Source organism: Gossypium hirsutum, chromosome A03, assembly GCF_007990345.1.
Source record: "Gossypium hirsutum isolate 1008001.06 chromosome A03, Gossypium_hirsutum_v2.1, whole genome shotgun sequence".
NCBI lineage: Eukaryota > Viridiplantae > Streptophyta > Magnoliopsida > Malvales > Malvaceae > Gossypium > Gossypium hirsutum.
Window position 1 is genome coordinate 78350048 of NC_053426.1, and position 72089 is coordinate 78422136.

General features: G+C 36.0%; 2 protein-coding genes and 1 pseudogene across 2 annotated transcripts; 1 reads left to right on the forward strand and 2 right to left on the reverse strand.

Annotated features, from left to right (window-relative positions):
• Positions 1-18005: 18005 nt before the first annotated feature.
• Positions 18006-18750, reverse strand: LOC121218253 (uncharacterized; annotated as a pseudogene).
• Positions 18751-23514: 4764 nt separating this feature from the next.
• On the forward strand, positions 23515-24780 carry LOC121218254 (uncharacterized). Its single transcript, XM_041095154.1, has 3 exons — positions 23515-24221; positions 24336-24443; positions 24594-24780. The coding sequence occupies exons 1-3, from the start codon at positions 23515-23517 to the stop codon at positions 24778-24780; spliced, it is 1002 nt and encodes a 333-aa protein (XP_040951088.1).
• Positions 24781-36676: 11896 nt separating this feature from the next.
• Positions 36677-42833, reverse strand: LOC107886366 (probable DNA primase large subunit). The gene is made up of 19 exons (XM_016810292.2): positions 42528-42833; positions 42211-42272; positions 42024-42127; positions 41864-41945; positions 41722-41781; positions 41510-41567; positions 40890-40909; positions 40431-40514; positions 40261-40325; positions 39508-39556; positions 39376-39423; positions 39194-39283; positions 39042-39101; positions 38612-38671; positions 38165-38239; positions 37865-37950; positions 37489-37582; positions 37283-37390; positions 36677-37183 (listed from the first exon to the last, which is right to left on the reverse strand). Exons 1-19 carry the CDS (start codon positions 42661-42663, stop codon positions 37166-37168), a joined length of 1359 nt encoding a protein of 452 aa, XP_016665781.1. The 5' UTR covers positions 42664-42833; the 3' UTR covers positions 36677-37165.
• Positions 42834-72089: the final 29256 nt, after the last annotated feature.

Here is a 72089-nt window from a genome sequence, read left to right on the forward strand (position 1 = left end):
AAAATTAAACCACTGAAAAATGAGTTGTTACAACCTGCGAGCCTTAAGAAGTTTCACACTTCAGTAACACTTCTTGGTGATTTCTATTGCATAATGGCTTCGATTTTATTAAGGTCTACACGAACCCTTCAGCTAAAACTATGGGCCCTAAAGACACAGCTTTCTTAAGCTAAAACTCATACTTGCTGAAATTTACGAACAGTTGCTTCTTTCGAAAACTTGCAACACAGTTAATAGATGAGTATTGTACTCTTCCTCAATTCGTGAATAGATCAAAATATCATCTATGAACACCACACACAATGATCCAGGTATTCATGGAACACTCGAGCCATCAGGTCCATGAATGTTGCAGGTGCATTTGTTAACCCAAAGGGCACCACCAGAAACTCATAATGCCCATACCTCGTTCTGAATGCTATCTTCAACATTTCAAACTTCTTCACCTTAAGTTGGTAGTAACCAAATCTCTAATCGATCTTCAAAAAGACTATGGCACCTTGCAGCTGGTCGAACAGATCATCAATTCTTGGGAAAGGGTACTTGTTTTTTACAATCAGTTTGTTCAACTTCCTGTAGTCGGTGCACATCCTTAGGCTACCATCATTTTTCTTCACAAACAACACTATTGAACTACAAGGTGATATACTTGGTCGAATGAAGCCTCTATCGAGTAACTCTTGAAGTTGATTATTCAGCTCCTTAAACTCTTTAGGTGTCATACGATATAGTGTAGTGGACATTGGTGAACTACCAAGGTACAACTCAATGGCAAACTCCACTTTGTGATCTAGTGGTAACTTAGGTAACTCATCAAGGAACACATCAGGAAAGTCTTTCACAGTTCGTATCTCGCGAACTTCTTTCACCTTATCCTGTGAACCTGTAATAGCCTGCCCGACAAAGTCTCTATATTTGGTTATTTTTTTATTGTACTAAGTATAGCTTTAAGTAAGTAAAGTATTAGATATGACCAAGTATAATATTCTATGTATGCGTTGATTGGTGAATTTTGTGTCTTGGCAAATTCTTCTATGGGGTATATGCCACCCTATATGTTTTAGCGAAGTCGTCAAATTAGTAGTTTCATATATTTATTTATTATTTTTATAAGACTATTTAATTAGTCCAGTGATAACTGGTTAGAATGGAACTATGATACTGTAGTTGATAATACTTAAATTATGATAAACACACTAAATCACGAAATCCAAGGATGTTAGAGGAATAATCTTATTCTTCCACTAAACTTTGTTTTTATGTTTAAGTATATAAGGATATCAGTGTCTTCACCGATAAACTTTGCGTGTTCTTTTCATCCATCTTCTTCTTCATTTTATCTGCATCCTCTCTTTCAAAGCTTAAGTCTAAAAACCTTACTAAGGTTGGGTTCATTGTATTCAGCCACCTCCCACGTTTGTTTTAGCTCTTTGGTAAATATTGGTTAACCCTAGGTTATTTTTATAGTTATTTATGTATTTTTAGCTCTGCATGCATAAGTGTTACAATTATATGTAAGGAATTAAAGTTCCTAATTCTAGGTTATGTGTTAGTGTTTCTTACATGTATGTATGGATTCAATCGAGTAATGATCTGATAAGTGTAATTATCCATATTTTAGCTCAAGACATTATAGAAGGTCCGACTAAAAAAGGCAAAGGTCTTGCTGTCTAAACTTTGTTGTATTTCTAGTGAGTTCCTTCTTAGCTCCATGTGTGCAGTAGTCTTGCTTTATATTTCGTGTAAGGTAAGTACTTATACTCTGCAAAAGTGAAATGTGTGTACAAGAAAAATGATTGCTTAGAGTTGTTAGTCTAGGTCTATAAGGTCTGTGTTAAAATGTAAAAACCATTCTTCATACTTAAGCTACTACCTTATGCTTCTGACAATAATGAAATGGACTAATTCAGAGAAATAATGTTGAAGAATTATATTCATGGTGTTTCCTTCGATGGAATATACGTTGAACTGGTAGATCACGATACATGAAAATGGTTGTGTAGCCTCAGGTAGGACAAATGTATGTTGCAAACCATATTAGAAAAACACAAAAAATGATACAAGCCAAAGGAATATGAATGGAATATGAATCTGACTATGGATCTGGCTACGTGGCTAACATTAAGAAGGTATGCCTAAATGGTCATATAGGTGTATTGTATATGCTAAAGAAAATAGTAAACCAACGTATAGTTTGTATGTGTGTGGTACTCGCCATCTGATGAATTGTTTGATTGTGTTCAAATCTTTGAAAATATCTACTTGAAGAATTAGTACTTATTAATATGTTTTATTCTGAAACTCATTAAGTTCTTTTAAACTTACTTAATTGCCTTTTGATCTATTGTAACTCGATATAGTAGATTATGTTTTAATTAAGTTTTCTTAGTTTCACTTACATTCAATAAAAAAGTGTAATTTGAGTCTTTTATTGACCTTAAGGGCTGAATAAGGCCCAAGGGTGAGCTAACCTACCTTGTTAGTGTGCAAGAGACCATTAGAAGGAACACCAACTCAATATTGGTCAATGTGTTGTGACAAGGGTGCTTGATATCACAACATAAGGAGCAGAGAGCAAGAATTTCAAGACTGCCTTTAGTGTCGTGACACAACCAAGGGATTTCGCGACACACCCCTGAAGTTACCTTAAGTATGACCATAATACTTTGAATGTCATGACATAGACACTAAGGTGTTGCGACACTGATCTTGTACGAGAAATACTTACGAGCCAGGGGCATTTTGGTCTGACAATCAAATATTAAACACGAGAGTGTCATCTAACCTAGGGTTGAGGATAGCAGAAACCCTAACTCTATAAATATGACTATATAACACTTGTTATGGACAACTTTTCATATTGTATAATTTCCTTCATAGTTTCAATTTTTAGTTTTTCCCTTTTTCTTAGACTTTAGGTTATTTTTAGTTTTGCATTTGTCGGGAGATCTAACTTGTGGAACTTCATCAACTCTTTGTGGATTTCAAGCTTCAATTAAATACAATTCAAACTTCTCTTAAACCTTAATCTCTTGATTTGTTATTAATGTTCATCTTTTAGATCAAGTTTATTATGCTTTTGAGATCCGTGAAAAACTAATTCTCTTGTGAGGGATTAGTGAGTGGAGGTATGATTAATTGATTATTGTCAAGGCTCTCTTAAGCGGATAAACTATTTGGGAAAGGAACAATTTAACCCTAAGCTTGACGACCCTCGGAAACCATTTTAAGTGGGAATTAACCCAAAATTAGTATAGCCTATCCACGAACACCTTAACCCAGAACCAGTCTGGATTATGAGGTTGAGAGATAAGTAGTTCTTGCTGACTCATTATTCTAGTAGAAGATCGAGAGATCCTATTAGGGTAACAACTAATTGATTGAATAGGGAGCCTGAAGTGAGCTAGCCACCCATGCTCAAATCTAATTAAAGTTTTCATAGTAAATTTTCCAAGTTTTACTATTTATATTATTTATTTCTTTAGTTATTAAAAACTCTTTCTTTATGTTTAGTTGTAATATAATTTATTGAAATTACTAATTATCTCTATTTTTGATTAGGTTAGGATTAATTTAGTGCTCGCCTCCCTTGGGTATGATCCTAGGAGTACTCACATAATTCGTTGTAACTATATTACAACTTGACCCGTATACTTGCGAATACCGCTTATTTAACATATTTTGTGCAGGATTTCTACGCTGTATGTTGGTACGTTTGGAGGCAGTCACCTTTCCTTCTCAGTCTTGCTATTAAAGAAAACAAAATTCTGTTAGAATACATCAGAGGACCTATGCTGCTATAAGACTTCTATTATTTTGTATTATGCATGACGATGAGGGTGATGTCTAATTGTAGTTTGAAAAAAAACGTTTGCTTAAGACTCATGTTGAAGAATTATGATTAAATGAAGTTCATTGAAGTTTATGGAATGTTTTAAAAGTACATTATTTTGGGGTAATAAAATACCTTACTGAAATTTTATACGTTATATGGCTTATACTCTATTTTTTGTATTCCATTAAAGGTTTATTTTAATCAATATGGTTTTATAAAGTTTACACCAGAAACAATATAAGATAATGATTTCTAAGTAGTGGCATTACATACTCAGATCCTTCTAAATGATCGAGTTTGATATGTTATAAGTTGGTATCAGAGTCAAGGTTTAGCCGATTCTCGAAAAACTAATGGTTGTATTACACCCCATCATGCACAGTACGCCTTTAGCTTAATATTTAGTGTTTTAAACTAAGTTAATTTTTCTTTTGTAGTACTATAAGAAAAATGTCTGACAGTTTTAGAAAAACCACGAGTGAAGAAATGGAAAGTCATATGCCTACACAGGAACAAGCTATTACTGCTAATGATATGGGAAATGTAAATAATGCATTTAGGAATGTGTTTTTCACTATGATGACACAGTTATTCGATCAGTTTATGAGAAACAATCAAGAGGCTTAACAACAACAGCCACAACAACCACAGCCTGAGGTGGTTTGTCCAGTTCACCTTGCTCCTCCAATACCTACTGTGGCTCCACCTAAGGTTGACCTTGTAAGAAAAATTTGGAAAAGAGGTGCCAATGAGTTCCTTGGTGACAAAGGTGATGATCCCACTGTGGCTGGGCAGTGGTTATCTTGTCTGTGTAAGGTAATAAATGAATTGAAATTTAATTTTGATGATAGTCTTCGATGTGCTATATTGTTGTTAGAAGAAGAAGCTTACCAATGGTGGGAAGCCTTGGTTAGCGTGACTCCTAAGCAAATTATTGGCTGAGACTTCTTTCTGGAAAAAGTTTAAAGAAAGATATATTAATCAAATGTATGTTGAACAGATGAAGAAGTATTTCTTGTATCTAAGGCAAGGGAGAATGATCGTTATGGAATTCAATAGGGAATTTCTCAAACTCTGTCACTATACAAAGGACATGTTTCAGACTGAAAAAGAAATATGTGATAAATTTGAATGGGGACTAAGGGATGAGATTCGTGCACTAGTTGCAACAGCTAAATGTAAAACTCTTGTAGCAATGACAGCAAAAACCCATAAGATGGAATTGATCATTAGATATAGAAGTAAGAATTTCGAAAGAGAATGAATGACAAGAGGTAGGTCAAGCCTCCATCACCAATAGGTTTTAAGAAACCTAGAGATCAAACTTTTTCAACTTCGAGAAAAGATTCACAATTTATAGGCTTTAAACGTGAAGGACTCAGTAAACCAGCTACTTCTATAGAAAGTTCTGGTGGTTCTAGAATGATGAAAAGTGAATGTGAATATTGTGGTAGGAATCATGGTGGTGAATGTAGGAAGCGTTTAGGGACATGTCTTGGCTGTAGGTCTAGAGATCATATGCTTAAGGATTGCCCATCTATGATTGATGTAAGCACTGAACAATCAATTAGAAGTCCTCAAAAGATTTAGCATGAAAGTACATCTGGAATGACAGCTAAATCAAGTTCAGTACAGGGATCACAGAGGAAAAACCTTAGTAAGCCAAGTTCTAGAGTACCAACAAGAGCTTATGTGATGAAAGCTAATGAGGATGTTAATCTGCTTGAAGTAATAATTGGTAAATTTTATTCTCTTAGAAACAATATTTATGCTTGGTTTCATCCAGGGTCTACTCATTCATATATTTGTACTAAGGTTATAAAGGGTCTCAATGTTGAGGTAGTATACTCTGAAAAAATTATGCTAGTAACAAATCCCTTAGGTCAAAGTATTGTGGTGAATAAATTTATAAGAAATTGTCCATTACTTTTTGGCGAGCATACATTTCTGGCAGATTTGTTGTTCTTAAGTTTTCATGAGTTTGATGCAATGTTGGGGTTAGATTGGTTGACAAGACACAATGTTATGGATGATTGTCGAACTGGAAGTGTACGCCTAAAAAATGTTGAAGGTAAATAAGTGATGATGCCTGGTTTACAGACTGGAATGGCGAATAGGATCACAAATAAAGCTAATTAACACTTTAAATAAATTATATTACAAATAAAAATAAATAAATATTTTTGATATTTTTATAAATAAAGAATAAAATAATATAAAGGGAAAGACTTTGGGAAATTTGATATAGAAATTGAATTAGATCTGAGCATGGGTGATTAGCTCCCTTCGGTAGTCATAACTAACTGTTGCTTCGGGTTCCTTGCTCAATCAACTAGTCATTACCCTAGCAGGATCTCTCGATTTTCCACTAGAATAATAAGTCAACAAGAATTACTTATGTAACAGCCCGATTTAGGGCCTAGTCGAAACAGTGGTCTCGAGACAACAAATCCAAAGTTAGAAAAAATTATTTTATTATTTTTATGAGGTTATAGTATGATTTTATTAGTGCATGAAAAATTTGGTGAGCTAATTTTAAGGTTTTCTAGCCCAATTTCGAAAAAGGACTAAATTGCATAAAAGGCAAAAGTTGTATTTTAGTACCTAAATGAGTTAAATAGCTAAAGAACTTAAATTTAGGGATTTTAAAGGGCAATTTCACCCTTTTTATTAGTGTTGGCCGGCCATGTGAATGATTTTAAACAAATGGTCAAAGTATTAGGTAGATGATGTCATGATTTGGTGATAAAATAATGCCTAAAAGCCTTGCTATCACTTCTTTCTTCTCCATCTCTTTTCTCTACCGAAAATATCAACAAAAATGGAGTTTTGAAGGCTGAAAACTTTCAGCAACTAAAAGCCCTCACAAATCAAGATTTACCAAATCCGAACCTAGATCGGGGGAAGGCCAGGCAAACCGACTAAACCGAATAGCCAAGTACTTTTTGTAAACCGAGGTAAGTTGTATGTAAATGATACAACTACACTGTTAATACTTGTATTCATATCGTCATTGAATTGATATTTTATGAGTTGTCAAGTTATGAATTGAAAATGTCTAGCATTAATTGATATAATAGAAATATCCCGTTGAAACATTAGGATACGAACTGGATATTCGTGCCAAGGCATTGGGTGATTTGTGCGCCAGTGTAAGACATGTCTAGGACATGCTTTGGCCACCTTATGAGAGCCAGTGTAAGACCATGTCTGGGACATGGCATCGGCATCCAGACGAGGGCTTGTGTAAGACATGTCTGGGACATGCATCAGCCATACTATGATAGCCAGTGTAAGACCATGTCTGGGACATGGCATCGGCACAGAGATGAGTGCTAGTGTAAGACATGTCTGGGACATGCATCGGCCTTGACAGAGATAGCCAATGTAAGACGTGTCTGGGACATGCATCGACTAAGAGTTGTGCTAGTGTAAGACATGTCTGGGACATGCATCAGCACGCGTATATAAGAGCCAGTGTAAGACCATGTCTGGGACATGGCATCCGCAATATAACCCATGTTGAAGGTTCATAGAATATCCAGTAGTATTCCAAATGTTTCAATGATGAGAGTTATAAATCAATTTGATAAAGAAAGAATAATCATGTTGTGAGTGGTACAGGTACCTATATGGTAAGCATGAGTAACGAGCTTAAATTAGAGAATGTGATTCGAGTAGATGATAATGAGTAAGTTAAATTATGTTTACCTTTGAGCTATAAGTACGATGACTAATGGTGAGATTGTTGTTGTATATTTATTTATATGCAACTTACTAAGCTTTATGCTTACCCTCTTTCCTTTCCCTCTTCTTTCAGTGTTATCAAGCTAGCTTAAGGATCCCTTAAAGTCAGAGATATCGATCACACTATCAGCTGCAATACTTGGTATAGTTTGATTTATATTTTTGAAAGTGGCATGTATAGGGCTAGACTAGGATGTTGTATTAAGAGAATGATTCATGTATTTTGGCTTAAGTCAAAGGCCCTTCATTTTGTAATCAAGCCTGGAATAATGGTTATTATTCATTTTGATGAATGCATATAATGTTCTTTCTATAGATGAATTAGTGCCCATTGCGATGAGATTTATATATTGAAATGATCTTGTGTAGGTTGTGTAAAATGGGTGACAAATGGGCTTGGGAAATAGCCTAGTTTGTCCACACGGGTGAGACACACGGGCGTGTGTCTAGGCCGTGTGTGACACACGGTTCACACCCATGGGCGTGTGTTATGGCCATGCGTCCCCTGCATCTATATTTTTTTTAAATTCATTTTAGCACACGGGTAGGCCACACAGGCGTGTGTCCATGCCATGTCATAAAGTCAGTATGCATGCTAGTAGTACATGACCGTGTCTCGGTCGTGTGAAGGACACGGTTATAGGGCACGGGTGTGTGCTTGGGCTGTGTAGTTTTGGCAGAATGCCCAGGTTTTCAAACACGGGTTCGGGACACGGGCGTGTCCCTAGCATACGGTCGTGTGCTCTATACCCACACGGGCGTGTGGAGTTTTATTGCATGAAATTTTTCTAAGTTTTTCATGAGTTCTCGATTAGGTTCCAAACCACCCCGGATGAACGTTTTGGGCTTGTAAGCCCATGTTGGGGGCAGATTGTTTGTGAAAAGAAAATTTTTGAATTAATTGAGATTTCACGGCCTAGTTTTGTTTAGTTAGTTGAGTTTAAGTCAGGTAGCACCACGAACCCCATCCTAGCGTCAGATACGGGTGAGGGGTGTTACAACTTATCTCTCGACCTCACAGTCCAGACCGGCTCGAGGCAAAGGTGTTTACAGATAGGCCATACCAATTTTGGGTTAATTCCCATCTTGATGACTTCCTAGGGTCGTCAAGCCTAAGGTTTAGGTTTTTCCTTTCCCGAACAGCTGATCCACTAAGAACACCCTACACAATAATCAATTAATCATACCTCTACTCGTTAATCCCCCATAAGTGGATTAGTTCCTTATTTATCTCAAAAACATAATAAACTTGTTGTAAAAGATAAACATTAAGAGCAAGTCAAGAGTCGAAGGTTTAAGAGAATCCTGAATTGTATTAGTTGAAGCGCGAAATCCGCGATGAGTTTGATCAAGTTCCACAAATTAGATCTATCGAAAAATGCAAATAACAAAACTGAAAGTAACCTAAAGCCTAAGAAAAAGTAAAAACTGAAAACTAAAATTACAAAGAAAATTATAAAGTATGAAAAGTTGTCCATAACAAGTGTTAAATGAGCCTATTTATAGAGTTAGGGTTGTCATCGTCCTTAACCCTAGGTCAGCTGACACTCTTATGTTTAATATTTGATTGTACAGACCAAACTCTCATGTTTAATATTTAATTGTACAAACCAAAACACCCCTGGCTCGTAAGTTCTTCCTGTACAGTACCAATGTCGCGACACCCTAGTGCTTGTGTCGCGACATCAAAGGTAGTATACTCGTACTCAGGGTAGCTTTAGAGGTGTATCACGACACTGAAGGTAGTCTTGGAATTCTTGCTCTCTGCTCCCTATCTTGCAACCCAACACTGAAGGTAGTCGGTACGCCCTCTAATGGTCTTTTGCACACTCACAAAGTATATTAGCTCACCCTTAGGCTCATTTAGCCTCTAAGGTCAATAAAAGACTCAAATTAAACTTTTTATTAAATTAAATGAAATTCTAAAAACTCAACTAAAACATAATAAAAATGCTTGTATTCAAGCTCCTCGACTAAAACATTATTTGCACGAAGACGAGGTTGGTCAACTAATCTCTCAAATTACGATCCCGACGCTCAATTTTAGTACTTAGAAGTTCCAAATTTTTGTTGATCATGTCTAGATAGTATCTCATTGTTGATCTCGAGCATCTTGAACCTATGGATCCCTTTGCAACTTTTCAATCATAGTATCGTGAATCATTATGAAAGCCTGAAAAGAACACAACACTCAAGAAAAGAAAAATGAAGCAAACCTTACTGCTATGCACTCGAAAATAAAAATCAAATTCTCAATGAAGTAATAATTAATTTTGTGAGTCTTTTAAAAGTGTTTATATCAACTAATCAGAATGTATTAGAATCAAACTAGCAAAGCAAACCTAGTAGCACTAGGAGTCCAACATCGACTAGACACCAATGAATTCGGTTGCTCGGAGGAAGGAATGTGCGACATGCTTTAACCTACTAACACAAGAAACAATTAAGTGTCAGAATGCATAAATGAACAATAAAAAACAAAAAAAATGAAAAACCTAAGGCTAAGAGTCAATGAAAATCCCTGAAACTCGAAAACCCAAAAAATTGCAAAGACAATTGACAAACTTTGTTCAAGTGTTCTTGATTTTCAAAAATCACGAAATTTAAACTGGAGCATCCTCAAATAATTTAGATATGATCTAGAAAGTTTCAACACAAAATTCAACCCATAGAATATTTTAAAAACTTTTTTTCTTTATTTTTCTATTTTTTTAACTTTTTCGATCACCTTTTTGTAGGAAAAATTTTTTTAATATTCTAAAAGAGTGTCAAGAATCAATATGTAAAATTTCAAATCATTTGAAAAATGTTTACCTACTGGAAAATATTTTTTCCTGAAAAATTTCTGAGTAAAAAATTGTTTTGAGACTATTTGTTGGAAATCAGTTTATAAGAACACAAATAACACCTAAAACTCCCAAGAATATAATATCAAATGATACAGATGAGCGGAACAAGATCATAAGTTTTTCCAATTCAAAAAGTTGATTTAGGGCTCTAGACGAGTTCAGAAAGAAACTTAGATTTTGACATAACCTGGAATGAAAATGTATCGAAGTCAGATAAAAAATTAAAGGAATCAATTAAATAAATAACTAAGATAAATAAAATGGAACAAAATCAAATATTAGAACAATAAAGAAGATAGATGGAAAAGATGGAACGTGACATGTAGAAGTCCTAAAGAGCCTTGGAAACAAGAAGAATCCTCAACCCCCGTCAAGTGGCTCTAATTTCCCCTCCAAAAATGAAAACTTGGCAAGAAAAAGTTTGAAGAAGAAGTTTGAAAATTCTTGAAAAGAAAAACTCAAAGAAAATTTATTAACTCAAAAGAGAAGTTGTTAAATAATAATGATTTGATTTTTGTACAATCCAAAGGCACTTATCTAGGCTAGCTAAATAAATCTCTTTAGTATACAAACTCTTATTAACGTAAATAAGAAGTAGTTTTAAACTAATCTTTCTTGTTGACATAAAACTCCTAAATAACTTAAAATACTTAATAATGATAAAAAAATTTGGAATAATAAAATAATAAAAGCTAATAAATAAAATATCGGGCTCATATATAATAATATTTAAGCCTAAAACCCAAACCCAATATGATTTAAACCCAAATTAAAAGCTCGAAACTCGTAATTTTCGTAATAATCCAGTCCAAAAATTCTACCTGCGTAGTCTTCACTAAAATAGTCATAACTTGAGTTCCTGAACTCGAAATTGAGTTATTCAAAGTTCATTTCAAAGCTAAGAGATAGATCTCCAAATTCTATGAAAACATTAATCCATAAATTCTTGAATCCCATCCAAAAATTTGTTGCGAATTGACTAATCTTTTCAGCTTGAAAATTGACAGCTTGGTTGAATTAACTTTAATACATTTCACCCATTCTGTGCATGTATTATTCCTTGTTTTCTTGAAAAGATTCATCCTCACATATTGGCTTTGGTCTAATCTTGGTTTTGGTTTTCTTGACATTTGACCTTATTGGGGGGGCCATGAGGTAGTTTAAGCCCATTACATCCATGGACCAGAAATTGGGTCTTAAGACTCATATCAATATAACAATTAATGGTTGGTACTTTGTTAAGTTCTCTGAAATGTGAATATATGTGAATACACTATGTATTCAAAATGGGATGCTAAATCCATTAAAAAGGATTATTTCCAAGTAAGTGATTTTGAACTGATTAATATGTGATGATGTGAATGTGCTTGTGTGATTTACTGATAAATGTGATATTATGTTCATATTACAACACTTATGATATCTGATTTAATGACATTATATGATAAGCATGAAAAATACATCGTGCCACTGTTTCTATTAAGGGGATTATGATTCGCATGTTAAGCATGCCTACTGTATCGCTTCTGATAATAAAAATCTGATTCACTTATTAAGCATGCCTACTGAAAACTTCTGTTCTGTATGTCATATCACATGTATAGGGTTGGGATGGTATTGAAAGGAGGAAGATTCTGGCAGTTTAATGATTTGCATATTCTGGTGGTTTAACCACATATTCTAGCAATTTATCTATAATTATGGTGACTTGTCCACAAATATATGTATTTGGCAGCTTATTTGCATTTTCTGGTGGCTTGTTCATATTGTGGTGTGTTATTGGATGGAACTCTTTATGATGTAACACCCCAAACCCGGCCTAGAAGTTAGGTCTGAATCTGGCGTGTCACATTGAAGTATTTTTCGAAAACCATGTTCTCATTGAAAACCCTTCTTACTACTCAAAACCTCTGGCCATTTTAAAACTTGTGAAATGTTAATTCCCTTAAAACTTTACTTGCTACAGAAGCTTACTTTTAAACAGTTGCGGAAACGTGACATTTTGAAAACCAGTTGTTGTTTTAGAAAACCGTGCCCTACTTCTAACAGATATTAAGCATACTAAATAAATTTCCCAAATAAAAGGTTAAGAAAATAAAGAGGCCTTAATACAACCCAAATCAAAAACCAAAGTGCTTAACTAAATAAACAAAATAGAAAAACATGTGTAGTTGAGTGGTCGTCTCCGAGTCCCTCTGCGACACTGATCCACCTAACCCTGGGAATTACCTGCACAGTAAATAAACAGGGTGAGTTTATGAAAAGTCAGTGTCTAATCCCCTTACTAGAGTAATAGTCAGTAAACAGACAGAATTCAGCATCAGTTTAGGCCAGAGCCCATTATAGTAATAGTACAGTCCAGTTCAGAGCATTCGTGGGCCAAAGCCCGTTACAATATCATTTGGGTCACAGCCCATAACAGAATCAATTGGGCCTAGCCCATCTTAGCCTCAGTTGGGCTGAAGCCTACATTGCAATAATATCACAATAATATCATACATGCAATGTTGTGCAACCCACCCCAATAATCCAACCGCTACACACCAACTCCGTCCCCCGGTACAGATCATGTGGGGATATAAATATCGACCCACCCATCCGATACACATCAATGGTAGCCCGGTTACGGTACTACCTTCATTGCAGCAAGCTGCTAATCAAATATTAGGCTTAATAGCCATCGGTGGATCCACGATCGTCAAGCAACCATGTGATCTTCATATACTTCCTCCGTTCCATAATTCCCAACCTATGCAAATGTCGTGTATGTCATGCTCAATCATCACACGTGTATGAAGAATGGTCATATTTAGTAACAGTCTTTTAGACATATATTAAGAGCATATCATTCATACAACCACAGTCAAGTCAATTAAAATGCAGTCAGACATTCATAATCAAATCAGTTAAATTCGAAGTCTAAGTCGGTCATTTACCCTCAAGGGCAAAACAGTCATTTTACCCTACAGGTGTATGTCGGTCATTTTGCACTACAAGGGTATTTCGGTAATTTTACACTACAAGGGTATTTTGATAATTTTACAAATTGGGGGTGTTTCGGTAATTTTACAAATTGAGGGTATTTTGGTAATTTTACAAATCGAGGGTATTTCGGTAATTTTACAAATCGAGGGTATTTCGGTAACTTTAAAAATCAAGAGTGTTTTGGTAATTTCACAAATTGATGGTATTTCAGTAATTTCACAATCGAGGGTATTTTGGTAATTTTACAAACCGAGGGTACTTCGGTAATTTTACAAACCGAGGGTATTTTGATAATTTCCCTTCATTATGGGTTTATTACTTACCTTGGCTCGTTAACAAGTCCTCGTTGGCTAAAGTGAACAGATACTATGCACCAGGTAGGATTCCAGAGAAGAGGAGGTGAGTCATTAAGACCGCTTAAGTACCAAGCTCTCCTTAGATCCAATCCTAGACATACATATACCCATTGCCACACATTAACCTTATGACTCGTCCACGATCACGATTAATTAATTATTTAAGTTTTATGTCTGCTTGATTAGTTACCAAAAACTAGGCCCACAACCCCTTTACAAAACACTAACAGATCCACACTTATTCATTTGGCCCCTTTAGGCCCAATCTCGTTCACATGGCCCATTAGGCCTAATCACATTCATATGTTCCATCAGGCCTAATCACATTCATATGGCCCATCAGGCCCAATTACTTCCCACCTAATAGTTAGATTTACACAAGCGGGCCCACAGGCCCATCAGGCCCATTCGGCCCAGAATAGCCCCAACACACGAGAACGCTCGTGGCAGCTTTCAACTTTTGCCTATTTTTAGGAAAGAAGGGCGTGAATACACACCTATTTATACGAACGCACCGAAGTCCACGATCACCAACCTTGGCACATCCTGCATTGGGTCTTAATCACCCTGCACATCCTGCATTGGGTCTTAATCATCCTTGCCAATTCCCATGTTAGCTTCTCGGTGTGGGATTACTTTCAACCATTAGGAAAATTCCTTATTTTCTTATGACCACCTCAACCACAGAGTTCTAGTCCAACTCCACCTCCTACACAGCTCAAACAGCAAAATAAATACTCCATTGTGCATCCTAAGACTTGAACCTTAAAACCTCACAGTTACACAACACGCCACCTTGCCACTCCACCACAGGCTCTTTTTGTGTCATTTTTTTATCCTCATTTAAATATAAGGTCTATCAGCCAAAGTCTAGGTTCCTTTAAAAGAAAAACCAAAATAAATTGCAAGAGCCAAGACTTGAACCCAGGTTCCCTTGCAACTTTAATGACACCACAACCACTAAACCACAAGCTTCCTTGTGTCATTTATTTACCACAATAATTTAAAAGGCCTTCATCCAAGCACCCAGGGTTTTATTCACTTATTACCAAAATTTTTGCTAAAACCCAGGTTTGAACCCAAGATTTCTCCAACACTTCTTAGGGCCATTAACCACTAAAGCAGACATTTAATTGTGTCATTTCCTTGTACAATTAAATGCTTATATACAACCTCCTTACGGACCCATACTAAAGGCCCAATACTTCTAAGCCCGAATTCGGGGCGTTACATATGGTGCGTAACAGAGTTGTAGGAACACTTTCTAAAAACTTGCACTGATTTTTGAAGAGTTCTGCATTGAAATTATCATGCATACTGCCATCTGTGAAATTGTGTTTATATATATAATTTCTGCAAATTTTATAAAATGTATGACTTAAATTCTATTGATGCTTAAGTTAGTACTCACACCGGGCTTTCATTTTAGAGGTTCGCTATAAAAGTTTTTCATTTTTTGGTGTTTTTATGATAGGGATTTGCCTCAACTCACATTTCATGAGGTTTGCCCCTTATTGCATAGGGTCACGCAGAGAACCCATTTAGGTAATAACATTCCTTTAGTTTTTTCCATATGATGCCATAACCCGGTTATGGTCTTACATGATATGTTCCTTTCCATTAGGGTTCCATGGCCATGGACTTTTTCTTTTAGAGTTTCGTGTTTAAAGTCCTAAAAAACCTTTTTAGACAAGTCCAGAGACAGACACAGACTCATCATACATTAACTCGTACATGAAAAACATGAACATGTTCATGTTTTTCCATACACATATACACATTTCAATCTTTCAAATAAAAGCATCCTTTAACCTCAAAATTCCTATTACACACTTAGACCATCAGATTTCATGCAATCTTAATACACGAACTGCATCAACATTTGTGTTGTAGCAAAAGTACAAATTGTATTGTTGTAGTATCCTATAGCTCGGGTCTGACGACCAGACCAAGCAACAGGTGTTACAAACGTCACGACGAGAAACTCCCTCACGTCACGACATCGTTATGAACTTTTAAAATCTTTGTAGATTGGTCTTTGTTAGATTTCACAGAAGTAGATTGAACTTTACAGAAGTTGTCATTTAGATACATTAAATTTGTAATTTAATAAAAAATTTACATGTGGATGCATGTAATGTAAATATGTATGTAGTGTAAATAAAAATTTCCACAACGAATGATGCATATAGTGTAACACCCCTCACAAATCGTAGATACATTAACTTTTTAATTTAATTATTCTTTAACATTGTACACCTGAATGACTAAAATGGCAACCTCTTTCATTGGAAACTGAGTACCAACAGCCAATTGCCCTGAATGTGTAACGAATGGAGTGGAATAACCAAGAGTGATATGTAGATAATTCGAAAACTTAAGTCCTCTCATTCTATCAAACTTAACTTCAAGCATACGGGTTAGAGGTTGATATTTCAAAATATCTTGTCCAATATCACCAACATGTACAGGTTCCCCGGTCTCATAATCAACAACGTTAAAGTCACCAGCGAGTTCTCCAAATAGCAAGTCAATGATATTCTCATGCACTTTTGGCTCTATTTAGGAATGGTGTATTCTAGCAAAAGTTGATGGCACCTCATATAAATTTGGAGCACCGCTAAATTTGGATTCTAGAAATTGCGATGCAAAACATCCTGACTGTATTCTTATTTGAGTGTATTTATCTAAAATAAAGAGAGTTTCCAATAGTGATATGAAACTATTAATCAACCCATATGTCGGGTCTGGTGTTCCAATTTGCAAATCCACTACAGGGAACCTAGATGAGCTTGGAATATCGACCTTCCATGTCCTTCTTCAATGATGTTGAGCTTGAAATACAGCTCCACTCTTCCAATACCATTGGACTCATGAAGTGCAATTATTTTCTGTAGATCATCATCATCACCTACCACATGAATTGTAGAATATCTCACTGGATTATCGCATGTAATATATCTACACATTAACAACCCGATCAAAGCTCCTATTTTTTTACTAATTTTGTACTTCATCTCTACTAACGTGATGTTCTTTTTGAACATCATGTTAATCAGACTTCTCAACTCAAAGATTACATCAATATCTATATCACGAATTCAACCATTACAATTCACCAAGACATAAAACCTATTGCTCATTTTTGTATAGAATTCTTGTGTATAATATCAATTTAAATTAAAAAAATTAATCAATATATCAATATTTGTAAGTCTATTGTCCAATATCATGAAAAAAACTTACAAAGACTGAAGAAAATAGATGAAGATTACAAAGTATTTAAAACATAATAACTAGAAGAAAATAACAATGCTCAAGGAAAGAAGTTAAATAAACTTACTCTACTTGCCCTAGTGTGAAGGTGTATATATACAATTTTCAGCCTCCCCCATCTTGGCTATTACTATTTCACTTACCCGTTACTCATTGCCTACCTTGCTCCATCATCTTAACTAGAAGCCAGCCTACCTTGTTCCATCATCTCAACTCTACCCTTTTTCCAGCCTATCATGCACGAGAAAGCTTTGTTTTTCAGCCTCCATGTGCTTCCTTTAATTGTTGGATGCAGGCAAGCATGTATGTAAATTGAAATCAACACCTCTTGTAACACTCCTAACCCGTATCCGTCGCCGAAACAGGGTTACAAAGCGTTACCTTTAGTAACTCTATTCCGGCGACGGATACGAGTTAGGGGTGTTACACCTCCAGGAGCCGAATTTGATTGAAGTCAAACCTCTAAGGTGCCAACTTCACCTCTCCCTTCTCTGTCGACTAGTTTTCCAAATAATTCATGAACTTAACTGCTTTGAAAATAATTTTCCTAATTCATATATATGGATAAAAAAGACCGAGGAGTTATTTATGTTAAATCTTATTTATATTAAATGAGTTGGTATGCTCAATGAGCAAATAAATTCCTCAATCCAAGGTCACTAGCTAAAACTCGACACTCATGAAAATCGAAATCTTGTAAATTGTACTTTACAATCTTTTCCTTTTGATAGAGAAAATGCAAGTTTTATGATGACTTCATCATGTAATAAACTTCACAATATCTAAACTTAAAAAAGTATTTTAAGAGCCAACTTTGGAATAGCCCAATAATAAAACAGTCACTAAACTTTAGAAAAATGAAAAATCACTCACTAACGTTATCGAAAAGTGACAAATTAGTCACCCACTAACATTTTTCGTTACAGGCCTGAAAGGACAGGTGACGTGGCTAATTAACTAGCCATATTGGACATGTCCACGGTGGAAATCCACCCAATTTAAGAGCCCTAGTTGGGCAGAAGAAGAGAATAGAAGAGACTGTAAAATCTCTCTCAAAGTCTCCAATAGCCCCAATACAACCGACCCCACAAACAAACCAGCAGCACCGACAACAAGTGCTCCAGCCACCACCACTTGCACTGCCACTAAACCCACCTAATCATTTGATATAATCACAATCGCTACCAACGCTGCTATTAAAGTCAGCAGTGCAACAAAAGCCAACGTCAAAGGCAACCCAAGCTCTACCAAGCTAAGCAACCCAAGCTATTCTGCTTTAAAGAAAACACTAAGTTTCTCTATCAATGAATGGGTGAAACCAAGCTCCTCCATCTTCAATAAAAGCCCAACTTTTTAAACATTGCTTAGAACATTTCTCTTCTCAAGTTTCTTAAACACATCCACTTCTATTTCTTCACTTCCTTTGTAAAAAATCCTTGCTTCAAACCATTGTTTTCCCATTTTGTGTCGTATTTATTTACCTGAAAATGAATAAATAAAAGCAAATAAAAAAGAAATAATGGAAAAAAAATTATTTCTTGGGAACCAAACAGGGGGTACTTTTTTCATGAAGCCATGGAGAGATTGTTAATGACTTTTTGGCGAGAGAAAAAAGGTTAAATTGGCGTTTTTTGGAGGGAAAGAGATTAGTGTGTTCGATTCTTGTAAGGTAAGAGACTGGGGATAGTGTAGAGACCACCATTGATGAATCAAAGGTGACTTGAGTACGGAATTCTTTTTTTTTCTTTATCCTTCTTCTTCTACTATCCAACTAGGGTTCTTAAATTGGAGTCGTTTCCACCATGGGATGCCAATGTGACAAGTTAACGTGCCACATTAGCATTCTATTATGTTTGTAATGGAAAATGAATGTTAGTGACCAATTTATCATTTTTTAAAATTTAGTGACTGAATTGAAAGTTGAATAAATGTTCTGTTATTAAAACCAATGTTAAGGGATTGTTGATATAGTTTAATCTTAATATTTTTACGACATTTAAATAAAGAAAAGACCCTCGTTATCCATCTAAACGTGAATCTAAAAAATATTTGTGAAAATATGTAAAAGGAAAAAGTAAAATAAGTACAATATTTATTATTTTTTATGTTACATAATGATAAGAGCAAATCGCCCACTTGATTTCAAGTTTGCACTCATAAGTACTGACAGAAAGAATATTCAAAATGCAACGTCTAATTGTTCTAATAAAATAATGCCACAATAATTACCCTAATTAACTATTATTTAATAACAATTAAATTAGGAGATTAATTATGTATTAACGCCCCAAAGGCAGGCACATGCTTTGCTTTGGACTCCTATAAATGTAAATATCAAATTGAGATCCAAAGCCATTATCCTTACAAATAAAATGAATTCCAATAATGAATAGTTAATAAAATTTTAGTATTGTTGAAAAAAGTTAAGGTTTTGTATATTTAAGCATTTATGTTTTAGGTTTATTATGTACAAATGTATATTTGTATTTATAAATTCTCAAAAAGATTTTAACATTATTTAACTAAAAGTTAAAATAAATTCAAATAATGCACATATATTTAAAAATTCATTTCAAGATTCATTCTTAATTTGCTCAAATAAAAAATTTAATGTCTAAATAAAAAAACTAATTTAAATGATATAAAGTATCTTTCATAATCCATTATCATTCCTGTACAAGCCCAATTTTGGGCCCAAATAAACATAACTCAACTACCCAATTAAAATTCAATCAAAACTCAATACAAACCCAAAACCCTTAGCCCAAAACTTAGCCCAAAACACTAACCCAACCCAAAGAAAATTAGAAAAAGAAAACCCTAATCCCACTTAGCCTCACCTAGGACCCTCTAGCCATCTGCCACCTCCTGCCTACTGTAGCCACCGCCCTCGTCACTGCGCCACCGCCCAAAGCTGTACCTGTAAGCATTAACGAGACAAGACAGAACAAGAAGCAAGTTGTAAACGCCTATAAAAGGCTGAATCCATTACCATTTGTACATTCGGCATTTTTGTGAAAATAAAAAGCAAACAACGTTCTATTTCCAGTAAAAAACAGAGACTTTAACAACATCAAGAGCAGGGAATAGCCCCATATCAGAGACCGGAGAACCGAAAACCACAAAATCTAAGGTCTATTTTCCTTTTTCTTTTCGAATTTATTTACAGATTATCCCCATTTTTAATAAACATATTACCCCATTTTTAATAAAAAAACATATATATTAAATAAATAATAAATAATAAATAAAAAGAAGAGAAAATTTTACCTAGGGGCGATTTCCGGCCACCGTGTACGGTGGCCGGCACGATGGCGACGACGGTAGTCGGTGACCGGAGCCAGGTCGGAGACTGAGAGGGGGAGAGAATTTCAAAGCCCCACTTCTTTTTTTTTTCTAAATTGAGAAAGAAATGAATTTTTTTTTAACGAATGGCTTAAATAGACTTAGTGAAACGGCACCGTTTCACTTAGGCCCTCATAATACAAAACGGCGCCGTTCCGAGCTTCAACCCGCGCACTGACCCAACCCGCTTCCAGGATCGGCGTGTTTTCTTGCGATTGGGACATTTGCGCATGCAGTCCCTCCGCAATTTCATTGGTTTTAATCAGATCTTTTCACGTTTTTAAATTTGGCCCCGTAATTTTAATTCTATTTTAATTTAATCCCCTGACTGTCTGAAGGAGGAAGATCCGAACGGCGTCGTTTGGTAAAATGAGACTATTTACTCCTTCGATCCCTCCTATTTGCTCGTGCGTTCAAACCAGTCCTTTTCCCCTTTGATGATTTTAAAATCTCCCCCTAAAATTCCGTTTTAACCCAATTTCGTCCTTTTTCCTCATATTTCTCATTTAATTGTAATATTAATCATAATATCATACTGTATTAATGTTATATTTTTATTTATTAAACATCTCACTTTTATTTAATGTTTATATTCATATGTTATAAAGCTTAATATTATTCTCGCATTAATATACTTGTATATTATATATGTATTCATTTAATGTATATATACATTGTACTACGCATATATGTATTAGCATTATTACATGTATTTTTCCTTTTAAGCATTATATATATATTTCACATACAGTATGTATATATATATAGTTAGTATTATTAATTATATGTGTTTACCCCTATTTCATGTACACATTATGTATATACATTTAAATACTATATTATACACATATTAATACCATATTATATACATTTTTTTTCATCTACTTTTACCTCTATCATATTTACTATTAATCAATATATGTTTTATATTTTTAACCTCTATATATATGTATACATTTATATTATTAGTAATCTTTGGTATTATTGTTTTATTTGTATGTCATATATGCATCCTTTTAATATATATATAGTACTCCACATTATGCACATGTATATTAATGTTATATCATACATATCATATATATTATGTATATATATTGTAAACATCATGTTATTCATATATTCTATTATATATATATATATTTATAACTATTATGTGCTTATTTCACATGTGTATCCCGTACATATCTTTTTAATATTATATATACTTTTATTTCTATTATCACGTATATATGTTAATACCATATATATTATCGCTCTCTGCTATTATTATTTATATTATTATTTTTGTTATCGTTTTCGTCATTATTGTCATTTTATTTTGCCATGCTTTATTTATTTTTATTTTTATTCGATCATGTCATTTGCCTTATGCTTGTGTTTTATATTTTTATATTGCTAGCCTTGCTTTCATCCTTTTATAATCACTTATATCATTGTTATTGATATTGTCGCACTTATTATTGTGTATTAGCACCACGATTTGGTTTTATGTTTTTCAATAAATCACATTATATTTTTTTCACTCGATACCTTAAAATAATTCTTTCATAAAAGTGATGTTCCGTATTTGGTAATTCGAGACAATCGTGCCCTAACTTACTGGGTTTCGATTTCTCTCGTTTAACCCAAATAACGGAATACTCTTTTAAATCGCTATACGAGTTTTGAAAAATGCTTATTCTCGAAGATGCGAAGTGTAGTGCCCTAACTTACCGGGTATGACATTTTGTCATCTCAAAATAAGAATTTGTTTTGAAATAAAGGCAATATTCGGTGTTCGAGAATTCGAGAAAACGTGCCCTAACTTACTGGGTTTCGATTTCTCTCGTTTACTCTAAATAATCGAATGCCCTTTTAATAAAATACACGGATTTTATAAAAAGGCAAGCTCGCTCTTGAAAATTTAAGATATCATGTCCTAACTTACTGGATGTGACATTTCATATTTTGAGACAAGAAGGTCTTTAACGCTTGAGCTTTTTATAAAGAGGGATCGTATTTCAAAAGTTTTCAAAGTTTTCAATCTTCGATCTTAAGACATTAATTAATCAATTAGGTACCAATTTTGGGCGTATCGAGGGTGCGAATCCTTCCTCGTGCGTAACCGACTCCCGAACTTATTTTCTGATTTTCGTAGACCCAAAATTATCATTTTAGTAAATCTTAGCTTTTATTAAAATGGTTAATTTAAAGGTGACCCGACCACACCTCATCAAAAGGGATTGGTGGCGACTCCCCATTTTTCATTTTCGTTTTTTAAAATCCAAGTCGATTCCCATTTTTCCCTAAAAAAATGGTTACGACAGCTTGACGACTCCGCTGGGGACACAAGTAAGAGAGTCAAGCCACAAGTTGATTAACTTTTTTCTTTTTATTGAAAATTGAAAATTTGGTTTTGAAATACGATCCTTTCATTGCATTTCATCAGCTATTTTTTGTGATTTATGATACAATACCTACAGCGTTGGTTTGAGTCTTTAAATGGTTTTGCATATTGCATTGCATGACCACTGTGGTCACACCCCTTTAAGTGGGAGTGAGAAACTACTCCTTCGTGAGGTTTTCACCTCCGTGCAGGATAGTGGATCGCTTTCGGGATACGTCCATACCTATGTCTTCGTGAGATTTTCATCTCCGTGCAGCCATAGGGAAATGTATTCCCCTGAACTGAACTCGGTCTGTATGAGCCTATAATGGGTGAAGATCGAGAAATCTGCTGGTTCAGGTACCCTTACTCTAGAACCAAGCCCCATGTAGCGAGCCTTAAGAACCTACCCTAGGTAGAGCGACTCTGAAACTCTAGTGGTTACCTGAGCAAGTGCTATATTTATTATTTTTTGTTTGCTTTGAACTGTGTATAAATTACTGACTTGCTTTGCTTTACTTTGATAGTATTTGCATGGCATTTTCATCATAAAAGGTGTTGATTCGCATTCGGTTCCTAAATAGATAGCTTATCATGGAAAAGAGGTTTTTTGATAAAGTAGAAGACAACGCGGCTGTCCGGATATGGGCTGAGACGACACAACAAGAGAAATGTGACAGTCTTACCGGGGGGTACGTGTCAGAGTTATGGAACTTTACTCGGATCAGCGTAACTCAGAATAATCTCCAAGAAATGAAAGAAATTTGGGGACAGTGGGATGGCGAGGTCAAACAGCTATTCTATTGTCATTACGGTGATTTACCTTATCTGCTCGATGTCAAGATAGATGAACACCTGTTTCGAGCCCTTGCCCAATATTGGAATTCTACGTACAGTTGCTTCTCTTTCAGGAAAGTAGATTTGGTACCTACTATAGAAGAATACACGACCTTGCTCCATTGGCCAAAGATTCAGGTTGACAGAATTTATTCCAGACCTGCTAACATCCCAGCGTTTTCAAAAAAGCTGATGAACATCACAGGGATGAGCGAACAATGGGTAACAACCCGGATCAAACAAAAAGGATATTGTAAATGCATTTCTTGGAGGAACCTGAGGGATCTAATCTTAGCGTACCCCGACGTGAAGAAAATGGTAGATGTCTTCGCCTTGAGCATTTATGGACTGGTCATCTTCCCTAAAGCTTTGGGGCATGTAAACGAGGCTGTTGCCGACCTTTTTGACAGGCTTGGTAAAGGAACCACACATGTACCCGCAATCTTGGCTGAAACTTTCAGATCATTGAATGCTTGTAAAAGAGCGGGTGAAGGGAGATTTATTGGATGTGCACAGCTCTTGCTATCTTGGTTCCACAGCCATTTTTGGAAAGTGGAAAAGGTCTCGTATCGTATCTTCTCTGAAAATTACTCTCCACTAAAAGAGTTAGTGGCAACACCGAGGTGAGATGATGTTATAGAAGAAAATTGGATGACGGTTCTCAGAAATTTGCGAGAAGAAGACGTTGAATGGAGAGCCCCATGGATGGTTCCTGATGAAATATTATACCGATGCAGAGGTTTCGATTGGGTTCCCTTGTTAGGAGTATGGGGAGCCGTCGGATATGCTCCTCTACTATCATTAAGACAGTACAGATCCAGACAGTTTACACCCCCAACATACGGGTTAGCCCAGTGCGAGTTCGTGTTCACAGGGAATAATTACAAAAAGAAAGTTCGCGAGATATCAAATGCCTGGAACCAGACTCGTAGAATGAAGAAGTTTGCTGCCAATCCCATGACTACTCCTGAGTACGACCGATGGTGGAATTACAGAATTAATGACAACATCCCTACATCAGATCAAGGAAATCCTCAGTCGATAGAAGAGCACTTGAAAGTAATCCCCTCTGAGCTAGAAATCATCAGGCAAGATTTCGAGAGAAAGAGTCTGGAGCTAGAAAAAAGGATCGAGCAGTTGGAAGAAGAAAAGATGCAGTTAGGGTTAGATGTCGATGTCTAGAAACTAAAAGCTGAAAAACTCAGAAAAGGGAAAAACAAGGCTGAAGAGGACTTAGACAGTTTGAAAACGGACTATAAGAAGCTGCGCAGATCAATGAGAACCGCTGGGTTAGGAAAAACATCCGAACAGTGGCGACATGAAGTTAAAGAAGAACAAAGCAAATCCAACCAGTGGGAAGAAAAATTTTGCGATGCTCAAACTTGAGAAGGTGCTCTGAAAAAAAGTTTGGTAGAAAGCCAGAATGAGAAATAAGGGTTAAAGACCCGGGTATCAGAGTTAGAGAGGTCATTGTATCAATATCACTCGCGTAACTCTGCAATCGAGTTGAAAGCTAGTCAGAACAGAATCGAAGAATTAAAAGAAAATATAGAAGAACTCAAAATAGCGCTGCAAAATCGTGAATTTCAGATAGAACTCCTCGAAGTGAATAACGAGCGATGGAAGGAGCAACTTCATCATCTCAAGACCAAGTCAGGAGCAGGGACTACGTCATGGGCGAAGCTTTGACTCAAGTGCGAGAAGTGGCTGATCACTTGCAAACATTAGCAGAACGAGCCGATGTACTGAGTTTAAAATACGAGTCAGAATCGGACCGAGGTCGAGAGCTAGCTTGGCTTCTTAGACAGGTCAAGGCCTTAAGTATCAGGGCCAAGCCTTATATGTAATCTATTTTATGTAAAGAAACTTGTGTTCTAGAAAGTTACTCTAATGAAATCGAATTGGAATCAACACTTTTTTGCATTTATTGCATTCATTGCATTCATGCATCAACATTGCATCATACGCACTAAAACTCACAAAAAACCTTAAAAATCATGGCAGTTACCCTGGAACATCGTTACGGTACAAGAGGAAAAACAAGAGCAATGGATCAAAGGTTAGAGAGATTGGAACAAATGCAAAAAGAGATGCAGGATCAATTACAAACACGTATGCAAGAACAGCTTGCCAAAATCCAGCAAGATATGAGGGACCAGATGCTGGAGTCCCAGAAAAGCATGATGGACCAATTAACTCGTCTATTGGCTGGCAGATTAGAAAAAGGGAAAAGCCCTTTGATTAATGCGGGAGATGATAATGAAGATCCTACCTACCCTCCGGGTTTTGCTCCAGCGGACATTCAGACACAACCTGATATGTACCCAAGAAGGCCATCGATCACAATTAGGCCCCAACCATTTCAGGCCGGTGCTTCGGCACCGATGAATTATCAGGCCGGCTCGAGCTCTAATCCGGGGGCCAACCCAACCAACCCTGGGGTCCTCAATCTCGATGAAGTAACAGAAGCAGAAAAGAAAAGGGTAGAATTCCTGAGAGAGCTTGAAAAAAGGTGTAGATGGTTGGAAGAAAAATTTAAAGAAATGGAAAGCATCGACTATCGTGGTGGAATCGACGCTAAGGAATTAAGTTTGGTTCCAGACCTGGTACTCCCTCCCAAGTTCAAAACTCTGGAATTTGAGAAATACAACGGGACTAGCTGTCCCGAAGCTCACATCACTATGTTCTGCAGACGAATGGCAGGCCATGTCAAAAATGACCAACTATTAATTCACTGCTTCCAAGAAAGTCTGGTTGGGGCCGCTTCTAGATGGTACAACCAACTGAGTCGCGTCCAGATCAGTTCATGGAAAGATTTAGCACAAGCCTTCATGAAGCAGTACGGTCATGTGGCAGACATAGCCCCTGATAGAATCACTTTACAGAATATGGAGAAAAAACATAATGAGAGCTTTAGGCAGTACTCCTAGCGATGGAGAGAAGTGGCCAGACAAGTCCAACCTCCTCTGTTGGAAAAGGAAACCACTATGCTCTTCATCAATACCCTGAAGGCACCTTTTATTAACCACATGCTGGGTAGTGCAACCAAGAGTTTTTCAGACATAGTAATGTCTGGAGAAATGATAGAAAATGCCATAAGATGTGGGAAAATAAAGGCTGGGGAAAACGCTAAGAGGTCAGCGCCGAGAAAGAAAGAGCACGAGGTGAAAAATGTGAGCTCGTATTCAAAATCGATCACCATAAGCCAACCAAGGTCGACAACTACTGGACAGCAGGGCCCACCCAGACAAGAGCCCAAAACAAAACAAAATAGGGAGAAACTTCAATTTACGCCCATTCCAATGACGTACAAGGAGTTATACCAAAGTTTATTTGATGCACATGTCATGTCTCCCTTCTATCTAAAGCCAATGCAACCTCCATACCCCAAATGGTATGACGCAAATGCCCAATGCAAATACCATGTAGGAGCCACAGGACACTCGATAGAAAACTGTACCACTTTCAAGAAATTGGTTGAAAGACTCATCAACATGGGGATTGTGAAATTTGATGATACATCCAGTGCAGAGAATCCATTACCTAATCATGGGGATAAGGGAATAAATGCGATAATCAAGAGTTCAGGGAAAGAAATTAAGATGAATATTGTAGAAGTGAATACCTCGTTGGAGGAAGTTTGAAAGAAAATGGTGGAAAGAGGGTTGATAGCACAGAATTCAAGGGTCAGACCTCGAGAAGAGAAGAATTATTGGGAGTTCCATGATCAAGAGGATCACGAGATTCAGAAATACAGTGAATTCAGGGCTTTGTTACAAGGATTGATGGATAATAAGGAGCTGGAATTCTTCGAATATGTCGGGAGCCCGAAAGAAACAGATGTGTGTGCCTCCAAAGAGGGGTCGATGAAGGATGTTTACAAAGCCAACCACCCAGTGGTTATTATATCACGTCCGAGAATGAACGGAGCCGGGGCACAAGTTGAGCCCAAGGTCGTGATCCAAAAGCCCGTTGCATTCCCTTATAAAGATAGCAAAAGGGTACCGTGGAACTATAGCTGCAATGTGACATTCCCGGGAGAGGAGACCCCGATTAATGCATCAGAGGAAGTTCAAGATGAGGGTTTTTATACGCGCAGCGGAAGGCGTTATACCCCAAATACAAAAGTCGAATAGGTTAAAGAAAAATCATTAGCAATTGAGCAAAAGAAAGAGAAGCTAGCGGGGCCTGAACCAGCTGTTAATGAATCAGTGACTAAAAAAGAAGCCAAGGAATTCTTAAAATTTCTAAAGCACAGCGAATATAGTGTCGTAGAACAGTTGCACAAACAGCCAGCTCGTATATCGGTACTGGCCTTACTTTTAAGCTCCGAAACCCATCGCGACGCATTGATGAAGGTGCTGAATGAAACTTATGTTGCTAACGATATCTCTGTAAACAAACTGGACCGCCTAGTCGACAATATAAGTGCCGACAACTTCATATTCTTCAATGACGATGAGGTACCGCCAGGGGGCCGAGGATCGACTAAAGCTTTGCATATCACGACTCGCTATAAAGGGTACACATTACTGGGGGTATTGATTGACAATGGGTCTGCACTAAATGTCCAACCCCTATCTACGCTGAGTAGGTTGCCAGTGGATAGTTCCCATATGAAGACATGCCAAAATATAGTGAGAGCATTTGATGGCACGGAAAGGAAGGTAATGGGGAGAATTGAAGTACCTCTCTTAATCGGGCCGAGCACATACGAGGTAGATTTCCTGGTCATGGACATTAAGCCTTCGTATAATTGCCTATTGAGGAGGCCATGGATACACTCGGTAGGGGCAGTCCCTTCATCGCTGTACCAAAAGTTGAAATTAGTGACTAAAGGTCAGTTAGTAACGATCAATGCTGAAGAGGACATCATCGCGAAAATAACCAGTGACGCCCCATATCTCGAGGCAAATGATGAAGCAATCGAGTGCTCTTTTTGATCTTTGGACTTTGTGAACGCGACGTTCATCACCGAAGGAAATAAGATTCCAATACCCAGGTTATCTGAGACTACAAGAATGGGACTACGGCTAACTATTGGAAAAGGGGCTCTACCCGGAAGAGGACTCGGGAGATACCTCCAGGGAAGGATTAATGTACCAATGATGAAGGACAAACAAGACCATTTTGGGTTAAGGTTTAAGCCGGACATGAAACAAAGAAAGAAGGAACTTGAGAAGGAACTCAAAAGGAAGTTCGGGGATTCCTAGGAAGATTAAATTACATCGCTCAGTTTATTTCACAACTAACTGAGAAATGTGACCCCATATTCCGTCTCCTTAAGAAACACAACCCTGGTGTTTGGGACGAGGAATGCCAGAAGACCTTTGACAAGGTTAAGCAATATTTGTCTAATGCCCCAGTGTTGACACCACCTAGTCCAGATAAACCACTGATACTGTATTTGACGGTATTTGAAAATTCTATGGGATGCGTGCTTGGCCAACACGATGAATCGGGAAGGAAAAAAATGGTGATATATTACCTCAGTAAAAAGTTCACTGAGTGCGGGACGAGATACTCGTTCATTGAAAAGTTGTGTTGTGCCTTAATCTGGACAACCCGAAGACTGAGACAATACATGTTGTATCACATAACTTGGCTAATCTCTAAAATGGACCCTCTGAAGTACTTGATGGAGTCGACTGCTTTGAACGGGAGGATGGCCCGATGGCAAATTCTACTTTCTGAATTCGATATAGTCTATGTGAACCAGAAGGCCGTAAAGGGGAGTGCGATAACAGATTTCCTAGCCAGCAGTGCCCTAGAGGACTACGAGCCTCTGAACTTTGACTTCCCAAATAAAGATCTAATGTACATAGCAAGCACTGAAGAAGACCCTCAAGAAGGTCATCCTTGGAAGCTAAACTTTGACGGAGCATCAAATGCTTTGGGCAATGGAATCAGGGCAGTCCTAGTATCCCCGAACGGAGATCATTATCCCTTCACTAGTAAATTGGATTTTGACTGCACAAACAATATGGCAGAATACGAAGCATGCATCATGGGAATACGTGCAGCCATAGAACGTAAAATCAAGGTGTTAGAGGTATATGGAGATTCTGCCCTAGTGATTTATCAACTCAAAGGTGAATGGGAGACAAGAGACCCCAAATTGATCAATTACCGGAGGTTGATCCTTGAGTTAATTAAAGAGTTTGATGATATTGTCTTCTACTACCTCCCACGAGAAGAAAATCAGATGGCTGACACCCTAGCAACTTTAGCTTCTATGATCAAGGTGAACCAACCAGAGGATGTGAAACCAATCCAAATGAGCATTTATGAAGCTCCGGCTCATTGTTACAACTTCGAAGAAGAAGAAGAAATTGATGATCGCCCTTGGTACCATGATATCCTGTGATATGTGAAGAATTGTGAGTACCCCGATCAAGCTACCGAGAATGACAAAAGAACGTTGAGAAGACTAGCCCATGACTATGTCTTTGATTGGGAGATCCTATACAAAAGAAGGAAGGATCAAGTACTGTTGAGATGTGTAGATGCTATAGAGGCTAAGAAAATCTTAGAGGAAGTCCATGAGGGCGTCTGTGGGACACATGCTAATGGCTTTACAATGGCCAGGCAAATTATGAGGTTTGGATATTATTGGTCCACCATAGAAGGAGACTGTATTAACTACGCCAAAACATGTCATAAGTGCCAAATCTATGGAGACAAGATTAATGTACCTCCCTCACCTCTGCATGTCATGACTTTGCCATAGCCTTTCTCGATGTGGGGCATGGATGTGATTGGCCCAATTTCACCAAAAGCTTCAAATGGGCATCGTTTCATCTTTGTGGTCATCGATTATTTCACCAAGTGGATGAAAGCCGCTTCATATGCCAATGTTACAAAATCGGCAGTTAGCAAGTTCCTAAAAAAGGAAATCATTTATCGATATGGAATACCGGAAAGGATCATATCTGACAACGCATTGAATTTGAACAATAGCATGATAGCGAAAGTCTGCAGTCAGTTCAAGATCAGACACCACAACTCGTCGCCGTATCGCCCAAAAATGAACGGTATAGTTAAGGCAGCTAATAAAAACATTAAGAAGATCGTGGGGAAAATGACTGAAACTTATAAAGACTGGCATGAGAAGTTTCCATTCGCCCTCTATACTTATCGAACGTCTGTCAAGACTTCTACTGGGGCAACGCCTTTCTCATTGGTCTATGGAATGGAGGCGATTTTACCTATCGAGGTCGAGATTCCTTCCCTCAGAGTTTTGTCAGAAGTAAAGTTAGATGAAGCAGAATGGATCCAGTCCCGATATGATCAGTTGAATTTGATTGAAGAAAAGAGGCTAAAGGCTATCCGTCATGGTCAGATGTACCAAAAGCGAATGATGCGAGCTTACAACAAAAAGGTTCATCCCAGAGAATTCCACGAGGGAGACCTAGTATTGAAAAAGATCCTGCCCATACAAAAAGATTTCAGAGGAAAATGGATGCCTAATTGGGAAGGACCTTATGTGGTAAAGAAAGCCTTTTCTGGAAGAGCATTGATATTGGCCGAAATGGATGGCAAGACCTTACCCAATCTCGTGAATTCGGACTCGGTTAAGAAATACTTCGCCTAAAAAAAAGGAGAGGCCAGGGTGAAAACTCGCAAATAGCACCTTGAGACCAAAGGGATTTTGAATTGAAAACCCGTAAAGGACGATTCAAATTTTGATCAAAGGTGGGGTATGCGATGGTCTTATGATACCTAAATTAACAAGGAGGAGAGATGTTACATTTTGGGGCATCTACAAGAGTACTCTAGATCCCCTAAACACATATTGGGCAAAAAGGAGTCCTCAAGAAGTCAGTACAGAGAAGCTCACGCTGCGATATCTGGGGCACCTATTCCCTTCTTATTCATTTTGTATTCCAGCAATGTTTGTTGGCTGTGATGAATCTATTCCCTTCAAATTTTGTTTCTGATAAATTTCAATTCCATCATTACTATAATCTTTTTCAAGCATTTTGCATTGAAATGATGATTAATGGACTAAAAGTCATTTTCACAAAAAAGAGTTCTGCATATTGCTCTGAAAGTTTCTAAATAGTATAGGAACCTAAAACAGGACTATTATTTAGAACTAACCAAACTCAAAGATTGGAAGCATATGAGAAGAAAGAGTTTAAATTGGGACTACCTCTTCGGGTTTTCTGTTCAAAATTTGGGCTGAACAAGAAGACAGGGTACCATTCCAGTAAGAGAACTTTGATGAACAAAGAGCAATGGCAACCTAAACATTAAAAGGGATTCACACTCACAACATGCATAACATGGACTGATTCTACAGTCATGTCCTAAAATCAGTGAATCACAGATCTTGTCTCCCTAAGCAGTAGGGAAACAGATCAAAGGCAACGAGCTTTAACCCCCTAAGCAGTAGGGTAACAAGCTAAAGTTTATAGATCTTATCGCCCTAAGTAGTAGGGAAACAGATCGAAGATGAAGGGTCTTAAACCCCTAAGCAGTAGGGTAACAGACCAAATTGTAGACCTTAAATCCCTAAGCAGTAGGGTAACAGGCTGAAGATTTACAGATCTTATCACCCTAAGCAGTAGGGAAACAGATCAAAGATGATGAGCTTTAACCCCCTAAGCAGTAGGGTAACAAGCCGAATTTACAAGCATTAACCCCCTAAGCAGTAGGGTAATAGGTTGAAAATTACAAATCTCGTCTCCCTGAAGTTGCAGTGGAACAGATCGAATCCAGTAAGTCTCATCTCCCTGAAGTCGCAGTGGAGCAGACTGAATTTACAGATCTTAACTCCCTAAGCAGTAGGGAAATAGATAAAATGCGATGGGCCTTAAACCCCTATGCAGTAGGGTAACAGGTTGAAAAGTACAAATCTCTTCTACTTGAAATGGCGTTGGAATGGCTCAGAGCAAACCCCATTTCCTTGTAGTTTCAGCGGAGTAGATCGAAGTCACATGTCTTATCTCCATAGAGTTGCAGTGGAGCAGATCAAAACAAACCTTGCCTTTTTGAAGTTGCAGTAGAGCAGTGAAGCGGAGCGAAGCAACAAGATTAGAATGAAGCTACCTGGAGAAAAGGAGCACTAAACAAGTCCAGATACGGTGAGACCGGGCAAAATTGGTCTTTCTTAAGTCTTTGCTCTGTTCTCGTTACACGAAAACAAGCAAAGAGGGGTAGCTGTACAAGCCCAATTTTGGCCCAAATAAACATAACCCAACTACCCAATTAAAACCCAATTAAAACCCAATACAAACCCAAAACCCTTAGCCCAAAACTTAGCCCAAAACACTAACCCAACCCAAAAAAAATTAGAAAAAGAAAACCCTAATCCCACTTAGCCTCACCTAAGACCCTCTGGTCGTCTGCCACCTCCTGCCTGCTGCAGCCACCGCCCTCGTCACTATGCCAACGCCCAAAGCTGTACCTGCAAGCATTAACGAGACAAGACAGAACAAGAAGCAAGTTGTAAACGCCTATAAAAGGCTGAATCCATTACCATTTGTACATTCGGCATTTTTGTGAAAATAAAAAGCAAACAACGTTCTATTTCCAGTAAAAAACAAAGACTTTAACAACATCAAGAGAAGGGAATAGCCCCATATCAGAGACCGGAGAATCGAAAACCACAAAATCTAAGGTCTATTTCCTTTTTCTTTTCGAATTTATTTATAGATTATCCCCATTTTTAATAAACATATTACCCCATTTTTAATAAAAAAACATATATATTAAATAAATAATAAATAAATAAATAAATAAGAGAAAATTTTACCTAAGGGCGATTTTTAGCCACCGTGTACGGTGGCCGCACGACGGCGACTACAGTGGTCCGGCGATCGGAGCCAGGTTGGAGACTGAGAGGGGGAGAGAATTTCAAAGCCCCACTTCTTTTTTTTCTGAATTGAGAAAGAGATTAATTTTTTTTAAAGAAATGGCTTAAATAGCCTTAGTGAAACGGCACCGTTCCACTTAGGCCCTCATAATACAAAACGGCGTCGTTCCGAGCTTCAACCCGCGCACTGACCCGACCCGCTTCCAGGATCCGCGTGTTTTCTTGCGATTGAGACATTTGCGCATGCAGTCCCTCCGCAATTTCATTGGTTTTAATCAGATCTTTTCACGTTTTTAAATTTGGCCCCGTAATTTTAATTCTATTTTAATTTAATCCCCTGACTGTCTGAAGGAGGAAGATCCGAACGGGGTCGTTTGGTAAAATGAGACTATTTACTCCTTCGGTCCCTCCTATTTGCTCGCGGGTTCAAACCAGTCCTTTTCCCCTTTGATGATTTTAAAATTTCCCCCTAAAATTCCGTTTTTAACCCAATTTCGTCCTTTTTCCTCATATTTCTCATTTAATTGTAATATTAATCATAATATCATACTGTATTAATGTTATATTTTTATTTATTAAACATCTCACTTTTATTTCATGTTTATATTCATATGTTATAAAGCTTAATATTATTCTCGCATTAATATACTTGTATATTATATATGTATTCATTTAATGTATATATACATTGTACTACGCATATATGTATTAGCATTATTACATGTATTTTCCTTTTAAGCATTATATATATATATATTTCACATACAGTATGTATATATATATAGTTAGTATTATTAATTATATGTGTTTACCCCTATTTCATGTACACATTATGTATATACATTTAAATACTATATTATACACATATTAATACCATATTATATACATTTTTTTTCATCTACTTTTACCTCTATCATATTTACTATTAATCAATATATGTTTTATATTTTTAACCTCTATATATACGTATACATTTATATTATTAGTAATTTTTGGTATTATTATTTTATTTGTATGTCATATATGCATCCTTTTAATACATATATATATAGTACTCCACATTATGCACATGTATATTAATGTTATATCATACATATCATATATATTATGTATATATATTGTAAACATCATGTTATTCATATATTCTATTATATATATATATATTTTATAACTATTATGTGCTTATTTCACATGTGTATCCCGTACATATCTTTTTAATATTATATATACTTTTATTTCTATTATCACGTATATATTTTAATACCATATATATTATTATCGTTTTCTGCTATTATTATTTATATTATTATTTTTGTTATCGTTTTCGTCATCATTGTCATTTTATTTTGCCATGCTTTATTTTTTTTTTTTATTCGATCATTTCATTTGCCTTATGCTTGTGTTTTATATTTTTATATTGCTAGCCTTGCTTTCATCCTTTTATAATCACTTATATCATTGTTATTGATACTGTCGCACTTATTATTGTGTATTAGCACCACGATTTGGTTTTATGTTTTACAATAAATCACATTATATTTTTTTTCATTCGATACCTTAAAATAATTCTTTCATAAAAGTGATGTTCCGTATTTGGTAATTCGAGACAATCGTGCCCTAACTTACTGGGTTTCGATTTCTCTCGTTTAACCCAAATAACGGAATACTCTTTTAAATCGCTATACGAGTTTTGAAAAATGCTTATTCTCGAAGATGCGAACTGTAGTGCCCTAACTTACCAGGTATGACATTTTGTCATCTCGAAATAAGAATTTGTTTTGAAATAAAGGCAATATTTGGTGTTCGAGAATTCGAGAAAACGTGCCCTAACTTACTGGGTTTCGATTTCTCTCGTTTACTCTAAATAATTGAATGCCCTTTTAATAAAATACACGGATTTTATAAAAAGGCAAGCTCGCTCTCGGAAATTTAAGATATCATGTCCTAACTTACTGGATGTGACATTTCATATTTTGAGACGAGAAGGTCTTTAACACTTGAGCTTTTTATAAAGAGGGATCGTATTTCAAAAGTCTTCAAAGTTTTCAATCTTCGATCTTAAGACATTAATTAATCAATTAGGTACCAATTTTGGGCGTATCGAGGGTGCTAATCCTTCCTCGTGCGTAACCGACTCCCGAACTCATTTTCTGATTTTCGTAGACCCAAATTTATCATTTTAGTAAATCTTAACTTTTATTAAAATGGTTAATTTAAAGGTGACCCGACCACACCTCATCAAAAGGGATTGGTGGCGACTCCCCATTTTTCATTTTCGTTTTTTAAAATCCAAGTTGATTCCCGTTTTTCCCTAAAAAAAATGATTATGACAATTCCTACCAAAATTCCGAGAAGAAAGAATATATACATGCTAATTTATTTTCAAGGAAATAAAAAAAAATGTTGGTAGTAACAATAACATGCATGAAAAAAGTTTTTTAGAAGAAAAGTATAGTTATAGGGAAATTATTTGATATCCAATTTTTAAACTTCATAAACAAATTTAGAGTATTAACAAATGACCTATAAGATATAAAAAAATATTTAAAAAATACATGATAATTTTTTAAAATTACTTGTGAAATAAAAAAAATGTATTATAACCCAAATTATAAATTTAATTCTTTTCCCTTACTAAAATATAGAAAATATATATATTTGTATTTTAACGAACGTCATAACTTACTCTAATTGGATAACAGAGTCCTAACTAAAGTGGACAATCAATCTGAAATTGCATATTCCATTAATGAAATTTATCTTTAAACCACTTTACCTTACACAATTAAAATATTTCAATTTCGTACAAATGTGACAAATTAAAATAAGACTTAACTCCTTAGACCCAAAAATCTGTAGTTATACTGTGTAGAACACGTGCGTACCGGAAAGGACATAATTGAGGTGCTGGCTTGATTAAAAAAAAACCCCTTTATTTGGACGATTGAAAGAATTTCTTTAATTTATATATTTTAAGAACTGAACTTTATCTTCCAAATAAAGCATAAATAATATTTAAAAAAATATAATATAACATAATATAATTAATTGGTTAGTGATGTTTAGCAGAAATCATGGCAAATGGCGAATGCTCGACATATTTGGCATAAATCTAGAACACAGTAACGAACACCTATTCACAACTAACCTTTAATTAAACCAACCAAATAGAACATAAAGGCTCATCCTTAGCAAAGGTGAAAACTTGGCAACTTTTTTGCTGTAGAGTATAATAAGATTAAGAGTGGCCCAATCAAATAACACAATAATCAGTGTTTGTTTTCCACATTCCATAGGTTGATAGGTTGGGCACAGCCCTAAACCAACAAAAATCAAAATCAAAATACAGAAGGTGAACCACCATCTTCATAGCTGTTCATTGGTTGCACCTCCAAACTAAATTACAACCTCACTACAACAACCCCCCCCCCCAAAAAAAAAAAACAAAATCAATCTATATTTTTTACACAAATTGGGGCATGAGGCAACCTTTTTTTCTTCTTTGATATTAACATAATGCTGTAATCTGGAGCTGGTTTCAGAAGCTAAAATGCTATGCTCACTCCTTATAACCAACTCTTAACAGATGGGTTGTCTAGAATTAAAGATATATGCTAATGCTAACTAACAAATTAAAATATTATCCAGTTCAGTTTAGTATCTAAACAATCATTGCAGTTCCTCTAACCTGCCTTACAAAGTGAGTGCAACATATGTAACGACTACCACTGATGCCCTCAAGTCTCCTCATGCCACAGAACCATTCTAGCATTAAAAGGAAAAAAAATGGGTTACATAGCAGTAATCACACCCTCAAAGTGCTCCCAAAAACTCCTATATTAAAGTGAATTGTACACCATTTACCTTTGATTGCAGAACCCTTTGGCTGTCAATGAAATATTGGTTTGGATGATTGATACCAGCATCACATGATGAGCCATGAACAGCTTCAAACGTTAAGGTACATGCTAACTGCACACGTTTCACCGTGCTCACAATTATGAATTTCCACGACAATAAACCATTTTAGATAAAAACACCCGAGTAGGTTAAAAAGATTATCTTATTACCTGATAGTGCCTATTGTGCACTTTGTCCATTACATCCTCTACTGCACGACTGCTTACTCCCATTCTTACAAGTGCAGCCCTTAAATTCTCCTCACTGTCATGTAAAAATAGCAAGCAATATAACGTGTAAATTAGAGTGTGGACGCCTATATAGCAATGTATAAGCTATGTTATCAACAACGCTCAAGCATCTGCCATAGCACTGATAAATTAACAAATTCATGATCAAACCTATTTGTTATATGCTGTCTCCAGATTTTATTAGGAAAAAACAAACTAGTATAGTTCAATCCAAGGAGAATATCTGAGGTTTTGCAAGAGGGACACCACTCATAGCAAACTCTCCTTAATCAAGAAAGCTAGTAACAGTATTAACCTGAAATGCCTATAGGGGCAGCCATGATGATCACCAATGCCAGGAGTTACCGAGATAATCTTTTGACAGGAATAAGGTGTATAATCCTGCAATATCCATCAGATTATTATGATTAGATGAGATCATAGTACAAACTCAAGTTCCAACCCACCAACCCCCCCCCCCCAAACCAAAAAGAAAGAAAACGGACAAGAACCTAAACCTGTAAATATCTAATTTTCTGAAGCAATTGTAAATACCTTTACTTATCCAAATTTGAAATAGATCACATTTTTAAGTAGAGATAAGATGGCATCTTACTGTTCTCTTCCCTTCTCTTCCATAATTATGGCGTATGTTGTATGCATATTCCTTGTCAAACCTCTCTGCACTAACCTACGAAAGATATAATTTAATGTCAACTATCCAGTTCAACTGCATGGACAACAAGAAACAAAGCATTGAAATATAGAAAATGCTTCAATCAAATAAAATAACACAAGATTCAGATAAATTGTGTCAAGAGGGGAAATTTGGGGGGAAGGGGGAGGGGTATCAAAGACTCATGGTTAAATATGAAATTTAGGAGGAATCAATGAAAGGATATCAATTTAAGTCCTGGATTTTCAATTGAATTTCCTTCACATCTCTTTCCCATCTTGTGGTTGAGAATAAAAAGAAATCAAATAGTCAGAGAAAATAAAATAAAGGTTAAATAACATACTTCCAAATATACAGTAACATATACCTGTGCAGTGAAAGACTTACCTTTGGTGCAAACTCCGCTTTCCAAAATGCCAAGGCATCATCAAGCTTCAGCCCAACACCCTAAGGAGAGGTAATAAAGAACAAAGACAAAATTATGAGAAAGAGGAAAGACACTAAAGAGAACAGTTTCATGATTTATCAACATGCAACATTACAGCTGCTAATATTGATCCCCATATTAATCAAGTTAGAGTTTGCATCAAAATTTAATTGAAGTTGAACCTCTCCAGCTATTATCAATTGATTTCAGGTTGGAGAATCAACACTAGACTCAAAAACAGAAAAAAGATGTCTGAACACAAGCATTAATGCATATCCAACCATGAGACAGGAGCACCATGCCATTGTCTGACTTCCCCGGGAAAGATCTTTATAATACTACTGTTACAGGCAATTATACTGAAGACAGATTAAGTTAGTGAAGTACAACCTTCAAGAAAAGACCTAATTGCATCCTTCCGCCATGCTTTAAATGATGATCCTCTTTGACCTGAAAGGTAAAAGATATAGAATTTTTTTTTTATTATAAAAGGAGAGAATTGAAAACAGTGCTAACCCTGTTTTGATAATCTAAATTCTTACCTTTTCAAATAGGTGGCGCATACATAGAGGAAATGAAGTCTTAGCAACTTGATCAATGTCCTTAATAGATATCTCCCCAAATTCTTGTGGCTAAAACAACCAGCCAATCAAGTTTAGAAAAAAAGACCGTTCATATAAAACAGCTATATAATTAAGCTAGTTGAAGAGCTGTTACAAAGCACCTGAGAGTAATCAGGACCCAGATAGCTTGTGCATAGTGCTTCCACAATCTAACAAAAAATCAGGTAGAAAAAGAAAACAGTCAATACCAAACAGAAGGATCTTTCAATAACAAACTTCAGTCCAATTCTCACAGGAGTCAGGCGATCCTTCTCTTGTTCTCTAATGGTAGATGTCCATTTTCTGCAAGCAAGATTGCAAATTATGGAACTTGGTAAACACCATAAAATTTGTATGTACAAAGCAAAATTTGCAAAAGAGAAAAGGAAAAGTTCTTCAGCAGAAACTTGGATGTGATACATAGATTTCTTTTACCTTTAAGAATATTAATACAATGTTTCATCACAAGACAAATTATATTAACTACTATGATGGATTTCAGCAGCTCCATGCTGGTAAACTTATTTCTTAGAACATAAGCATAATGGCATACGATAGAAAATGTAACTGTTTTGCCTTTGTTTTTGGAATTATGACCGAGGATGAGGAAAGTAACTCCTGTGCACCAATATAACTGTTACCTACAAAAATGACGATGACAAGAATACCAACTACTGCTTCTGGTGAATGTGGAAATTATGATAGCAGAGCACGGATTACATTCCAATAAATTTTAATAAACATGGTTCTATTTATCCATATGAAATATATTAACACATTACAGATGCAATAATAAATATTCATGCAACTCAGAAGTCAACTTAGCAGCAACAGATTGTTGCCCAAACTACATGTGCCATGAGATACAATTCAGACAGTGAAACCAAGTTGACACACAAGTCCTAACATGTAGCAGACATGCTCAATAATTGACAAAGACCAATGTAGATGTTAAAAAATGAATGCAAGGCACAACTTTCTGGAGCCCTAATGCACAAAGAAGAAACCTGTTTGTTAAGATGAGCGCCTTCGATATATAACTTCGAAATTGTGTGACAACAAGAGAAACCACCTGAAAAGATTAGACAGAAGAAGACAAGGAAAGTATGAATATTAATCCATGTTGATGATATTCAATTTTTTAGGTAAGATTCAAAGATCAACAGAATGTCATTACCTGATTCATAGCAACATAAGCATGCCCTTTATGTATAAACACTCGACGACCAGATACAAGATCAGGAACTTCTTCAAAGGGCACCTTCATAGGGTGGAAGCGTGCACAAATAAGCCAGATAAAACTAGAAACTGTATCAGATTTTTATCTAAGGACTAACCCTGGCCTGAGAGATACGAGACTATCAGTGTTCTCTCTGAACCACATCACCAACCAAGAATGATATTATATTTAACACTGTTTAATCCTGTCCCCTTTCTTTCTCCATTCAGGTGCTTACTAGTACAGGTAAATGGCGAGAACAATCCTAATTGCAGTACTATTAACATAGGTTATTACATTATATTAACACATGGCCATGGGAGATGACTTCTAGTATCAAATCAATTCTTTTTCACGAGGGTAAGCTACCACAGAATTTGTTTGAAATGTGGAAGAATCAAGAAAACACAATAGTACCTTGTAGAATATTGCATCAGCTGCAAAAATAAAAAGAAAAGAAACCCAATCATATTATAGACAAAGCATCAAAAAAGGTTATTTAACTATTATAGTATTATGACTTAGACAAGCATCCATTAGTTGAAGGAAGGAAATATTTCCTACAATACCTAAATTACCTAAGAAAAACAGATTATTGAGGATATTCTGGAGCAAAAATCAATCATATCTGTCTTTGAAACTCTTTGTCAGCCTCAAAAATTTTCTTTCTAAAACCTAACAGGTAAATATGACCCAAGCAGAATAGTCAAGAACATAAAAAGTGATAAGTTCAATCAAGGATATGAGTGATTCTGCTTCAAATTGAACCTCAAAGGAGAGAGATTATGAGCATTTAAAAATAAAGACGGCATATAAATAATCACACGTAATACAGTAAACTTATTTTTGCTATTAGTTTTCATTGAACTAGGTTTAGCCTGATGGTAACTGAATATAAGTCATATGAGAGCTTTCCAGGAGATATCATGGTCCAAATTTAAATGTCACTTAATGCGAGGTGAGAAATGTAATAAAATAGACAAACTAGTGCCTTTGATGTGGAATATGGGTAATGAAGCCAGTCAGAAATCTCATACCAGCAGCTAAATTCTGACCCATAGAGCGTGCAACTTGGCCTAATTTATCCTTCACACTCTGCAAAGAGACAAAATAGCTCCAGTTACTAGGATAAAAATCTAGAGAAGATATAAAAAAAGGCACCATATGCGCTATCATAAAAAGGTTCACGCTATTGTACCTTGTTGAAAGCAAATCTTGAGGGAATTAGAAAATATTGAAGTACAATTACCTCAAATTCCGCATTGCTGACTGCCTTGTAGGGAAGCTTAAACTCAGACATCAATGCCCTCTATAACATCAGCATACAAGCAATCAGCATGAGCTTAATAAACCAGAAAACCTAACACCAAAAAAGAATGAACATGTGCCACCTGTGCCTCAGAGCTTTCCAAGCGAAACCGGTGGCGGAAGAGGGTAGTCTCCATGGACAGAAACCATTTCCTTAACTCCTCCCTAATCATAGGAAGAAAGAGAATAAAGATGATAATTACTGTTATCAGTTGAAAAAGAATGAAAGAATCATGATCTTACGTTCTACAGTACACAAGGCGAAGAACGAAATGTGATATGATATCCTTGTTTACTTCCTCCACTGCCTGCGGATGTCTCATATTTGCTTTCCAAAGATCCACTACCTGAGCAAATCCCGTATGTGAAATTGGGGAGAAAAACAATTATATTGTTACCAAAAATATATAAACAGAGTCAATGGTTTTACCAATTTTTCCATTTCTTCAGGTTTCTTTCCACGGCATAGTCCATCTGAGATACCTTTAAGAACTGCATCAAGCAATTAAAATAATTAGATGAAATAAGAGACTTTAATAGAGCCAAAAATTTTAAATTTAATCATGCAATTAACTATAATTGTAGAGCTCTCACATTAAACGTTACGAAACCATCATAAAATTGAGGTCTGATACTAGGGATTCCTCTTCTTAAGTGAGGTTTCATCAGTAACAATTCGGTGAGCAAAAAGATGTTCAAATTAAAGCTTTAGAAATAGTCATATTAGCAGAGGGAAAATAGGGTTACCTCGGAGGCGATCCATGGCGAAGAACTCGAAATCTTCGAGACGGACTTCGAGGGGAGGGGCCGATCGGTAGAAAGGAAGAATAGAAACGATGACATTGTTGGAACTGGATTTCCTATGAGATTGAAATACTTCCATTTCTTCTTTTTTCAGTGTGCAATTCCGATTACCGAGCTTACTAACGGCGTTTTCCCTTTTCCTTTTGTTTCCAAAATAAAACCCTTGGTGAAGACTGCAAAAGCGCGGCAAAAAGTTGAGAGAATTTGGAAAATTGGCGGGAAATGGACCTCCCGTGTGTGCTGAATTTGTTTCGCTGCCTTCCAACTCGCTTATATATATTGCGAAGGTATTTTGGATTTTTTTATTTAAATATTGTACGAAACAAAAAATACTGCTTGAATTGTGAGTTGCAATCATTACATTTAAATAGCTTAATTTGTTACAGTAATTATCAATATATGCTGGAAAAAAATTGAAGTAAATGTGTTGTTTACTCGTATATGATGTTTTTGAGGAGAGAAGTGAAAACCTGTTTTATAGATTGTATTTTCACTGAAAATTGTATTCAATTTTTTGGTTAATTGGTTAAATATTAATGTTTTTATCATTGAGTTACTGGTTTGATTCCTCTCTTACTCACATTTATATTTTTTATTTCATATTGTTTTAAGCTTTTTCTTTTAATTAATATTTTTAACCCATTAGTTTTTTTAGTTAAATGGTTAGATAAATGTGATTTTATCTTTGAGTTTTAAGTTCGATTCCTCTTAAGCTTTGTAATTTAATGAATTAACTCGTCTAATTTTAAAAATTGTGAGCCAACTGTGTATCATGTTAGAGATCTTTGTAACATCCCATACCCAGTCCGGTCAGCAGATCTGAGTTACGAGAATGCTACCATTGAAAACAGATAATATCACAAGCAATTCAGACTTCATAATCCATACAAAGATTTACGAACTAATATGAATTTTGATCAAGCTTATAAAAGCTCTATAAAAAGTTAGGAACTGAATAAGGACCAAATTAAAACTTTTAAAACAAACAAGGGCAAACATGAAAACAAAGGTCACACAGCCATGTGATTAGGCCGTATGAAAGACTGTATTTATGTGCGCACAAGTCACACAGATGTGTAACTAACTGTAGCCATGTGGTACAAAAATTACCAAACCTACCATACCTACATGGGCATGTGGCCAGCCCGTGCAAGGTACACGCCCGTGTGGAACAATCATGTGTCATTTTAAGTATTCATCATGTACCAAGCAAACCTATGATTCAAGTAATGCCTAAATGGCCACACAACTTGTACAAGAACCAATCAACAATCATGCCAAAACATGAATAAACCAATTATAATACTATCATATAGAATTTCCTCTTCACTAAGTTTAATAATCTAAACATTAAACATTAATACAAACAAATCACATACTTCATTATACCATTTCAACTCAAAACATAACTTATATCTATTTCCTAATCTTCTAACCAATATGCTTTAAGGTACCATCACAAACATAAATCAATATCAAAGTACTTTCTGTTTCATGCTAAGTTAGAACATAACTATGCATGTGCCATATGTACAAACAAAATGCCAAATTTCTATCACTTATCATTACCATCTATAAGTTTAACACCAAAAAACCAATTTACATGCCATGCTTATAATATCCAATTCAAACATCAATTTATTAGGTTATATACTTTAAAAAAATCTCACAAATTCAATCATTTCATAACATAATCAAACTTATCAAATACTCATATTATTTCATCACATACCAAACATAAAAACCATCTTTAAGGATACTATTTCACGCCATGATCAAACGAATCAACATACCAACAAGCACACATACTTTGTGCAACACAAATCACATTTTACTTTAACAAAACATTTATATACAATTCATCTTATTATATGCCACATAACCAAAATGAAAATTTAAAAGACTACCGAAAATGGAGGCTAGATAGTGTGATCTTCAAGATGATCCAATCGTTAAGTTCCGCAAAAAGGGTCAACTATGGATAACAAAAAATGAAACAAAGTAAGCATTAAACATACTTAGTAAGTTCATAGGTTTATACACAATAACTTACCTCAATTCACAATAACATATATTGAATTTAACTAATTTATCTATATCCTTGTCACAACTTGTCACGCTTACAAGGTGATCATTTCATATTGTTGAGTAACATTTTTCTTATATCTTATTGATAGGAAAGTTGGGGTATTTATACATGTGGTTATAAGTATTGTTACAATTCATAGCAGGGCCCCACTACTTTGTCTTGATTCGATTGTCTTCGGCACTAAAATTTTCTATCCCTAGAACTGACATTCTCTATGTACTTCAGGTCTACTAGGCTCGTATTTATGAAGCACGCAGTCCTTTTTTGCTTTTGGGGCTGCGGCTCTGGGCAGGCTTCGTACACGCCTCTGGATAGCCTACAGAGCATGTGGCCCTTTTAGTAAGTCCTTTGGGTGTATGTGATCTTCTTTAGGTTTCTACAAGCTGGGTCTTTAACTTTGCCTTGCGAACTAGGTTCACGGGCTGGTCTTGCGACCTTAGCCTATGGGCTCTCGTAAGGTTCTCACAAGCTAGGTCTACAGCCTTGCCTTGTGAGTTGGAATGCCTTGTAGTCCACTTTTGGTCGAGTCGTGGGTCGAAGGCTTGGATCCTTCCTAAGGCAGGGGTATCTAGTTACTAACATATAACAATCTACTCCCCCCAAGTGGGCGTAAAGGATGTCACAAAGTGGCACTCTTTACGTCCATCAAATCATGATTAAATGCGGCTTGTTGGGTATGCTATGGATTGTGATGCATGATGGTTGTTCTACCATGTACACGGGCGATTCTTGCGTGTGTGTATCTGATTATTGAAAATTGAATCATTTTTATTTGTTCACATCTTGCGGTTGATTTCCCTCGATCATACGAATTGTCTAAGAGGCGTAAAGGGAACCTCTTCTTTAATCAGAACCCTAAATCCTCCATTCTCAGCGTTTTCTACAATTAAAATAAAGGTAATTTTCAGAAACTTTCATTTTTTCTTTTAAAACATCTATTTCCTTCTTTTATCAATAGTATGGTTTCTACAATTAAAACAAAGGTAATTTTCAGAAACTTTGCTTTTTTCTTTTAAAACATCTATTTCCTTCTTTTATCAATAGTATGGTTTCTACAATTAAAACAAAGGTAATTTTCAGAAACTTTGCTTTTTTCTTTTAAAACATCTATTTCCTTCTTTTATCGATAGTATGGTGAGGGTAAGGGAAACTGGTAAATGCATTGTCCTAGTCCATCAGTTGATTTTGATTTTGGTGACAAAGAAATCTTATGCATGCACTACTGAAAGGGATGAGCTGGAACGGGTCTTGTCAGTTCTGGGAATAAAACTTCCCAATTTTTTGTATGAGTTTTCCCTTCAAGAATGGTCACATCGGCTGTGCAAGACCACTGATGATAGCTTCCTGCTTTGATTGCATGCGCTGGATGCTAGATTTCATTTGCCGCTGTACCCTTTCTTCTGCAGCCTTCTGGATGGCTCTGTGCGTATTGGCTCTGTAAGCGAAGAGGAGAGAAATAGTGCATAGCTTGAGTGCCGAAGTAAAAAGAAAGTAGATTCTATTGGGTTTGGTATTGGGGCTTCAAGTCATCCCCGTCTTCTACCGGTGAACTTACCATATTCTACTCCCTCTACTAGTTCACCTATTGTTGTTACTGATGATACCAATTTGCTTCCTGCTCGTGTGTCTTCTCTTATGCCCATTACTAGAGAGATGCCAATTGGGGGTAATAGAGGTTCATTTCCTTGGCATGGGGATTTGAGCATGCAAGAGTAAATTTATAACCCTGATGTCGTACCCTTTAACTTTTGAGCTTTTCCTGGTGGCTCACCATGGTGTACTTCGTTGACTGTAGTCAATGTAGTAAATACCTATGCTCACTGTTTTCCAGCACTTGTATCAATTGAAGAGTCGTGGTTCGGACGATTCAACGAGGTTCTACTATTTTTCTCTTCACAATAAAGTGCAAACAATTATTCGAAATCATTGTTCCAACCTTTATTTGAATCGAGGAAAAGAACATCCAAGTTCGCAATATGCTTGGTGAGGACTTCGGATTTCCCATAAGATGGGCCTCACCTAGTAAAGGTATGTGTGCATTTCAATAAAGCCTTGCTACGAATGATGTTGTTGCCCAGTTTTAGAGGCTTTGCATTGGTCGTTCGCTGATTTTGGAGACTTTCATCACAGTGAGGGCTGTCTTTAAGTATTGTTTAGAGGGTTTTAGCCCTAACGGATGGAGACCTGGTGACAGTTAAAAGGTCACTCAGTGGATTGGTGCGTTGCCTGAGAATGCTACTTGGCCTCATGATTCTTCTGATTAGTTGGACTAGATACTGTTGGGTCGCATGGCAGAGCCCTTTAACTTCTTCTATCACTTCTACAAGATAAAGCTTCGTCTGTTTACTTTTGTTGAGTTCACACAAGGAGGGGTTATTGGGTCAGATATTAATTTATTAACTGCTTCCACTTATCACAAAATTGTTGCTGGTGCAGGAATTGGTCAAGGCTCTAAGGATACTTCAAATGGAACTGATAGCCTTTCTCGCAAACTTGACAAGGTAATGGACATCGATTCCTTTGTTCGCAATACTCGCAACAAGCGTAAGACCACCATAGGGGCTGTGCGTATTGGCTCTGTAAGCGAAGAGGAGAGAAATAGTGCATAGCTTGAGTGCCAAAGTAAAAAGAAAGTAGATTCTATTGGGTTTGGTATTGGGGCTTCAAGTCATCCCCGTCTTCTACCGGTGAACTTACCATATTCTACTCCCTCTACTAGTTCACCTATTGTTGTTACTGATGATACCAATTTGCTTCCTGCTCGTGTGTCTTCTCTTATGCCCATTACTAGAGAGATGCCAATTGGGGGTAATAGAGGTTCATTTCCTTGGCATGGGGATTTGAGCATGCAAGAGTAAATTTATAACCCTGATGTCGTAGCCTTTGGATGGTAGGCCTCGGTGCTAGAAACTGTTAGGCCAAGTAGTGCGCAACTACCCCCAGCCTTAAGCTTGTGCTCCTCTCTACGGTTTTTGCTTTTTGAAGCCAATACTATTGGATTAAGGTATGGGGTGGCCTATCAGAGGGAGCTTACAGATCTTAAGGCATAATTAGCAAGTAGTGTTGTAAGATGATGGAGGAAAATGAGATCTACCTTAAGCAAAATGAAGATCTCATGGAATGTTTGGCTATAGTAGAGACTAAGGTAGAGAGGTTAGAACGTGAGGTAGCCGCTGAAAGGGAAAGTAAGGAAGCTCTGCGAGCTGAGTTGGACCGGCTTACAAAAGAGCACGCAGCAGAAATAGATAGGATTATCCGCGAGTGTCAAGTCCAAGTGGGAGGCACGATCATGGAATATCTTCAGGTCTTTGAGGATTTTAAGAAAAAGACAACTGAGAATGTCTTAATTTCTATTTTGAAGCTAAAGATGAACATTCTGCTTCATACCCAGGTCGCTGCTGCTCCCTTCGATGTTCACAAGGTGGATCTTGATGCTCTCGAAGGGGTGGATATGAGCTTGCTAGGCTTCGATGTGCTATGTCCCTCAGGTGCCATATGGGACTCCTTTGTGTCTACCTGGCGGCGTTCTCTAGATTTTTACATAGAGAATGATCCTTCTGCGAATGAGGATATGGTCCCATCTGCTATGAACAACGACGTTTCTCTTTCTGATCATGTGCGTCAAGGCATAAATAGGGATATATGCCTTGACTTTTTGAATACTCTGTACTTCATTTATTTTTTAATGAGAATATGTTTTAATAATCATTACATTTGTGGCTTTGCAACTTTAATTATTTTCATTGCACAATTATATTGGTATTTATAAAGAATCTTGGATGATCGTTAGTTGCAATTTTTAATGATAATTTTGGAATGTATCATAGCTGGGGATGTTAATCTGCTAACTATTTTATATTTTGGAAAAAAATTGAAAGATAGCAAGCTACGGATGCTTCATGAGCTGTTTCATACTCAAGAAAATTTTGAAAGTTAACAAAATGAGAGTTTTGCTTTCATTAAATGTCTTGGACGTTATAGTTATTCGTCTACGAACCTTTATATGATAGCTGGGAGCTTTGCTCTCGCTAACTATTTTGGAGGTTACGGCTCTTTGCTTGTGAACCTTAATATGATAGCTAGGAGCTTTGTTCTTGCTAACTATTTTGAAGCTTGCGGCTCTTCGCCTGCAAATCTTAATATGACAACTGGGAACTTTTCTCTCACTAACTGTTTTGGAGGTTGCAGCTCTTCGCCTGTGAACCTTAATATGACAACTAGGAGCTTTGCTCTCACTAACTATTTTGGAGGTTGTGGCTCTTCGCCTGTGAACCTTAATATGACAGCTGGGAGCTTTGCTCTAGCTAACTATTTTAGAGGTTGCAGCTCTTTGCCTGCGAACCTTAATATGACAGCTTGATAACTCTTGAAAAGAGTTATGTTTCATACCTTTAGATCTAGCTAATTGCTTGTACTTAGGTACATTTAGTTGTATTTTAGGACATTCCATTAGTATTTTTCTTATTTTAGCATTACATTAGAAGCTTGGATTGTACTTAAATTTTAGTTATTTTTAAATTTCTTGTGTAAGGGTTGTGTGTGGTGGTGGATTGGCAGGTGTAAGATGAGGAATAAGAAGTAAATGAGTGAAAGTTTGCCGGGGCAAAGGGTTGGACAATTTGTCAACATGAATACCATGGCAAAGCTAAGAAGATGTCCAATTAACACTCAAAGCATACCGATCTTAGGCCCAATTAAACTTGTACCAGATATATCTACTTGAAAAAGATAGAAGAAAATCATGGGCTGTTGGATTTACCCTACGAAAAACGATTATAAAAGCCAAAAGAGGAAACACTAAAGGGGTGAAAAATAAAAGAGAAAAAAAGGGAGATTCTTGGGTAAAAAAATAGAGGGTAGTGGTTGAGTAGAGATGGGAAGAGGAAGACGAAGGCAGTCCCTCTCAGCCACCACAAGACGCTGCATCGCTAGAGTGTGGGCTGGATAAGAGAAAGCTATCTTCCCAAAGTTTTTTCGTTATTTCTTGATTACTCTTCGTGAATTGATTTGATGAAAATGATGTTGAATAGTACTTTGGATTTGAATTTTAATTGCCAACCCATGAGCTAAATCTCATAGGGTTGGGATTACTTGATGAAACTCTTATTTTCTTTAATGACTGAAACGTAGGTATGCTTTAATACACTATTTCATTCAATGGTTTTTTTTTACAAAATTGCATGTTTGCAAACTCTAGGCATAGATGGATGTACAACATGTTCATTAAATTAATCTAATTCTGACAAGGTTAGGTTAATGAGATTGAAATTGAATGATATGAGCAAGTGTTTGACCAAATACTTGTAGCACCCTCTAAACATAGAGCAACGTTCATATGGAAAGAAAACAAAACAGTGCAGGGTGCTCTGCTAAAGGCCTATAGACATATATTGCTTAAGGCAAGGTAACTTGAGGTCTTGTTCTTGAAAGAAGTAGACCATTTTATAACTCTTCTGAGCAGTAGATTGAGTATGGTTTGGCCGAGGCATTACTTTTAGTAAAGGCAGATCGTTAGTAATCCCGACCTTCCAAATCAACATCACAGACCCTCTATCCTTTGCCGTAGTATCTTCGCCATAGTATTTTTAGTTGTTTACTTGTTCATTTGCATATTATTCATGTAATTATTCTTGAATTTTCCATTGCATTCTTACTATTGTCTTGTCATATCATTTTCCATTATTTATCAGTTACACATATTGTACACATCATTGTTCCTTCAAATTACCACTGCATTATTATCATTATTTTTGTCATAACATTAATCATACTCATTATAATAACTCAACCATTTCATACCTAATCGATCCCTGTGGAGATGATCTCACTTATCATTTTATTACTTGATTCGACGTGTATACTTGCACAATTTACATATCATTTCACACGCGACACAACTGGGAGCTTTACTCTTGCTAACTATTTTGGAGGTTGTGGCTTTTTGCCTGTGAACCTTAATATGGCAATTGGGAGCTTTGATCTCGGTAACTGTTTTAGAGGATATAACTCTTCGCTTGAGAAATTTAATATGACAGTTGGGAGCTTTGCTCTTGCTAATTGTTTTAGAGGTTGCGGCTCTTCGCCTTCGAACCTTAATATGACAACTGAGAGTCTTTCTTTCGCTAATTGTTTTAGGCCACATGAATATTATTGGTGATTTTTTTTTTCATTTATAGGATGGAGGGTTATACATAGTATTTCTTGAGATGTCGGGTGTTCCAAGTTTGTGGTACAACTGTGCTTTCTATTCTTGTTAGTTTATATGCTCCACAACCTATTTTTTCTATCGCTTTATACGGTCCCCCCGAATTTGGAGCCATTTTTCCTCGTTAAGAAGCAAGTAGGCTAGCCTTATTATTTCTTAAGACAAGGTTACCACTTGGAACTGCTTGTTTCTAACCCTAGAATTATAGTAGTAAGCTACTTGTTGGGCGCGTGTTGCGTTTTTAATTTTAGCTACCTCTTTGAGTTCGTCGATCAGATTGAGGTTGAGCTTGAGGGCTTCTATATTACCTTCCTCATCAAAGTGTTGTGTTCTGTGCGACCTCAAACCAATCTCCACAGGGATTATAGCTTTTTTGCTGTAGACAAGAGAAAAAGTTGTTTCTCTCGTCGTTGTGTGAGGTATAGTTCGTAAGGCCCATAAAATTCCTGGTAGTTCTTCCATCCAAGCTCCCCTAGTTTCGCCCACTTTTTCCTTGAGGGCTTAGGGTTTAGGTTTTAGGGTTGTCAAGATTTTTTCATTCATAGCTTCCACCTATCCATTGTTCTGTGGCGTTTTTACATAGCTTTAAGCTAGAGCTATTTGGAGGTCAGTGAAAACTGCGTGAATTTTCCTAGGAACTGCGTGCCGTTGTCCGTGATAATTGTGCAATGTATCCCAAATCTATAGACAATCAATTTTCATAGGAAAAACTCCATCTACTTTTCTGTGATAGCCGCTAAAGCTTCAGCTTCGATCCACTTGGTGAAGTAGTCCACAACCACTACTATGAATTTCTTTTGTGCTATGGCTATAGGGAACGGACTAAGGATGTCGACCCCCTAAGTTGTGAAAAGCTAAGGACCTAACATGATCTGAAAGGGCTCCACTAGTTGCCATTGGATTTTGGTGTTCTTTTGGCAAGAATCACATTTGTGAACTAACTGGTGGGCGTCCTACTATACGATAGGCCAGTAGTATCCTTGTCTAAAGATCTTTTGAGTGAGCAATTTACCTCCTAAGTGGTAGTCGCAAATTCCTTCGTGGATCTCTTTCATAATGTATTTGACTTCATTTGTTGACAGGCACCGTAACAGTAGATGTGAAAACCCTTTTTTCTATACAGTACACCCTCCAAAATGGTGTAAATATTAAATGTAGGATGAAACACCTTTTTTTTTTAATTTAGCATGTAATGAGTTTGCAATATCTAGGCATGTAACTCATATATAGGAAGTTTAGTAAATATTCATAGTTCACAATAATGACATACCTCGTAGCCTTACGTTTTAGCTTTGCGAGCTTTTTCCTATCTTGGCTTTGTTGTTCACCTTATAGTGTGTGGATTATTCGCGTCATCCATGTCTCCTCTTGGGCCATACAGAGTATTTGGGGTGCGTCATAGCTCGAGGCTTCCCTATGCTCAAGTAGGATTTTTCTTCTTTGTTCAATAATGATGGAGGATGCTAATTTTGACAAAGAATTGACACATGTGCTGTCATTTCTTGGGAGCTATTTCACCTCAACTTTGTCAAATCCTGCGAGTAGTTAAGTTGCCATCGTATGATATTTTTTTTGCACTGCTTCTTTTACATCGTATTTTCCATTTATTTGCTTTGCCACCAATTGAGAATCTGTGTGGATGATCAGATCCATTGCTTCTAATTGGCATGCTAGTTGTAGTCCTAAGATCAATGCTTCATATTTGGCGGTGTTATTCGATGTTTGGAACTCGAACAGTAATCCATATTGCCATTCGTTGCCATCGAAGTCAGTTACGAATGTGTCTGCCTCTGATCCTGTTTTGGCTGTGAAGTTTTCAACATAAGCTAGCCAACTTTTTGGATTGTCAGTTGTATGTGTACTTTCTAGGGGTTAATTTACTATCAACGGTGTTTAACAAACGAAAAAAATTTTAGCACAAAATATAGGACACATGATTCTTCCCAATAAAATTCAAGAGTTGCTAGCATGTTATGCCTCATCATAAAATATGCCTAATTAAACTGCTAACTTTCATAAATGTTTATACATCATATAATCTTTACAAGGTATTTTACTATTTGATATATATTAGGTTATATCCCGTATTACCTATTGGATCATTAGTTTTCTCAAACGAGCACTCCATTATGAAGTCTACTAGTACCTGTCCTTATATTGTTATTTGTGGGACGAAGTCTACCTCGAATTTAGTGAGCTCGAGACTCCACTTTGTTACTTTTCCTGAGGCATCTATTTTGGATAACACCTCTTTCATAGGCTGGTTAGTAACTACGACTATTGGATGGGCTTAGAAGTATGGTCATAATTTTCGAGCTGTAATAATCAAGGCATAGATACATTTTTACATTTTTATGTACCTTAGCTCACCTTTTTGGAGTACTTTGCTGACATAGTATATGAGGAATTGATGGGCACCCTCTGATTTAACTAGTATGGCTGCGACCATCTCTTCCAAGGGGCCAAGTAAAGGTAGAGTGTTTCTCTTGTCTGAGGTGACTTCAACAATAGAGGGCAGGTGAGATACTATTTTAATTTCTCAAAGGTTCTTAGCATTCTTCAATCCATAAGAAGTTGTCTGTCATTCTAGAGATGAATTTGTTAAGTGCCACAACCTTGCTTGTTAGGCGTTGAATTTCTTTTATGGTTCGCAGGAGAGGCATTTCCATGATGGCTTGAATCTTTTTTGGATTCACCTCTATCCCCTTTTTTGAGATCATAAAGCCCAAGAACGTATCGGCTCGCAAACCAAAGGCGTACTTATTTAGATTTAACTTCATGCTGTGAGTTTTTAGCACTGTGAACATCTTTGACAGGCTTGGCATGTGTTCCCCCATGGACTCACTTTTCATAAGCATGTCGTCTACATAAACCTTTAGGCCACGACCTATCTGATTTTGAATAACCTATTACCAGCCTCTGGTAGGTCGCCCCTGGGTTCTTGAGGCCAAACTGCATGACTAGATAGCAAAAGAAACCCTCTTTGGTGATGAAGGTTGTTTTTCTTTGTCATCCCAATCTAGTAGGATTCGATTGTAGCCCGAAAAAGCATCTATGAAACTTATGAATCGGTGGCCTGCGGAGACGTCAACTATACGATCAATTGAGGGCACGCCTTGTTGAGGTTTGTGAAGTCGATGCACATCCTCTATTTACCACTTGCCTTCTTCACATTACAACATTTGAAACCTAGTCTGAGTATTCCACCACCCTAATAAACCCTGCCGACAGTAACTTGGTGACGTCCTGCCTTACTGCCTCTACTACCTGTGGTGCGAACTTCATTATTTTCTACTTTATCAGCTTTGCCTTAGGGAGCACATTTAACTTGTGCACAATTATCTACGGGTCCACACCCGACATGTCCACAGTTGGCTAGGCGAAGACATCTGAGTTTTTCCTTAAGCACTTGATCAACATGTTTTTTTGTCCTCCTTTAATGCTGGCGAGATCTTAACTGTTCTCTCTTCATTGTAGCAGAAGAGCTGTAGAGTTTTCGTGTGCTCTGCAGTTTCAGGCTTTTTGCTCCTATGCTCATCTCTCAAATCTAAATTGTCCAGGTTAAGAACTTGGCTTGCTAATTCAACCTCCTGCGAACTCCACCTCTCAGTTAAGGGTTCCCTCATTTGCTTGATAGATAGCATGTGGCATTGCCTCACTGTGTGCTAACCAGATCGCAGAAAACCAACCATAGTCTTTATTGGGAACTTAATTTTCATACAGTATGTCACCACTACCATCCTCGCCATTCTCATTATTGGTCTCCCAAAGATGGCATTGTATGCCATCAGGTGGTCCACTATGTAAAACTGTACATACTCTATAGTTGAATGCTCGTCATCCCCTAAAATGTCTGATAGGGTGATTGAACCTTTCACCTCGACTGGATGGTTCACTAAACCGTATAGCGAGATGGCTTTGGACAACGACCACTCTTTCAACCCCATTTTTCTGTATGCTTCCCAAGATAGAACCTTCACCACGCTTCCCCATTTTTCTATATGCTTGACTCGTACACTTTGATGTAAGTAAAAGCCTAAGTTCAAATAGATAAGGAATAGAAAGCTGATACATTGGGTGCACGACTTCTGTAGCATGTAGCATTATTCATAACAATGGAATTCATAGCCCCAAACATGGGTAAAATATATCCTCTCATTAGCATTACATGGTTGATGAAAAATAAACGTAGCCCCAGGTTGTCTGTCTTTCTAAGGGATGACTTGATCAATATTTGATAACAATTGACTTTTTAGAAAGGAAGATGTAATGGTTACCATGAGATAAAATAGGATCATATTGGGAGAATGGATATTATCTGAAAGAGATCAATAATATCCTATGAGGGTAACACACTTATGACAAGGTCATTGAACGAGTACTTAGTAGTTGCTTTCGTAATGGTATGTCGTTAAGAAGAGCTTAGTCACAATACTATAGTGTACTTCGTGACTAAATGAGTTTATAATTAATAGATGAAAAACAAGAACTTAATTATAAATCATTTGAGCCTCAACCACATATGTTCAATCGGTTCCTCTACTAGCTGGTTGAAACCAAAAACGAATTGTGTGTTTGTAACACCCCAAACCCGGCCTAGACGATATGACCGGATCCGGTGCACCACATTGATGCGTTCAAAACGTTCCGTATTACTTAGTTTGGAAAACTTAGTTGGGGTTGTAAAAGATACTTTCTAAAGCAGGTTAAAGTGAATAGAAGCTGTGCACCAGGTAGGAAACCAGGAAGAAGAGGAGGTGAGTCCGTCGGACTGCTTAAGTACCAAGCTCCCTTCGGATCCAATCCTAGACATGCACACCACCATTGCCACACCTTAACGACTCGTATAATTTGAGAAAACCGTCTGGTTATGTCTATCTTAAGAAAATGATTAAGTTTGAAACGTTTGCTTAGCGGAAGTCTTACTTGTAATCGTGTTATTTTGAAATCCCTTAATGTTTTTGAAAACGCGTCCTAAAGCTAATCCATTTTCCTTAGTTATCATAGTTTTTTTTTTCATCATAATAAAATAAAATAATAAAAGTAAAACAAAACCATAAAAAAATAATTAAAAGGCCTTATTACACTTAAAACCCAAAACCATAAATGAAATTAAAAGGACGTCCAGTTCACCAGAAAGAAACCAGATTTGTAGAAACATGTGGCCAGTCCGAATCCCTCGCAGCTCCAAGCCCACTATGGTTGAGGAGTACCTGCGAGGATGAAAATAAGGGGTGAGTTTTGGGAAACTCAGTGTGGAATCCAACCCAACCATAGCCTAAATTAGTTCAAACCACAGAGACAGAATAAGTTGGCCTCAGCCCAGAACAGATATCAGAATAAAGCCCGTAGGCCCAGAACAGACCAGAACAGATATATCATGCTTATGCAGAAACCCAACCATATCCAACCACATACACCCCCATACCATCCTTTCGCCATGTGGGGAGACTACTCGACCCACCCAACCGCTACACGCCACAGAAATATGCAGCATGGCTGCCAGATACAGAAAATGTGACAGAGTCACCAGATACAGATATTTTGTGGCAGTGCCACCAGAACAGATATACGTGGCAGGGCCACCAGAACAGATAATTTGTGGCATAGCCACCAGGACGCTTCCTCCATAATATAACCCATGTCCCCATGCAATAGATAGACATTCATGGCATACATCATACAGATTTAATTCATCATGCTTTTCAGACAAAATTAACCCTAGGGGTATAAAGGTCATTTAGCATACATAGGGGTATAATGGTAATTTTGCATACATAGGGGTATTCTAGTAAATCTAACTATTTCTAAGGTTTTCATGCATATCGTAGCCATTACGTTTAGCCAGAAACACTTACCGTTCTTACCGAATTGGGCCCGTTGGCCCATTAACCCAGTTTTGGCCCATTAAGCCCAAAATATCAAAACGCATGAAATCGCGCGTACCACAGTTTTATCACTTTCGATTACTAGTAATAATTACCCATACGTCTTACGAGCATTCGCACACTCGCAAGTGCCCAAAATACCGATTTTTCGGCATTTCGGCTTTTCGGCTTTTGCCGATCTAGCCTATGAAAGGGTGTCAGTTACACACCTTTTTTCAGGATTTCCTCGTCGAGATCTACACCCAAACTGCCTTCAATTGAATCACTTACTATTACTCCAAATATCAAAAATACAATTGAGTATCTAGTCCCTTACCACATTCGGCCAAACATGCCAAAAACCTTTATTGCTCTTACCTTACTGCCGAAAGATGGTTAACTCCAAAGATCCGATTGTTCCACCTGTCCAAGCCGTTGATCAACCACCTCTAAATCATGCTATTACCAAAACAAAATATTTATTACGACCCCTCAGGGTTACAAGTCCAAATCGACAACCTCCCTAACTTTTAAGGATTTCAGCTTTTCCTAAAATATGTAAGAAGACTAAGTTTTGGTGAAGACTTACCACCGGTTCCTTAATGACTGATTCCAATGAGTTTCCCACTCGATCCCCATGTAGATCTAAGCCCTCAGATGATAACAAAAGTCGATATTTCAGTGACTTCAGTATTCGGCCAAGTCCCTTTTAATGTGGGGTTTTTCGGCTTTTTTGCAACTTGTGTTTAGAAAGGTAAAACGAGAGGGTTTTGCTATGGTCTTGTCGTCAAAAATTGAGGTTTTAGAGGGCTAGTGAATCGGCCACAAATGATGAAGGGAAGAGATGTGGTTTTGGTTATAAGAAATCGGCACAAAAAGAATAAGCTTTCGGGATTTCGGCTTTTTATGATGTTCGGCTTGTAAGGCTAAAAATAAAAAGGTTAAGGATGTGATGAAGAGTAAAGAGATAGAAGGGTTCGACTATGGAGAAGGAAGAGGAGAAGGTAGATGGAGAAAAAGAAATAAAGAAAAGAGGAGAAGAAAAGATGATCAGAATTTCGGCACAACACACCCCAAATGCCGAAATTCCCACTACTACAATACCTAGCCGAATTTCCCATGCTAGAGTCCCTTGGCCGGCCACCTCTTGCTCCTTGATCAGCTCCTAGATTTCCTCCCTTATCTTTATCCTTATTCAATCCCCTTACCTTCTTAAACTCTTCCTGACAGACTTTTATTTCAGTTCCATTACTTCCCTTTCCTGTACATAAAAATTAATCACTTAATTTGCTGTCATTGTGACTTGAACCTGGGTCCTCCCCAAGCTTCCACACGCCACTAACATCCTTCCCAGTGGCGTCACATGCCACTTTACCACTTGCTTCCTTGTGATCCATTTTTCACAACTAATTCCTAAAAAGCCCAATTTATCAGAACCCCTTTCCCCTACAGATTTAAAATTAATTAAAACTACCGGGTTTTATCCTAAGCTTGGGCCTTCTAGAGGCCCACCAACATAATTAATCCTACACATAACAAACAGAACACAGAATTTTAAATTTTACAACTTTTACAGAATTCCCGAAAATTGGGGCGTTACAGTGTTTGAATAGAAATGAAAGGAATGAATAGAAAAAGAGAAATGGGAAACATTCTAGAATGGTTATAGTTTTCTTCGGAGTGGAAAAATGGAATCATTTAGAAATGAATGTAGGTTTCTAAAAATGGAAATGAAAATGAAAATGGAAACTTGCAATCCTATATAGGATTACTTAAAAAATGATGGAAGAATGAGTTTATGTTTTTGGTCTGTATTAAAGCTCGAAAATTAAAATAAATCATTCAGTCATAGTGAACATGTTGAGTTGTGACATATTTAATTAATTTTCTCGAAATTTTACTGGGATAAAATCCTCAAAATTTTATCGAAGGTAAAATTGTCAAAAATTTTATTGGGGTAAATTTGGGATGAGAAAATTATTTAATATGTAAATATTAAAATTTATCTTGGAAAATAGAAAAATTGAATCGGGTTGGATCATATTACAGAGTACTGAGTCAAAACGGCTCAGGAAGTACTTGTAGTTGGACCGATGTGAGAGAGGCCCAAAGCCCCTTATGTAAAGACGTGGGGTCGCCCATTATATCATAGTTAAACGCTTTTCTAGTATAAATGAACTTTTACAATTCTACAAGCGTTCTACCTTTTCTTCTTATAAAGAAATGACATCGGTAGAGCTATGAAGACAACTTTTGAGAGATTGTTATTCTATCGAAAAATAGAGAGAATTTATTCTCAACTTTTAAATATATTTTTCCAAAATTACAATTTTACCAATTTCTTTTAATGAAGAGAGAATTTTTGTTTTCACCCCAAAAAAGAAAACTTTTTTTTCCAGTTTTGTGTTTTCGTTCAATTGGTTTGAGCTCACAATCGAAGTAGTTCGTCATACGAGAATAGCAGAGAAGATCATTTGGTTGAAAGTTGGAAAATATTAATGATCCGCTTATCAAAAAAACAAGTGCATATTCTATTAAGGTTTATTTCTATAAATATCACAAATTGGGTCGATTTTCAAAATTTTAATTTTCTATTGTGCAAGAAAACCGTTTTCAAACCATATATTTTCCAGCAATTGGTATCAGAGCCAGGTTATGCTATGTTTATGGTTTAAACTGAGACCGAAAACCTCTCTACATCTTGTTTGATTAATATTTGATAAGATGTGACATTTTTGTAATTATTCTCATGTTTAGGGAAATGTATGTGAATGAATGCAATATTATATATATTGGTTTCATAATTATTATTTTTTGCCAATGTTATGGTTTTTAGGAAATAGGCTATGGACTATTATCTCCACTTAAGATTATTTGTTTATTTATAGAATTCTTTTGATTCAGAAACATACATAGGACATAAATGTAAATTTTCTAAACAGGAGCCCATGATCAAGAAAACAAGGAATACCTTGTGATGAAAAACAATATAATTTTTATATTCATTTAGTTTCTAGAAATAGAACCACGGATGTAACAACTTGATTTTGGGTCTAGTCGGAACAATAATTTCAGGACCACAAATTCGATGCAGAAAATTTTTTTTTTATTATATTTTTATGGTCTACAATTTTATAGAATGATTTTGTGAAAATTTTGTTTGAAAATTTTGATGTTTGGGCACTCAATTTAGTCAAAACAACTAAATTGTAAAAAGTGCAAAAGTTGAGTTCTACATGCTAGAGGTGTCTAATTGATATGAAATTTTAAATTGGAGGTCTTTAAAAGGCAATTAAACTATTGGTTAAGTTGGTGGACAAAAATGGACATGGTTAGGTATGTTTTTAAAGTTTTTCATTAAGGGTATTTTAGTAATTTAGTAATTAAATAAATTAAAAAGCCAAATTAAAAGCCAATTTTTGTCCATCTTCCTCCCATGACCGAAATTCACAAAGAAAAACCATGGCTAGGGTTTTTCAAGCATCCAAACTTGATTGTAAGTCCATTTTAGCCCCCTTTTTTTAATGATTTTTATGTTTTTGAAATCCTCGTAACATAATCTATCTATTTCTACAACTAATTTAAGAAATAATCAAGGTCTAAAATTTTACCCATGATGGATATTTGTGTATTTTGATGTCTAATGGTAGGAAGTGTATGTTTGGTGTATGATAAACGACTTTTCCTAAGTGATTTTCGATGAAAATGCCTAAAAAGACTTATTTGTAAAAAGTTGTAAAATGGGTGTTAAAATGAAAATAAAAGAAATATGTGGGCTTCTATAAGCAAGGTTTGGCTAGGCATGGGTGTTGAAGAAATTGGGTACATTTCATTTTACGAGTATGGGGACTAAATTGTAAAAATATGAAACTTTAGGGGTAAAAATGTTATTTTTCCATAATGTGATTTTGGGATGATTTGAATAGTGTAATGATTAAATAAGTTAAATTTGATATTATAGATCAAGAAAAACGAGGTTTGGAACTAGAACGAGGCAAAAACGAGTATTTGACGGTTAGGTCCTTTTCGCCATTTTTATGTCGAGGTAAGTTCGTATGTTTAATAAGCATTAAATTATATATGTATAAATGCTTAATTTATATAATTGTGGTAAATGCTATATTATTGAAATAAAATGTGAATGATATTGAGTACGATACTACGGAAATGACCTATAGAGATTCGATACAATGAAAGTCTCGGTTGAACCTTAAGAATAGATAGGATATAAATGTCATGACATTAGGGTTATTAAGATTACATGTAAGACCATATCTCGGATATGACATCGATATGAGACTTCGTGTAAGACCATATCTGGGATATGGCATCGATATAAGACTTTGTGTAAGACCAAAGCTGGGCTATTGGCATCGATACGAGATTAAATGTAAGACCATATCTGGGATATGACATTGGTACGGTACTGTGAGTACGAGATTCCCGAGTATCCTTTAGTATTCCAAGTGGTTCAACGAATAACTTAATGGGTACGTCAAAAAAGAGAAAGAGCATGTAAGTATTACGAATTGGTACATGTATGTATGTAAAATTTATAAGCATTGACTTTATGAAATTATGAGTTCATGATTTCCATGAGAATGTTTTGTGAAAGCCTTGTGATTATTGGTCTATACTAGTGATGTACAAAATACATGGTAAATTCGATTGGAGATTGTGTAATTAACTTTTGGGCCAAAATTGAGTTATGATATAGCATTTTATATTCACACAAATTGTGATTTATTGGATATGAGAAAAAGGAAAGATGAGCATAATTGCCTACTAAAAAGATTATGGAAGTATGAGAAGATATGAGCTTTAAACAATTGAAAGATGTTAAAATATGTGCTTGAAATGTTAATACCCATAATTAATGTGCATATTTACTATGAGGTTTGAAAAGATTTGTTATTTATTGTAATATGTTACAAAGGAGAGATTACGATTGTTAGGCTAATGCCTAGATATGTTAAATTATGCTTATAAGTTGTTAGAGTAAACATTGTGATTAATTAAAATTATAACTAAGAGATTTATAGCAATTTATATTTTCTTGTGTTTAGATTGATAGATTTAATAAAAGATTAGTAAGAGTTGCTTATTATTTTCATACGGACTTACTAAGCTATATAACTTACTCCATTTCCTTTCCCATGTTTTATAGTGCCGTCAAGCTAGCTCGGGTTGGAGATCGCTGGAGACCCTATCACACTATCAAGCTATCATTTTGGGTATTGATAAATTCAAGTATTTTGAGTTATGGCATGTATAGGGACTTGGTCATTTTGTTATATGTGTCATATGATTTTAGCCAATGTAATGGCTTATACTAGTCAAAGGCTTGTTTTGCTATTTGGCCATGTAAGTTGGCTTATAGTGGCAACATGGTTGTAAGCCTTAGTATATTCATATATGTGTCAATGTCTATGGTGATATGATCATGGTATGCTTGGTGAATGTGAAATATTTGGAAATGTGATTTATGGCATGATTATGTAATGTTTAGAATTATGACTTATTGATGAGTTGAGGAATTTGAGTATAATTTGGTAACTAGATAGTAATTGAATGAAACCTAATCAATGTGAGATTTGTATGTTTGATTTAGGGCTTAATAAATGTAGTGAATATGTTAGATAAAGATATAAATTTGATACGTTTTAACCATGAATGTGGATGTTTTGGTTGCCCAAGTATGTATTGTTTTGTGCCTTTGAATTGGGGTAAGTGTATGTGTGAATAAGGGTGGCAAATGGCTTAGTAAATAGCTTTATTATTATCCATATGAGTAGACACATGGCGTGTGTCTAGGCCGTGCATGACACACGGTCAGCCCCATGGTCGTATGATCTGGCCGTGTGTCCTCTGCACCTAAATTTGTGGCAAAATAGAATGTTTAGTATCGAGCATACGTGCATGAGACATGGTCGTGTGTCTCAGCAGTGTGAAGGACACAATCTTAGGACATGGGTGTGTGCCCTGGCTGTGTGATTTCAATTTGTTCTTGGGCGACAAACAGAGAGTTACACCGGTTTGGGATGTGGGCATGTGTGACCTCACGACCTGCCCACATAGGCGTGTCCCAAGCCACACAGGCGTGTGACCCTTGTTATAGCAAAAATTCTCCAAGTGTCGTGAAATTTTCTAAAGTTCTCGGTTTAGTCCCAAACGACTTCCAAAGCATGTTTTGGGCCTCGTAGGCTCGTATTAGGGAATTTGTGCTCAATTTCAAAAAGTTTTAATTTGGACAAAAATTTATGACTCGAAAATGTATGTTTGCTTGCGTTTAAGTTTGGTAATGCCTCGTACCCTATTCGGACATCGAATACGGGTAAGGGGTGTTACATTTAGTGGTATCAGAGTTATGGTTTAGTCGATTCTCAGACTAACCTAGCATGTGTGAGAGTCTAGCTTTATATGCCATATATAATCTGTGATAGTGTGGTGACTCTGATGAAATTGTTCTGTTGAAACAGAAATGCTTTCCAACCAAGTTACTTTCGAAAATGCTAAAAGTGATACTAAGATATTTGAAAACATGTTTGTAATTAGTCGAAACATGGAAAGGTATGAATAAGAGTTCATAATATGTATGTAATGATGTACAAAATGAAATAACCATAAGTTGAGAAATATGGGTAAAATGTCATTATTCTGGTTGAACGTTGTGTTTCGATAGATTATGGTGATTTTATGAAACGAAATGAAAGTTTATATTGTGATAAACTCATCCATGTTTGTTTGGCATTGACATGATGTTATCTGCCTTACTTGTATGATTAAGTGAATGCGATAAGTAAACTTACTCAAAATTTATCGAATGTATGTATAAGTGCACTTGTTTGAATAAGATAATCGAAAAGTTCGTGTAACAGAAATATGTATGTTAATTTGCCTGAAGTGAATTATATAACTGTGATGATATTATGATGATGATGAATGTTAAGTCACATGTGTGTATATATGAGAGTCGAGTTAGAGGCTTTACGACCTCACCCCCTTTACCAATGTGGTATTTTATAACAAAATTTCACGAGATTTATGTTGAATGAGATCACAAGTGAGAGACTAAAGAGTTAAGTAGTGAAATAACTAATAATGTGGTCAGAGTTGAGAATAGTTTGGCAAATGAATACAGTTTTGGAAAAGATGCCAGGTTATTCTAAAGGTCATTCGGATTTCGCAATGTCACGGTTAAAGAAAAAGTTAATCTTGGCTAATCGACTCATTCAGGTATGATGTCTAGAGTATGCATTTGCTGGAATTTCTTTCGGATTGATTTTCATTTGTGAATGGAATAATAAGAGATTAGTGATGATAGAATTAGTCAGAGAAATGATATTTGAATCGTAAAGATGTCTGAGTGTAACAGTTGTAATTGAATAGATTATGATGATCTCTCCTGGGTATTTTATATATCCAATTATCCTCAGAGATATATGTGATTTTATGTTTTCTGATGAAATTCTTATCGTATGAGAATGCTAGCTGATTATAATGTTAGATGAAAGTATTGTTGGTCTGGTTGGTTGATGATCAGCATATCTTATCTCTATTTGGGGTTCTATTCTATTATTTTGGAATAAAAGTTGATGGTGAAAATTTATGTGAGGCTATTCTTCTATTTCTACTGGATGTTGTTTTGTTATATATATATATTTGGAAAATATATTATCTTTGTTACAATTGATTCCAGAGCGTGTAAGCATTATTTTTCTTCTGGTTTTTTCTGAGGAATCATCAAGATCTTTATTATTTCTTATGAGTTATGTTTTCAGACTTCGAGTATGGTATTCGCATCTTGGATTTCTTTATCTCGATTTTCTTATCATCCTTATTTCATAAATTATCAATCATGGCTCATCTTTAAAGTGTGTTCTTTGGCTTGTGATAACTATGTCTATTATGGGTGTATTTCTGGCTTGATCATAGGAACGTGATGATTCTGGTATCAGGATTTCTCTAATTTTCGTGAAAGGAATTGACATCGGCAAAGGTATAGATAGTGGAAGCTCAAGCTCAAATTGTGTGATGGTTTTCTTTTCTCAGGTAAGTTTGATTAAGGTCAATGAGTTAAATCAGGATATTTTGTTTTCTTGAGCTAATGCAATTGTAAAGATCTTTGATTAGCATGTTAAGTGAATTATAAAAGATTGTATGTTTGAGTTATTTAACATCATGAAGAAAGGAATATTTTAATAAGTTATTATTTGATAGTTGAGAATGAATCAGTTATTTTTATTTGAGTGAGCTAGTCAGTTGAAAGGTAATTTGAGTTATAAGCATTTAAGTTTATCCTCAGGTAAGAAAATAAAAATCTTGTACATTTATGGGTGAATAGACGGACAGTTTGAAGGAAGATTTCATATTCTAGAAATTATGATACAGATGTATACCTATTAGATTTGTTCTAATTGAATGATGTTGTTATGAGTTAAAGCTGTTTTGATTGATAAAGTTATCACATTTGTGAAAGTTTGAATGGTCTGTTGCATGTTAGCAAAGTTGAAAACAGTTGAAGGTGTTATTAACCGAAGCACTGGTTCTAGCTTCTGTTTGAATTGGCTAAAGAATTCGTGATTTTTTAGCGATGCACTATCGAACGGATTGGAATGTGTTTCAATAGAATAATTTAAAGTGACAGTTAATGGTTCCAGACAGTTAAAAATCTCGTTAAAAGAATTGTTCGACAAGTGAGTTAGAGACAGCTGCTAGTATGTTTGTGTTGAGAAATTGATGACATCATTTGTTCGACAAAAAACGTCATGTGCTTCTTGATTCCAAAAGTATAAAGTATCTAATGTTACAGAAAAATCTGAAAATTAAGACAACGTTGATGGCCTGAACTATTGAAAGATTGTGAATAGTAAACGATTAATGTTTTGGGAAAGCAAGTATAGTTACAGATGCTTGAAAGGAAAGCTTTTGTTCAATTTGTGAGTGTTGGTTACATGATTAATCTTATTTGATGGAAGTCTGAATCTAGCTAAATTAAAAAGCTAAAGCAATGTTTTCTTCTCAAGACTGAGAACCTCAAGAATATGATAGTAAGTGGTAAACTAAATGAGTACATTATGAGACCACTTTCGATTCTAGTTTGTATTACTATTACTCCGAGATAGAATTTACACAATGAATTATCCAGAGTTTATGTAGAAAATGTTGTACGAGACTTGATAGTAGCTCGTTTGTTCATTCAGGGAGTAATTTAAATTTTTGATGATATATTCTGACAATGTGTTTTAGAGTTCAAAGATGAGTGGAAAGAGGTATACGAGGTGGAATTGATTGTGATTCTGAGAAAAAAGGTGAAAGTGATTCATGAAAGTTGAAAACAACTTTAGAATGACATAAGTAGTATACAGATTTGAAAATTTAAGATATTGGATTCCAGATCGATGATGGAGTACTTGTGGAAGTATTGCCCTTGAAAAGGGCTCTTCGATGAGGTAGAGGAAACTATGAGAACATTACCCTAATCTCTTTTTTGGTAAGATTTTCGGGAACGAAAATACCTAAAGGGGGAGAGTTGTAACAGCCCGATTTTGGGTCTAGTCGAAACAGGTGTTTCGAGACTACAAATTCGATGCAGAAAAATTTGTTTTTATTATATTTTTATGGTCTACAATTTTATGGAATGATTTCGTGAAAATTTCGTTCAAAAAATTTGACGTTTGGGCACTCAATTTAGTCAAAAAGGCTAAATTGTAAAAAGTGCAAAAGTTGAGCTCTACATGCTAGAGGTGTCTAATTGCTATGAAATTTTAAATTGGAGGTCCTTAAATGGAATTAGACCATTGGTTAAGTTGGTGGACAAAAATGGACATGGTTAGGTATGTTTTTAAAGTTTTTCATTAAGGGCATTTTAGTAATTTGGTAAATAAATGAATTAAAAAGCCAAATTGAAAGCCAATTTTTGTCCATCTTCCTCTCATGGTCGAAATTCACAAGGAGAAACCATGGCTAGGGTTTTTCAAGCTTCCAAGCTCGATTGTAAGTCTGTTCTAGCCCCGTTTTTAATGATTTTTATGTTTTTGAAATCCTCGTAACAAGATCTATCTATTTCTACCACTAATTTAAGAAATAATCAAGGTTTAAAATTTTACCGGCAGGAAATGTATGTTTGGTGTATGATAAACGACTTTTGCTAAGTGATTTTTGATGAAAATGCCTAAAATGACCTATTTGTAAAAAGTTATAAAATGGGTGTTAAAATGCAAATAAAAAAATGTGGGCTGCTATAAGTATGTATAAGGTTCGACTAGGCATGGGTGTTGAAGAAATTGAGTACATTTCATTTTACGAGCCTAGGGACTAAATTGTAAAAATGTGAAACTTTAGGGACAAAAATATAATTTTTCCATAATGTGATTTTGGGTTGATTTGAATAGTATAATGATTAAATAAGTTAAATATCATATTATAGATCAAGAAAAATGAGGTTCGGAATTAGAACGGGGGAAAAATGAGTATTTGACGGTTAGGTCCTTTTCGCCATTTTTATGTCGAGGTAAGTTCGTATGTTTAATAAGCATTAAATTATATATGTATAAATGTTTAATTCATATAATTATGGTAAATGCTATATTATTGAAATAAAATGTGAATGATATTGAGTACGATAATCCAGAAATGACCAATAGAGATTCTATACAGCGAAAGTCCCAGTTGAACCTTAGGAATAGATAGGATACAAATGTCATGGCATTAGGGCTACTAAGATTACGTGTAAGACCATATCTAGGATATGGCATCAGTATGAGACTTCGTGTAAGACCATATCTAGGATATGGCATTGATATGAGACTTTGTGTAAGACCATAGCTTGGCTATGGGCATCGATACGAGATTACATGTAAGACCATATCTGGGATATGGCATTGGTACGGTACTGTGAGTACGAGATTCCCGAGTATCCTTTAGTATTCCAAGTGGTTCAATGGGTAACTTATTGGGTATGTCAAAGAAGAGAAAGAGCATGTAAGTATTACGAATTGGTATTGGTATGTACATAAAATTTATAAGTATTGACTTTATGAAATTGTGAGTTCATGATTTCCATGAGAATGTTTTGTGAAAGCCTTGTGATTATTGGTCTATACTTGTGATGTACGAAATACATGGTAAATTCAGTTGGCGATTGTGTAATTGACTCTTGGGCCAAATTTGAGTTATGATATAGCATGTTATATTCACACAAATTGTGATTTATCGGATATGAGAAAAAGGAAAGATGAGCATAATTTCCTACTAAAAAGATTATGGAAGTATGAGAAGGTATGAGCTTTAAATAATTGAAGGAAGTTAAAATATGTGCTTGAAATGTTAATACCCATAATTAATGTACACGTTTACTATGAAGTCTGAAATGATTTGTTATTTATTGTAATATGTTACAAAGGAGAGATTACGATTGTTAGGCTAATGCTTAGATATGTTAAATTATGCTTATAAGTTGTTAGAGTAAACATTGTGACTGATTAAAATTATACCTATGAGATTTATAGCAATTTATATTATCTTGTGTTTAGATTGATGGATTTGATAAAAGATTGGTAAGAGTTGCTTATTATTTTTGTACGGACTTCCTAAACTATATAGCTTACCCCCTTTCCTTTCCCATGTTTTATAGTACCGTAAAGCTAGCTCGGGTTGGAGATCGCTGGAGACCCTATCACACTATCAAGCTATCATTTTGGGTATTGATAAATTCAAGTATTTTGAGTTATGGCATGTATAGGGACTTGGTCATTTTGTTATATCCCTCCTATGATTTTAGCCAATGTAATGGCTTGTAATCGTCAAAGGCTTATTTTGCTATTTGGCCATGTAAGTTGGCTTATAGTGGCAACATGGTTGTAAGCCTAAGTATATTCATATATGTGTCAATGTCTATGGTGATACGATCATGGTATGCTTCGTGAATGTGAAATATTTGGAAATGTGATTTATGACATGATTGTGTAATGTTCGGAATTGTGACCTATTGATGAGATGACGAATTTAAGTATAATTTGGTAACTAGATAGTAATTGAATGAAGCCTAATGAATGTGAGATTTGTATGTTTGATTTAGGGCTTAATAAATGTAGTGAATATGTTAGATAAAGATATAAAGTTGATATGTTTTAACCATGAATGTGGATGTTTTGGTTGCCTAAGTATGTATTGTTTTGTGCCTTTGAACTGGGGTAAGTGTATATGTGAATAAGAGTGGCAAATGGCTTTGTAAATAACCTTATTATTGTCTACATGGGTAGACACACGGGTGTGTGTCTAGGCTATGTGTGACACACGGTCAGCCCCATAGACGTGTGATCCGGCCCTGTGTCCCTTGCACCTAAATTTGTGGCAAAACAGAATGCTCAGTATCGAGCACACGGGCATGAGACATGGCCGTGTGTCTCAGCCGTCTGTAGGAAATGGCCCCGAGACATGGGCGTGTGCCCTGGCTATGTGATTTCAATTTGTTTTTGGGCAACAAGCAAATAGTTATAGGGGTCCGAGACACGGGCATGTGTGACCCCACGGCTTGCCCACATAGGCGTGTCCCAAGCCACACGGGCGTGTGACCCCTATTATAGCAAAAATTCTCCAAGTGTCGTAAAATTTTCTAAAGTTCTCAGTTTAGTCTCGAACTGCTTCCAAAGCATGTTTTGGGCCTCGTTGGCTCATGTTAGGGACTTTGTGCTCGATTTCAAAAAGTTTTAATTTGGATGAAAATTTACGACTTGGAAATGTATATTTGCTTGTGTTTAAGTCGGGTAATGCCTCGTACCCTATTCCGGCGTCGAATACGAGTAAGGGGTGATACAATGGAAACCTTGATTGACAATTTTATTTTATTGTTCATCTCTTTATATATACTTTTAATAATTATTTATGATATAATTGTGATATATATGTATGAGATGATCTATAATTGATCTATCAAAGATAATAAATGTGATAATGAGAAAATATATGTGCTGTATTATTTCATTTACTTCTTTAGGTTATTTAATTATTGTGAGAAGTGTGGTAATGAGAAGATGCATGTCTAGGATTGGATCTGGTAAAGAAAGGCTTGGTTTTTAAGTGGTCAAATACGACTCACCTCTCTTTTCCTGGGAACCTACCTGGTGCAAGGGTCATGTAACACCCCTTACCCGTATCCGAGGCCGGGCTAAGGTACGAGGTGTTACCAGACAAACATACAAACATTAAACTAAAATACGAGCCATAAAATTTTATTCATATTTCAAAGCGTTCATTCTCTTACATATAGTCCCTTATTTGAGTCTACGAAGCCCAAAACATACTCTAGAAAGGGTTTGGGACTAAACCAAGAACTTACGAAAATCTTGGAAATTTCATACTTTAAGGCTCCACACGCCCGTGTCCCAAAGTCATGTTCCATACACGGCTGAGACACATGGTCGTGTCTCTGCCTGTGTGGAATATACATAGGCTATTTTCCAAGCTTTGGTCAACCTTGATCTCTTACACACTTATACAAAATCAAAAGCATATAACATGGTATTCATTTAATGATTATACATCCTCAATTAAACCACAAACATAGCATTTGTATGTCATCATACATGTGACTCTCATACTCATTTTACCTTGTTTATTATAGTACCACTTATATATTTATACCAAGATTATCATCTTGCCAAATATCTTCAGCTTAATCATCAAGCATTCATATTTAAAGCTAGATCATATCTTTATAAAATACCACGATTCAGATGCGCAGAATAACATGTTTGCCTGAAACATTTCAATTCAATTCCATACCCAACAAGCATTACATTCAGACTAGTCATATATATATATACATGTCATGATACATAACATTCTCTTTTTCTTTTCTTATAAACACATATCATTTATTTCATTATATAAATATTTCATATACCATAGTTTCCATGTATTCCACATATATTTATTTTCCTCCTCCTCCTCTCCATTCCACATCCTTAATGTATATAGCATTCTTGTAAGTACGATTTCACAATTTACTAATAAATGTTCACATCAAACTGTCCACAAGAGTCATAGTCACTTAATTATTTATAATTTGAGCTACAGAGCTCCAAATTAAGATCCGTAAATTTCCCCTGAAGCTAGACTCACATATAGTTCCACCATAAAATTTTCATAATTTTTGGTTTAGCCAATTAGTACATTTTATTCATTAAAATTTCCCCTATTTCACTTTCTGACACTTCTGACCTCTCTTCACTAAAAAATAATTATCTCACAGTACAGAACTTGGATAATGTTCTTGTTGATTTATCTTGAAAATATACTCATTATGGATTTTAAAAATATAATTTTGAGCCTCTAATTATTTTTCTCCAAATTTTTGTAATTTTCCAAAGTCAGAACAGGGGATCACGTAATCATTCTGAATCAGTCTCACGAAAACATAAATATCTAAAAATATATAACTCCTTTGCTTTATATGTTTCTTTTATATGAAAATAGACTCATTAAGATTTGATTTGATATCTTATTCAGTCTCTGATTCAATTTATACTATTTTTGGTGATTTTTCAAAATCATGTCACTGCTACTGTCCAAAACAGTTTTATTGCTAATTCACTCTTTCACACTTTCTTTGTATTAACCTCATTTTAACATACATATCACAAATCATTTTCACCAGATTTCATACATCACAAGTATAGGCCCATGATCACAAGGTCACCATAAAATCATCCTCATGTATAACTTACTTGTTTATAACCTTACCACATCCTGGTCACTTAATGAACACATCATTCACATAACCAAGTTCCTGCACATATTCATCACAAAACTCACAAAGCAACACATAGAGAGTCTCCCGTTGAACACTTCAGATCAATCCTCGATACTTGGTGGTTTCAGCACATAGCTCCACCCATAATATAGTTCGGCTCTCTTGTACACATGGTGAACACTTAGTACCACCCATGTGACCTAGCCAGTTTATCTCGTAACTCTCTTGTCTACATGGTGTCCTTCACTTGGAACCACGCATGCGACCTAGCTACATATATCCCGTAGCTCTCTTGTCTACATGGAGTACACATAGTATCACCCATGCGACCTAGCTACATCATAATGTCTTGTAGCTCTCTTGTACACATGATGTGCACTCAGCACTATACATGTGACCTAGCTACATACCATCTGTATCATCCAATCTTTCCAAAGGTTCAACCGGGATTTCTCTCTCTTTTCCAACAATTTCACCAATCAAGTAATTATCCACAAACATATTTCCAATATTTTTATAAAATATCATAATACAAGTAATAGTGATGTATTACTTACATATAAACTTACATCTGATTTAATATCAACGC

Bases quoted from the DNA above. Each gene is read 5' to 3' on its own strand.
- LOC121218254 (XM_041095154.1), top strand. From the start codon at position 23,515: ATGAAAGAAATTTGGGGACAGTGGGATGGCGAGGTCAAACAGCTATTC. The intron at 24,222-24,335 runs GTGAGATGATGT...ATACCGATGCAG, and splicing joins GAGTTAGTGGCAACACCGAG to AGGTTTCGATTGGGTTCCCT. The intron at 24,444-24,593 runs GTTAGCCCAGTG...GTGGAATTACAG, and splicing joins TTTACACCCCCAACATACGG to AATTAATGACAACATCCCTA.
- LOC107886366 (XM_016810292.2), bottom strand. From the start codon at position 42,663: ATGGAAGTATTTCAATCTCATAGGAAATCCAGTTCCAACAATGTCATC. The intron at 40,910-41,509 runs GTATGAGATTTC...TTATTTTTGCAG, and splicing joins GGGTCAGAATTTAGCTGCTG to CTGATGCAATATTCTACAAG. The intron at 39,557-40,260 runs GTTTCTTCTTTG...TCTTGCTTGCAG, and splicing joins GCGCTCATCTTAACAAACAG to AAAATGGACATCTACCATTA.